The sequence below is a fragment of the Oryctolagus cuniculus genome, chromosome 7, assembly GCF_051225735.1.
Source record: "Oryctolagus cuniculus isolate XC-2025 breed Fujian yellow rabbit chromosome 7, ASM5122573v1, whole genome shotgun sequence".
Lineage (NCBI taxonomy): Eukaryota > Metazoa > Chordata > Mammalia > Lagomorpha > Leporidae > Oryctolagus > Oryctolagus cuniculus.
Window position 1 is genome coordinate 134,014,224 of NC_142873.1, and position 68,596 is coordinate 134,082,819.

The 68,596-nt window shown below is 52.6% G+C and overlaps 2 protein-coding genes and 3 non-coding genes across 12 annotated transcripts in view; 4 read left to right on the forward strand and 1 right to left on the reverse strand.

The window, feature by feature from the left end:
- Positions 1-3,879: 3,879 nt before the first annotated feature.
- On the forward strand, positions 3,880-19,374 carry HEYL (hes related family bHLH transcription factor with YRPW motif like). The gene is made up of 5 exons (XM_051857949.3): positions 3,880-4,108; positions 11,182-11,248; positions 12,164-12,247; positions 13,402-13,483; positions 15,588-19,374. The coding sequence occupies exons 1-5, from the start codon at positions 4,029-4,031 to the stop codon at positions 16,259-16,261; spliced, it is 987 nt and encodes a 328-aa protein (XP_051713909.1). The 5' UTR covers positions 3,880-4,028; the 3' UTR covers positions 16,262-19,374.
- Positions 19,375-41,199: 21,825 nt separating this feature from the next.
- On the reverse strand, positions 41,200-41,306 carry LOC127493778 (U6 spliceosomal RNA). The gene has a single exon (XR_007924322.1). It is a non-coding gene; the product is annotated as a U6 spliceosomal RNA (small nuclear RNA).
- A 12,879-nt stretch (positions 41,307-54,185) lies between these two features.
- Positions 54,186-68,596, forward strand: part of PABPC4 (poly(A) binding protein cytoplasmic 4) — a 15,741-nt gene continuing 1,330 nt past the window's right edge. The window contains exons 1-14 of one of the 8 annotated variants that reach the window (XM_008265521.4): positions 54,187-55,327; positions 57,798-57,991; positions 58,935-59,050; positions 60,207-60,346; positions 60,827-60,921; positions 61,494-61,631; positions 62,845-62,940; positions 65,000-65,272; positions 65,647-65,734; positions 65,879-65,998; positions 66,481-66,567; positions 66,662-66,789; positions 68,198-68,291; positions 68,393-68,523. In XM_008265521.4, coding sequence (XP_008263743.1) covers positions 55,135-55,327; positions 57,798-57,991; positions 58,935-59,050; positions 60,207-60,346; positions 60,827-60,921; positions 61,494-61,631; positions 62,845-62,940; positions 65,000-65,272; positions 65,647-65,734; positions 65,879-65,998; positions 66,481-66,567; positions 66,662-66,789; positions 68,198-68,291; positions 68,393-68,523 — 1,893 coding nt within the window. In that variant the 5' untranslated portion in view covers positions 54,187-55,134. Of the gene's footprint in view, positions 55,328-57,797; positions 57,992-58,934; positions 59,191-60,206; positions 60,347-60,826; positions 60,922-61,493; positions 61,632-62,844; positions 62,941-64,999; positions 65,273-65,646; positions 65,735-65,878; positions 65,999-66,480; positions 66,568-66,661; positions 66,790-68,197; positions 68,292-68,392; positions 68,524-68,596 lie in introns of all 8 variants that reach the window. The other 7 variants (XM_002715194.5, XM_089300963.1, XM_089300964.1 and 4 more) reach the window with 7 other exon arrangements.
- On the forward strand, positions 60,563-60,681 carry LOC127493863 (small nucleolar RNA SNORA26). Its single transcript, XR_007924400.1, has one exon. It is a non-coding gene; the product is annotated as a small nucleolar RNA SNORA26 (small nucleolar RNA).
- Positions 63,583-63,717, forward strand: LOC127493856 (small nucleolar RNA SNORA55). The gene has a single exon (XR_007924394.1). It is a non-coding gene; the product is annotated as a small nucleolar RNA SNORA55 (small nucleolar RNA).

Here is a 68,596-nt window from a genome sequence, read left to right on the forward strand (position 1 = left end):
CATTGCCCCCCAAGCTCCTCTCCTAGGTTCTCCTCCCATCCTCTCTACACCAGCTTCTTGGGACAGACCTCTCGGGTGTCCCAGGGCTGGAACCTCTCCTCCAGCCCAGCCCACTCCAGCTTCCCTTCCTGGGAGTCCCCTGGACCCCACAGACAGCATGGCCTTGCTGACTTCTCAGCTTCACCCACAGTTCCTGATGCTGCCCGGCGCCTTCGCCCCCACAGAACCCAGACAGGAGCCGGCCTCACCCGGCTCTGGTCTCACCTTCTTCCCCCTCTAATCAGTCTTCACACCTGGCCTACTGTGGGATCTTGGCTAGGTTACCTAACCTCCCCGAGGCTCTATAAAATGGAATAATAACCATAACTTCTGCTGTGGGGTTGCTGTTAGGTTTCAGTGAGTTACTATGTGGCAGAATACTTGGTGACACAAGAGGTTTAGCTGCTGCTTCCGATGGCCACGTTCCCTACCAGAGTGCTTGGGATCAAAACTCACCTCCACTCCCAACCCAGATTCCTGTTAACGCGTCCGGGAGGGAGCTGATGATGGCCCAAGAACTTGGGTCCCTCCCACCCACATGGGGGACCCTGACAGAGTTCCTGGCTCCAGGCTTCAGCCTGGTCCTGTCCCGGCTGTTGCGGGCATTTGGGGAGCATTCCAATGGATAAAAGATCTCTCTCTCTCTGCCTTTGAAATAATAAATACATCTTTTTTTAAAAAAAAATTACTTAGTACAGGGCCTAGCACATGCTAAGGGCATTATTATTTATCTGCTTGGCCAACATTTTAGAATGCCTTCTATGTGCTAGGCACCGTGCTGGATAATAAGGAACACAAGGATGGCTACTGAGAAAAGCTCTTCATAGAGGTCCCATGGAGTGAGTGTTTCCGCTCCCTTCTGCTTGCTCTGCCCTCTCCCATCCCAGAACAAGGCAAACGCAAAGGCACCCTGGGCTCCACATGTCCCCAGCTGTTGTCCTACCTACTCTCCCTCCTCAGCCAAGTTTCTGCCAGGAATTTGCTCCCCAGCAAGTAGTATTTGTGCATCTAGTACATGCCAGGCACGTTCGAGGAGCCAGCGAGTGGGCAGAAGAGACTCCGTGCACAGATCTCATGAAGCATCGATGATCATCTCATGTAACACCTGGGGAGTGAGACCGAGAGGTTGGGGCAGAGAGCGACCGGCAGACTGGAGGCTATTTTGGACAGCTCTCCCTGAAGATGTGACGTTTGAGCAAAGATGTGACTGTACTGAAGATCTGGGGGAGGAGATGCAAATGCAAACCCCCGAGGCAGGAACAAGAGGGAATGTCAGGAGAATGCAAGAAGCTTGAGCAGCCGAGTGAGCCAGGAACAAAGTGGTTGGCAACGAAGTGGAGAGACGGGCAGGGGCCAGAGCTTACAGCAGCCACACATCCAGCGTGGCCTGCACTGTCCCAGAGTACTTATTACTATCGCCTGCTTTTCCCACTCAAGGCTGCCCCCAGGCTTAGATGATAAGCTATCTAGTCACCTTGTGCACCAGCAGCCATACGCAGTGTTTTATTCCAAATGTGGTGCGAAGCCTAGGGCAGTTTTGAGCAGGCGCAGACACGATCTAATGGACATTTTAAAAGGCTCATGACAGAGTCCCTGAAACACCTTCTGGCTCCTGCCACACCTCCACTTGGTTCTCCTCCATCTGCCTGGCTGTTTCCTTTCGATCTTCTTTATGACTGTTCCTTCTCTTCCATTCACCCCATAAATCACAGAGACGTGTGGTTCTCAACCAGGGACGATTTCTGCCCCAAGGGACATCTGACATTTTCTAGAGATATTTCTGTGGCCATGAGTGGGGCAGGTGCTACCCGCATTGAGTGGGTAGAGGCCAGGGATGATGCCAAACACCCTACAGTCCACGGAACAGCCCACACAATAGACTTACCCAGCCCCAAATGTCAACAGTTACAAGTGAAGAAGCCTTTCACCAGATTAGCACCGCCTGGCGGAAATACCACGGGTGCCACAAATACATCAAAAGTGTTGTAGTAACCACACTTTTTAAAAAAAATCCATGCAGTGCTTCACTTCTTTAAAGACTCTGGTATGCATTTCAGCCTACTGCCCTCAGCAGCTCCAGCCAGCCGCATGTGTGGCTCATGCCTGCTGTGTGCTGGACGGCTGTGGGCTCCGTCTTGGATAGAAGAGCCCAGTGTTTAAGGGCTCCATGAGGCAATAAAGCCTAATGGATTGGCTCTGAAACCAAACAGCCCTGTGGAGCTCCAGCCCTTCCATTTACGACCTGCTGACCTGGCTTGAGTTACTGCATCCCTCCATGCCTGTCTTTCTCATTTATAAAAGGGGATGATAATTATATTACCACTTGACAGGCTGCAGAAGATTACATGCGTTAATATTTACAAAACACTTAGGACAGTTTCAGGCAGTATAATAAGCACTTGCTAAATGTGAAACATCTGCTTGTGCCCCTCCTCTGTCTCCATCCACACTTTTCAGGGTGATCTCATCTGCTCCCATAGCTTTAAATGTCATCTACTGCTTAAAGACTTCCAAACTTAAATGTGCAGCATAGACCTCGTTTCAGAACTCCAGAGGCCCCTGTTGAAGTGTACACCATATCTAGATACTCCAGGACATCTTATATGAACATATCCACCATGGAGGCCTTGGCTGTCTTCTGCAAACCTGCTCTGGCTGTCTCAGGCAGCCTTCACCAGGAAGGTGTCAGGGACCGTGCAACTTCTGCATTGGTTGGGGTTTCCACTGCATGGGCAGGTGCCTACAGAAGGTCCACGAGCGCTGAGGGCATTTGGACTAAGAGAGGCTGTAGGTGTTGCTGGATGACCACCAGGGATTCCTGATACGCGCTACTGTGTCAGCTATGTCTCCACGTGTGTCCGAGGTCTGTCTGCACGTGTGGGTTTGGGTATTTGGCCAACTGGTTATCTGTGGACTTGTGTGGAAGGAGGCACCAAGAAATCAAGCGTCCCCAGCAGGTCATACTGTGGAGGCGAGAATGTGGTTACCCTCAGCCGACCAACTGCACCCCCCAACTTGAGAGCGGCTTCCGTCTGTCCGTCCCGATGGGTGGTGCAAGGGAAGAGCCTTCTCTGACCTCTGCCCCAGCACACCAACGCCCCCTTCACCATCTCCCTGCCAAGAAGTCCACCTGCCAGGACGCTCCCTTCTGTGCCCTGGGGGATTCTCTGGGGTACCACTGGCCCCTGAGGATGGCAGGTGCATCTCAGGACCTGCTGAAGCCCCTTTCCCAGGGGAGGGGCAGCAGGGTCCCTGCCTGTGCCAGCAGCCTGATCTGCTGGGTATGGGGTAGGGTGCCCCTCTCCCAGGCTCCCGTTAAGAGGCCTTGCCTTGACTTCTGGAAGAACCCTCTTCTTGGGCTCTTGGCCTCCCAGGACAGCTGTGTCTTTGTCCAACTGGGAACTGATTCCAGGGATTCTCCACCAACCACTCCCACCACAGCCACCACACCGCCCTCCCCCCAAGTCAGGCCCCTAGGGAGCCCTGGCCACAGCTTCTGCAGTCCCTCTACCGGCTTTGGGCCCCTGGGGAGAGCTGCTGGGGAATTCTCCAGGGGTCAGGCCACAGTCACCCCCATCAGCTTTGCAAAACCAAACGTGTCGGCTGCCGCCGGAACTACAGGAGGCCAGAAAGCACCGGGCCAACTAGGGACAAGCGGGGATCCCTGGCCTTGGCCACGGGGCCTCCCAGGGCACCTGCCCAAGGCCACCCAGAGAGCGGCGGCCGCGGCGGCGGAGCGGAGCCGGACCTCCCAGCCGCCGGTGGGGGCGGCGACCGCCCGCGGCCTTCCCACGGCTCGGCGGCGCGTCACCGCGGGGGCGCGGGGGCGCCGGGGCGCCCGGGGCTGCGGCGCAGGAAAGGGCCCTGGGAAAGGGCGGTGGCGGCGCCCCGGGGCGGGGCCGGGGCGGGCCGGGGCGGAGCCCGACTGGCGGACTGGGAGCCGCCGCCGCAGCCGCCGCGGGGCTGGGACCCGGCAGCCTGCGCTCGCCATGAAGCGACCCCGGCAGCCGAGCGGCTCGGACGGCGAGTCCGACGGCCCCATCGACGTGGGCCGCGAAAGCGAGCTGAGGTAAGGGTCGAGCTGGGGCGGCCGTCGGCGCCGAGGGGCGAGCTGAGAGGGAGGCGCAGGTGTGCGCGGCGGCCCGCAGGTGTCGGCGTGTAGGGGTGGGGGCGGGCTGGGCCGCGGGCCGCCCACGTGCCCAGGGTCCTGGTGCGCTCTGGAGATGCCTGGACCCAGGCGGAGTCCACTCGGACGCTCCGATGGCCGGTGGGATGGGTCCCTCAGGTGGAGCGCACCGGTGAGCAGTTTTGCTGAAACCATCACAGGCTTGGGTACCGCACCCTCTGTCCGGAGTCTGCTGACTGCAGAGTAACCATCCTTTCTCTCGCTTGGGTCCAGTGCTCCTTCAGCCCACAAAAAGCTTCAGGAGGAGTCTGGCCTCCTCTGAGCAGAATTGGACTTTGGAGTTTGGCGTTTGGTACTGAAGAAAATAGTAACTGACTTATGAGGGCTTCGATTCCGATTCCAGTGCTGTTTCTACTTCTCACTCCACTGCCCAAGTCGTTCAGCCTTTGGCCAATATTCTGACCTGCCTCAAGTCTATAGAACAGATTGCACTTGCGAAGTTTGCCTGCCTCCTGGCTCTGTGAACTCTCTAAGCTTCCATTTCCTCGACTGTACGATGGGTATAAATAATAGAGTCGACTTCATAGGCGGGTTGGTACGATCAAGTGAGATGATGTTATGTCTAGGGCTTAGCACAGGCCTTAGTGTGAGGCATACGTCCCTGAAAGAGCTGTGGGGACTGACTGGGAGTCCACAGGCCAGGGTCCCTGCCCCAGTCTGCCACCAACTCACCATGTGGCCTTGAGCGATTGGTTTCCCTGTTGAAGCCTGTTTGCACATCAGTGCGGTACAGGAGAACAGGGGTGGGGAGGGGAAGGCTTGGCTGATCCAGAGCTGACTCTCTAGGAAAGAATTAAAGGGTGATTCGGTGCATTCTTAGGGGCATTTTGAGGGCATTTCAATAATTTCAGCACTGTTTTCTTTTTTGTTTGTTTTTAAAGATTTATTTATTTATGTGAAAGGCAGAGTTACAGAGAGAGGGTGAGGCAGAGAAAGACAGAGATCTTTCATCTGATTGTTCACTGGCAGAAGCCAAGAGCCTGGAACTCCTTCTGGGTCTCCCATGTGGCTGTAGGGGCCCAGGTACTTGGGTCATCATCTGCTGCTTTCCCAGGCGTATTATCAAGGAACTAGACCACAGCGGCCAGGACTTGAACCAGCACTCATGTGGGCTGCCAGTGTGCCAAGGCATCAGCTTAACCCGCTATGCCACAACTCTCAGTTTTCTGTGACCAGAGGATCCTACTTCAATCCCAAATTCTAGTAAAATGCCACCAACTGCCAATTATACCTTATAATACGGTGAAGGGCAATAAATCCTTCTTATGTCCTCTACCTTAGGTGTTGGGATATATGATACAATTTCTTATGCAACATATTAGCCTTTTAAAAATAGTTTATCAGAAACTGCTATTTAGGGGACCAGTATTGTGGCGTAGTGGGTTGAGCCACCCCCTGTGATGCTGGCATGCCATATGGGCACCAGTTTGTGTCCCGACTACTTCACTACCTATCCAGCTCCCTGCTGGTGGCCTGGGAAGGCAGCAGAAGATGGTCCAAGTGCTTAAGCCACTGCTACCTGCATGGGAGACCCAGATGAAGCTCCGGGTTTCAGGCTTCAGCCTGACCCAGAGCTAGCCATTGCAGCTATATGGGGTGTGAACTGGTGAAGGGAAGATCTTTCTGTCTCGCTCTCTGAAACTGACTTTCAAAATAAACAAATTTTTTTGAAAGAGAGAAAGAAAGAAAGAAAGAAAGAGAAAGAAAGAGAAAGAAAGAGAGAAAGAAAGAGAGAAAGAAAGAGAGAAAGAAAGAAAGAAAGAAAGAAAGAAAGAAAGAAAGAAAGAAAGAAAGAAAGAAAGAAAGAAAGAAAGAAAAAACTGCTATTTAGATAAGCAGTTCTCTGAATCAGTGCCCATCAAGGGCAGGAAAGAATCTAGCACCCTGGGGGTGGGGAGAAGGGGAGCGTCCCTGACTCAGTGGACATTGGGTCTTCATATATGAGAGGCCCAAAGCCGGTGGCAGAGAGCTGGACTGATCAGAGCTGGCTTCTGTCCTCTGCAGGTTTGCAGCCTCAGTAACCTGCCAGGTCATACAAAAGCCAGGGACAGGATGGAAGGAGGGACAGACTGTGGGCTGTGAGGACACCTGGCGGGGAGAGGGTCACTCAAAGCTAAGCATGGCAAGGTGGGCTTGTTGCAGGTGGTGGCATTGGAACCAAGCTGTAAAGACTCCGTGAGTTTTCTTGCCCGTACAGCATTTTGTCATGTCTGCCAGAGCCCATTTTCAGAGAGCGTGCTTAGAGAGGCAGACCCCGCCGAGGAGGGGAAGCATTGGACATCTGGCAGAGGCTGACTTATAGATGCCTCTTTGTGGCAATCCCCAGAGGGCCCTCCCCCCAGCAGACATCAATGCTTTCAATTCAGGGTGTGCTGAACGATGCCTGCTGCGGCCTGACCCTGGGCTGCATGGAGGGGCCCAGATGTATCCTGCGTGGCCTCTGCCCTCAGGGAAGAAGAACTTGACATACAAAGAAAGACAGCAAAGCAGTGACAAGGGCCGCAGGGTGGGCCCAGCAAGCTCCCTCCCCACCCAGGGTCAGAGGCAGGTGCAAATCCCTATACTCAGAGACGTGAGAGTGAAGAGCAGGGTGGACATCTTCCTCATGGCCGGATCCAGCCCCATCTGTGGGAATCTCCCCCAGGGGCCCTGGCTGTGACGTGCTGGGTCCAGACCCAGCGTCTACCTCTCCCCTGCTCCTCTGCAAACCCTTAATGAGCACCTGCCACATGTCTGACTCCAGTTCAGGGTCTGTGGGTCCTACCTACACCACTCACAGTGCACAATGGCCTTTGAAGTCACATGGACCTGACTTTGACTCTCACTGCTGTTTACTTAGGCAAGTGACCTTACCCCCTATTGAACCCCAGTTTTCTCTCTTGTAGAATCTCTTGCTTAACAGGGTGAGCTTTGATGAGGTCATAACATGCAGAACACACAGCTCCTTGCCTTGGCACAAGGCGACTTCCAACAAAAGCTGCCATCTTAGGGGACACCATTCAGGTAGGGGGGTACCATGGGCATGAGACTGTGTGCCTGGTCTGATGAAAAGACTGGACATATGAAAGTTTCATTATTGGGTGTGATTTTATAAAAGATTTATTTATTTGAGAGGTAGACTTAGAGAGAGAGAGAGAGAGAGAGAGAGAGAGAGAGAAATCTTCTGCTTTACTCCCCAAATGGCCACAATGGCCTGAGCTGGACCAATTTAAATCCAGGAGCCAGGAGCTTCTTCCGGGTCTCCCACAAGGGTATAGGGGCCCTAGCGCTTGGTCCATTTTCCACTGTTTTCCCAGGCCATAGCAGAGAGCTGGATCAGAAGTGGAGCAGCGGGGCTGGCACAGTGGCGCACTAGATTAATCCTGTGCCTGTGGCATCGGCATCCCATATCGGCAGCAAGTTCTAGTCCTGGTTGCTGCTCTTCCAGTCCAGCTCTCTGCTATGGCCCAGGAGGGCAGTGGAGGATGGCCCAAGTGCTTGGGCCTCTGCATCTGCATGGGAGGCTGGGGGAAGCACCTGGCTCCTGGCTTCCGATCGGCATAGCTCCAGTGCTTGCGGCCATTTGGGGAGTGAACCAATGGAAGGAAGACCTTTCTCTCTGTCTCTCTCTCACTGTCTGTAACTCTACCTGTCAAATAAATAAATAAAAATCTTAAAAAAAAAAAAAGTGGAGCAGCTGGGATTCAAACCGGTGCCCATATGGGACACCGGCATATCAGGCCAGGGCTTTAACCTGCTGCACAGCGCTGGCCCCCAGGTATGATTCTTAAGCCCTGTGTCTGTCACCTCGCTGTTTCCTAAATGTGAAATGGTCCAAATAGCACTTCTCTTGAAATAAGTGAGAAAGATGGATATGGAAGTGTGGTCTGGAACACACTGCACTGGATCGAAAGCCTCCGGACTTGGCTTTGAGCCTTAATTTGCCTTTTATTTACTTTGTGGCCAGGGGGACATCCCTTCCCCTCGATGCGTTTTCTCAGTTTACACGTAGGCCCGGTGCTCTCTGAGATCCCTACATTTGGGACATTGTGACCCTGCCTTGGGTCCATGTGAGATGAGCAAGGTCATCTGCAAAGGTTCCGTGGGAGTTCCAGCCGGGGGTGGGGGGTGGGGTAGTGTCAGCACTGAGGGTGGTCAGGACTGGCAGTGAGACCACCTGGAAAGCTGCCTCCCCACCAAGAGACCACCCTGGAATTCTCGAGAGGGGCCGCTGGAGGCCCATGAAGTGGATCTGGGAAGTGAACCTCTCTTCTCTGGGCTCGTGAAAATCTGCCTCATTCCCACACCTCCTTCTGCTGCCAGGGCAGATCCTGGGCTGGGAGCAGCTCCGGCGGCTGTGCTCTTGGGAGCTTTGAGGCTAGGGGACTGGAGGGCTATTCAGACAGACAGGAAGTAGGAATTAGGAGGGAAAACAATGCTGAATGTGGAGCCAGAAGACACAGATTCCCAGGCTGGCTTCGCTCCTTAGCAGCTGTAAAGGCTGGGCAAGCTTCTTTCGCTCCCTGGGGTGGGGCTCAGCGTCCTCATCTGTAAAATGGGGCTTTTGTTAAGGGTCCGGGGGGGGGGGGGGATCTATGGAGTGGCCTCCAGAAAACTGTGAAGTGAGGTTTGCCTGTGAGATACAGGGGAGGGGGCAGATGATACTGCAGGGAAGAAAGCTAACCAGAAGAGAAAGGGATGGCAGAGCTGCCTTGCCCTGAAATGGGTGAGCCAGGCCCTGCCAGATGGTCCCTGAGGAGGGCTCAGGCTGAGGGGCAGGGACGTGCACAAGGCTAACCCAATACCCGAGAGCGCTTTATCTCTGGGGAAGAACAAAGGCCCTGTTTCTTAGTGTACCTTGGCTCCTGGGGCCTGTCCCCAGGGAACCAGGGATGCTTGATAAACAAGCTGCCCTACAGGTCCCAGGGTCTGACTGGCAGAGCCCTGGGCCTCCCAGGAGGCCTCCCAGGCCTCTTACCAGCCCTGCTTGCCCAGATGTTTGGATGAGAGGTATCCTTTTCCAGATGTGGCCAAAGCCAGGAGCATGGCAGTGGGATCTGACGCATGCTATTTGGTCTCTCCTACAACATCCTCTCTGAGCAGCTGGTGAAAAGGATCCAACCACCAATGCCAAGGGGATGTCACCCGGGCTGGACCCCTCCTTGTGAGCCACAGAAGCTCCCTTCCACAGAGCCCCAGGACGCAGACTGGGTGGTGCCCACCTCCCTGCTCCCCAGTAATGCCCAAAACCAGGGCTGGAGGGGGAAGCACTACCATGAGCTCTGCTGTGTTCAAGCCCTCGCTGAGTCCTGGGGCTGTGATGGTGGTTGGAGCACAAAGGGTTCACGGGCTCATGGAGCTTTGGGGTTTGTCGGCGAAATACACATTAACCAAATAATCACATACATGTAAACCAGCTGGCATACATGCTGTGCGTGTAGGTTGCTAGGAGAGTATATAGCAAGGGACGCCTTGTAGGAGGGGGTTGTCAGAAAAGCTTCCCCTGGGAGGTGATGTTTGAGTTGAAGGATGGCAGAGGTTACTAGGGCTAGGGAGATGGGGTGGGTGGGCTGGAGAATTCTAGGCTGGGGAACAGTGTGTGCAACAGCAGCAAGGAGTTAATGCATTCGTAGGCTGCAGCGTGCAGAGCAAGAGAGTAAAATCTAAAAGGTGACAGGGCCCAAAGCAGTGACCTTGATCCTAAAAGCCCTGGGAAGTGGACTGAGGAATTCTAAAAGAATGGTCAGATCAGATTTGCCTGGAAATGTCTACTCTGCCTGCAGACCTGCAGCAGGGAGAGGAGGAACCAGGTGACGGGCTGCGTGGAGAGGCGTGGTCTGAGGGGGGCCTGGGTCGTGTTTTGATGAAGTGGAGGTGAGGGCACAGGAGGAGGCAAAGATGGTGCCAGGTTTCTGCCTTGCAGAGCTGGAATCTGCGGGTGCCTTCCCTGAGCTGGAGACCCAGGGGACAAGGAGCAGGTGTGGGGATGGGGGCAGGCTCTTGGTTTCCTGCTCAGGTATGTGGCTGCTTGCATTCCATAATGGCAGAGAAGTCACCGTGAATAAAGTTGTCTCCACAGTGACTACAGGGAGTTGAGTGACTGAGGGCTGGGGCGTGGCCAAGGGCACCTGGCACCTGCCAGGGACCTGAATTAGTGACTCCCAAGTGCTGGCTACCTGAAGGATGACACCTCCATGCCACCCTGCCAACCTCTTCTTTCCAAGGGCCCCTCCAGAGCAGAAAACTGCTGAGAGGGGGAGCAGTTGGGCCCAAGATGATTTGGGCCCAAGTCTGGGCAGCCAAGTCCTGAGACTGAGCCCCTGGGCTGTGGGCAGACATCCCTCCTTCAGCCAGGGCTGCAGAGGGAAAGCCCGGGAGGAAGCCAAGGCCGGCATTATGGGGACAGGAGCCTTCTGGGAGGCCAGGGCAGTGTCCCCAGCCTGAGAGAGGGGCCTGGGACCCAGATGCTGCCCCCCCCTCGCCTCCGGCCGCGCCGCGTGGGAGGAGGCGGCAGCTGCAGGACAGGCGGAGGGCGGGCGGCCGGCGCACCCGGCCCGTGGGAAGCGGCGGCATCTGCTCTTTCCACGCTCGTTCCCAGCGGCTCCCTCTGAAACCCAAGCTGCCCGGCCCAGCCCGGCCGCCCGTGCCCTCGGCTGCCCCGCCCCTGGGGATCGGGTTGCAGGAGTCGGCCAGGCCGCAGGCGGATCACGGCTCCCCCAAAGCAGCCCAAGGGGCGAGGGGCAAGGTCTAGCAGGTCAGGGCCAAGAGCAAAAGCCCCTGAGGGACTCGGAGGCGGGACACTGGGAGCTCAGAGGAGGGGAGAGAGGGAGCAGCACCCCTCCCATGCCGCCCTGCAGTTCCCCCAGGCCTGGGAGACAACGGAGGCCAAGTCTGCCCACAGCCCGGCCTCAGAGGTCAGCCCAGGCCAGCAGGATGGTCCCCCAGCTCTGAAAAGCTAGCCTTTCTTTCCCCTGCAGCCAGATGGCCAGGCCGCTGTCCACCCCCAGCCCTTCGCAGATGCAAGCCAGGAAGAAGCGCCGAGGGGTGAGTATCCCCACAGAGGGTTGTCCTGAACCCCCCGCCCTGGGGTGGGAGACTGGTCAGAAATATGACTCGGAAGCTAAACTGCCTGGGTTCAAATCCCAGCTCCACGGGCAGCTATCAGGGTGACTTGGAGCAAGCCGCTGCACCTGTCTGTGCCATCTTCTTACCTGTGTACCTGCATGGTGCCTGGACGACCAGGAAGGGCTGTTCTGAGAATCAGTGATCAGTGCCCAACACCACCCCCTCCGCAGCTTCTGTCTCTTTGGACAGGAGGGGACAAAAGGATGCCTCCCAGCTTCCTGCTATCCATCCATCCTGCCCCACTCCCCCCGGCATGCACTTGTGCCTCTGTCCTGGGAGCCCAGAGACCTGGAACCTGGCAGAGACCAGCCAGAAGCCCTTGGCAAACCACATCCTTCCAACCCTCATTTTCTTTATCTGTAAAATGGGCTCATAATTTCTGCCCTGGCCTCAGTATTCTCTTATGGTGCTGTGAGTGGGAGAAGACTGTGAACAAGAGGCCTACAGCCGGACAAAGCAGTACCTAGGACACCCCAGGCCTCCCCGGGACCCAGCAACAGAAGGGGTGACCCTGGCCCAGCAGCAGCCTCTGGGGCCTGCCCAGCACTGGGACTTGTGTCTGCATTCTGATTGGTTGGTGCCCGGCTGTGCCGCTGGTGAAATGTGGCACAGACCAAGACTAAAGATCGGCGTTCTGCTTCCAGCTCTGGGTTTTCTTGCATTGTGGCTGTGAGCAAATCACAGTCCGCCGCCCTGAGCGCGGTTTCCGCTTTCGTAAAGTAAGAATAGGCTCCCCTCCCCCACGAAAGTATGACGAGGGACAAGATGTGTTGATGTGAAACAAGCAAGCGTGACGAAGCACCTGCTGGTAACAGCCTCGTCTGTACTTTTCAGATCATAGAGAAACGGCGCCGAGACCGCATCAACAGCAGCCTGTCTGAGTTGAGGCGCTTGGTGCCCACCGCGTTCGAGAAGCAGGTATGTGTGGGGGCCGATGGTGCCGCAGGATGTGCTGAGAAGGGGCAGATAAAGTTGCAGCTGCCTGTGGTGTTGTCGTGTGCTTAATATCATCGCCAGCTCAGGGATAAGGAGGAATGAGAATTTGTACTTAGGGAGGTGTTCAGGGCTTGTGACTTTATGGCCGTCTTTCTATTGAACTGAATGTTCAGCGTGACTCTGAATTAGCACACCCACTGCACAGGGAAGGCGACGGAAGCCCAGAGAAGTGAAGTCACTTAGGCCACAGCACACAGCAGAGCAGATAGCACAGCAGAACTGGAGCCCAGAGCCGTGGGGTCCAGAGTTCTATGGAAAGCCCGGGACAGGCTTCCCCAGGACCGGGCACGGCGTCATCACCCGTGCTCAGGAAAGGGGCCACAGTGGGGGGTCAGAGGGCCTCGGAGAGTCTCACCCTGTGCTCCAGAGGTCACAGGTCATCTGCCTTCCCAGATGCTGGTGAGAACAAGTCATTCTACACGTGATCACCACAGCCTTCCAGGACCAGCCCTGAACTAGACCTGGTGTCTGCCCTCCAGGGGCTCACAGAGGGGTCTGATCCCCACGTGACCCAGGAGGCTTAGGAAACGTGGAGGGGTGGGGGGGAGGGGAGAAGAGGAAGAACAGGAGCCTCCCTGTCAGGTGCTGAGCTAGATGATGGGCATGCTGAGTCTGAGGCTGAACTCTCCAGAGAGCTGGTCCAGGAGGCGAGTGGGTGTGCACGCATGGCATTCAGGTGATGGTGGGCGAAGCCAGGGAGGTAGGCGTGCTCCATGGGCAGAGCAGGCAGAGTGAGACGTGGGCCAACCCCCACTGGGAGCACCGCTGTGGTCAGGGACAGGCAGAGCAAGAGGTAAGCTGAAAGGGGGACCCAGAAGTGGTGTTGTTGGCAGCCTAGGGAGCAGAGGGTGTCAGGGAGGCCAGTTAGCAGTCCAGGGGGCAGGTGGACCAAGACGCGAGCCAAAGAGAATCCTGCAGATTTGGAGGCATTGGCCATGCAGGAGCTCAGTTGCAGGCGGCGGCAGAGTGGGAAGAAGCTGAGAAAATGGAGACAGTGCATGCCAGTGATGACGGGCAGGGGAGGTGAGTGCCAGAGATCAGCCTGACCCTTTGCTCTTCTGCCTCCGTCCACGCAGGGCTCTTCCAAGCTGGAGAAGGCCGAGGTCTTGCAGATGACGGTGGATCACTTGAAAATGCTGCACGCCACTGGCGGGACAGGTACCCGTGCTCTTCTCACGCTGCGGTTGTTTGAATGACAGGTGCAAGGGGTGGGGGGAGTCGGCCTGGAGCTAAGTAGGTGTGGTCCCTGCCTCAAGGCACCCTGGCGCTAAAAAGTCTTCCAGACAAACAGAAATTCTGTCTGCATGAAGCTTCTCTGTGTGTTTGATGATTTCACAACCGGGAAACCCTGAAAGCGCCACAGACCTTTGCCACAGAGACCCAGGTGCTACAGTTCTTATTCTTCATTATTTCCGAGGCTTTAATTTATTTTTGATTGGAAAGGCAAGGAGAGAGAGATATCTCCCATCTGCTGGTTCACTCCCAAATATAACAGCAACAGCTGAGCTGGGCCAAGATTAAGCCAGGAGCCTGGAACTCAACCTGGGTCTCCCATGAGGGTGTCAGGAACCCAAATTCCTGAGCCATCACCTGCTGCCTCCCAAGGTGCACGTTACCAGGAAGCCGGTATTGAGAGTGGAGCTGAAACTTGAACCCAGGCACTCTGATATGGATTGCAGGTGGCATCTTAATTGCTGTGCCAAATGTCTGCCCTGACAGGTACAATTTAAGTAGCTCAACCAGATGTGTCTCAAGCCTCAGTGTGCAGCCACCTGGGGACAGGTAGCGTCCTGGGCCTGAGAATTCTGATGCTGGTGGCCCTTTGGAAAACTTCTGCTAAAGGAATGCGTTGCTAATAGTGGAGACGGGAGGGGGGATTTCAGATTAATTCGTGGTGATCCTATTAAGAGACATGTAGTGATTACCATGTGGGTGGCATTTCAGTCTTCAGAATGCTTTCATTTACAATCTCACAACAACCTGGAAGGGGGCGGTTGTCACCAGGGCCAATAGGAAGGCAGGGGATTGTGGTTTGGAGCGCAGGCTTTAGATTTGAATCCTGGCTGTATTTACTGACTCTATGGCTTTGGACAAATCATTTAACATCTCTATTCTTCGATTACATCATCTCTGAAAAGGAAATAATAAGAGGGTTTTATGAGGAGTAAATCATATAATGCAATTAATTACTCAGTAAGAACTCAGCAAGCACAGAAAGGGAAATGGATTTGCTTGAAGTCATGTGACTAAGGACCCAGCAGAGCAAGGGCTCACCAGTAAGATGGCCTGACTCCAAACGCGGTCACCTGCCAAGCTGTCCCCCCATGGGGGCCTCAGCTGAGCGCCAGAACCAGCTATTTGCTGTCATAATCACAGAGTCCGTGCTGGCCCGGTGATGGAGAGAGGGGCAGGTGCGGAGCAGCAGTTAGCTCTGAGTACCCGTGTGGGCAGTCCACCTGGTTGTCACCTGCTGACATCAGGTCCAAGCGCAGGCCCCTGGCTGGTGGCAGCAGTGGAGGACCAGGGTGGGGTCTTGCTTTCTAGCCTGTCTTTTGAACAGGGGTTACCAGCAGCAGCCATACCAGTAACATAAGTGACAACAAGAGTCCATTGAGCATTTGCTGAGTACCCTTGCATTCATTTCACCCTCTCAGCTCCGTGCAGCAGGTGCTGCCATAACCCCATTTACAGCTAAGGGAATTGAGGCCAATTGATGAAGAGAGTTGTCCATGGCCAGTCTGCTTGTTAAGTGACAGAGTCGGGATTCGAACCCAGCTCTGCTGGCTTCCGAAGATGTCTGGCTCACTGCTGCACTCTGTAGCCTTCTGTGAGAGACCTCCCAGCTCTGCTGGCTGTAGCGGCCACCTCCCCTCCCTGAACCTGCCCCCATCAGCAGGGCAGGTCTGTCCCAGCACCTCCACCTGCTCAGCCTTTTCACACCTGGCGAGGGTCTACTTAATCAAGTCATCTTGGCCACGAAGTCTCCTCTTTGCGTTAATCCTGGGTTGTGATGAAAACGATCCAGTGTGCCGTGCTTCTAGGCTGACTGAGCTCACTTTTGACTCTAGCAACCCACCACCTCTCATCCTAGCTGGGGGACTTCCTTCCCGCCTCTTAGACGGAGAGACTGGAGCTCAGTGAGGGAGGGAACATTCCCAAGGTCATGCAGGCACTGGGGTGGAGCAGGTCCAGAACCCAGTCTGACTCCAGGCTCGGTGCTCCGCCCTCCACCCGCATCCCCTCGCTGTCCCTCACTCTGCAGGATTCTTCGACGCCCGAGCCCTGGCCATCGACTTCCGGAGCATTGGATTTCGGGAGTGCCTCACCGAGGTCATCAGGTACCTGGGGGTCCTGGAAGGGCCCAGCAGCCGTGCAGACCCCGTCCGGATTCGCCTTCTGTCGCACCTCAACAGCTACGCAGCTGAGATGGAGCCGTCGCCCATGCCTGCTGGCCCACTAGCCTTCCCTGCCTGGCCCTGGTCCTTCTTCCATAGCTGCCCAGGGCTGCCGGCCCTGAGCAGTCAGCTTGCCATCCTGGGAAGAGTGCCCGGCACCATCCTCCCCAGCGCCTCCTCTCCCGCCTACCCCATCTCCAGCCTCCGAACCACTCCCGTGCGCAGAGCCGCTGGCACCATCCTGCCGGCCCGGAGGCATATGCTGCCCAGTCGCGGGGCGTTGTCCGCCCGGAGGGCCCACGCCCTGGAGAGGCCAGCCGCCCCTGTCCCCGCAGGCCCCAGCAGCAGAGCTGCCAGGAGCACCCACGCGGCTCCCCTCCCGCGCTCCTCCTCCCCCACATCCCCTGACGCTGTGGGGTCTGCTTCTCACGTGGCTGTTTCGGAGCCCAGCCCATCTTCCCTGGGGCCGGCTGGAAGGCCTGTGGGAGCCGTGCGCTACCGCTCCTGGGTCTCCGAAATCACAGAAATTGGGGCTTTCTGAGCTGGTGCCCCGCCCCGCCCCCCAAGGCCCCCAGCCAGAAGTGAGGGAGAGTCTTTCTCCAGGAGCTGTAAAAACGCACAGCCTTTTCTGCATGGCTCCCCAGACTGGCCCCTGTGGGAAGACGCCCTCCTTCCGTCTGCCTCGCCTCCTCTCTGCCTTTCCCGGCTCGTCCGCCCAGCCGTGCTGGAGCTGTTCTGGTCTTGACCCTCAGTCCGGGTTCTCACCTGCATGGATGAATCTTGGAAGAGCCCCTCAGGGCAGTACCCAGAGCCCTCTCTTGCCCGGAACACATGGGGCAGCAGGCATGACTCTTGGCTCTGGGAACGAAGCTTCAGCTACCAGGGCCGAGGCAGGTGGCTTCTACAGAAAGGACAGGCCCCATTAGGGACAATGACTGGCTGGCTGCAGCCTGCCCCCTGGGGGCCAGAACACGATGACTGCCTCATTTCCTGGAGACAGTAATTCAGCAGGAACCACCAAGAAGTTCCCAGGGAGCCCTCTGTGCCCCTGCCTGCCTGTGGCCTGCTCCATGGCACTGACCACAGGACAGACACCTTCTCGGACCCCACAGCCATGGTGTGAAGACTGGAGGCCCGGGCTGCAGGCACCACCCTCTGCAGCACACTGCTGATCCGACAAGCCCCTGGAGCTTTGGGGACAGTAGCGAAACTGAGACAGAGCGGCCTAACCCCCAGGCCTCAGACAGCATTCCCAGGCAAGCCCGGGTTGAGCTTCCTGCCCCTCCTGTCACCATCCTCCAGGCATGTGGTCCCTCCCGGCGGGTGAACAGTGGGCAAGGGCCATGGCCCCACGTGATGGCACCCAGAGAAGAATCCTCCAGGGACTCAGCACCAGACATCTGCACCGTGTGGCTTGCATCCGGCTCCCAGAGCCCAGACTGCTGGAACGGCCAAGGGCCGTCGGGATGGACAAAAATAACCACAAGCAGGCAGGAGGAAGGACAACCAGAGGCGGCTCAGCGCTGCAGGGTCACCCATGGGTCGAGGGCCTGAGATCCCGCTCTGCCAGGATTCCACACAGCCGCTATCCAGGGGCCGTTTCATGAGCCAGCTCTCGCCCTCTGGCAGAGGGCACAAATGGCCCAGGCCCCACACCCAGGAGAGCAGCAGACTGGCCTGGCACTCATGGGACCAGGCAGGCCTCGCCAGCTGAAAAAGTGCAGCAACACTTTGGGCTCATGGGTAAATGTCTGCTCCCCCTGGGGGCATCCCAGTGCCCTGCCCCTCACCAGCTGGGCCACACCTGACAGCCCCGTGCAGCCCGTGACCTAGCAGCTCACTGGTGCTCACTTGGAGCCGTCACCCAGGGAGGCCCTCCCACCCTCTCCCTTCCGCAGAACACCCCCCCCCAGGTGGCATTGAGGAGATGCCCTGGGCTCGGGAGTAGAATGAGCAGACGGGGGTGGGGGTGGGGGGGTTGCTATCAGAGAAATGGGAAAGGGGCCTGAGGCCATCTGAGTGCTGCTTTCCTCTAGGGGGCGTCTTTTCCCAGAGGGATCACTGCGGGGGAACAGGGGACCCTGAGATGGGGGGCAGGGCAGTCACACAGGCTCTCAGGAGTGAGAGGCGACCAGAGGAGGTGACAGCAGGCAAAGGCCAACCTCACCTTCCTTACCAAGGAGCACACGGGACAGGAAGGACTCCTCCCTCTCCTCCTCCCCCTCCTCTTCCTGCTGCCCCCTTCTCAGATGGTCCAGTGCCAGTGATGTGTGACAGCGGCAGGAGCTCAGGCTGGGAGCCCCCGAGGGTGGACTCTCCCACCCAAGGTGCCATCAGGGCTGGGGACGTCCTCCTCCGTCCTGCTCTCCTGCGCCCCCTGTTGTCCAGGCACTGCTGCAGTCCCGGCAGCTCCCTAGCCTATCCTCTGCAGACACCAGCCCCAGAGTCTGGACCGCACGCGCATAAGGAAGCCCTGAGCCAGCACCTCCTGTGTCTTGGCTGATCCGGGATTGGTTCCCCTGAGACACTGTGGGGCAAAGTGGCTGTTCCCAGGGCTCACACCTCGCCACTTCCCCTTCTGTTCCCAAGCCTACTAGACCGAGTCGCCGACTCCCACCGCAGCATTGGGGTCATTGCAGACATCCAGTAAAGCTTTTTAGTCCTTCTGGAAACCTCCGATCGATTCTACTTCTTAAACATCTCTGGAGCCCATCCACTTCCATCTGAACCCACAGCCACCATCCTGGTCAGGCCACATCAGGTGCCCTACAGGGCCCTGGCATGGCCTCCAGTGCTTTGCCAGTCCGTTCCCACAGCAGCCAGAGAGCACTGGACACGTGCATGTCATCATGCATCAACTCTGCTTAAAAAAGCTTCCTCTGTTGCCTGTGACTCTGCCTCATCTCAAGGTAAAATCAGGAGCTGGCGTCCCCTATCAGCGCACGGGTTCAAGTCCCAGCTGCTCCACTTCCGATCGAGCTCCCTGCTCATGCACTTGGGAAGGCAGTGGAAGATGGCCCAAGTACTTAGGCTCCTGTACCCACGTGGGAGACCTGGATGAAGCTCTGGGCTCCTGGCTTCAACCTGGCCCAGCCTTAGCCATTTTGCCATTTGGGGAGTGAACCAGTAGATGGAAGATCTCTTTCTCTCTGTCTCTCCCTCTCCATCTGTCACTCTTTCAAATAACGTTCTAAAGCATTTTTTAAGAATGAAGGCAAAACCCAAGCTGTCTCCAGACTTGCTCCTGTGCTGCTGCCCCTGTGGCCTGCCTTCACTTCTCAACATTCCTGCTCCAGCACTGTGCATGTGCTTTTCCTTTTGCCTAGAATGCTATTTTCTCTCTGCCTGAGTCCTTGAGACTCTTAAGCCTTGCCTTAAATGTCACCTCCTCTGAGAGGCCTTCCCTGACTACTGTACTTGAACGATCTCTCTCAAAGCCCCCCCCCCATTCTTTCCATTCATGGGAAATTTGCCCTGTGTATCCATTTGTGTATTAACTTGTTTTGTTGACTGTCCCCCGTACTAGGCTGTAAGCCCAATGAGGCCAGGACCATGCCTGGTTTGCTCTTCTGTCTGCAGCCAGCACCAAGCAGGGTGCTTGGCTCATAGTCTCTGTTCTATAAGTCTTGCTGAATAAATGAACTGCCAAAGAGAGACGTCTTCTGGCCTGAGTCTGTGGATGGAACGGGGCCCCTGTAGGGATGAGCTCCTGGCCCGCCCACTTTGTGGGGAAGGGGTGGGAGAGAGCAGAGTAAGAGCCAGGGCCAAGGACCTGGAAGTTCCTGCAAACAGTGAACAGGCCCTGGCCCCAGTCAAGTGCAAGTGTGATCGCCGGGAGTGCATGCTGACAGCTGAGACAGGTAGGCTGCCCGGCCGGCAGGCATCGTTCTGCACTCGGCTTGGCTCCCGACGATCCAGCAGGCTCGTGGAGGTCTGCCCCGTGCCAGCCAGGCCTGGTGCAGCCAGAGGAGATGAGGATGCTGTTGGCCTGGGGAGGTGAGTGACAGTTTGGTGGGAGGAGAGTGGAGAAGCGGGTTGAGAAGGCTGGGAGCCACAGCGGGGGTTCTGAGCCTCTTCTGAGGGTGGTTCCAGGGCCATTGGTGGGGAGCAATGGGAGGGAGCCATCCCAGGGGAGGGGGAAGAGACGCATGCACACAACAGAGGGACCTGGCTCTGCAAACACCCGGACACTCCATCAAGGAGAGCTCGAGAAGAGCACAGGCCTTCAGCCACGGGGCAGGAGGAGGCCGGCCTGGGCCCTTACGAATGAGGTGAGGCTCTGGGCAAGCTACTCAACCTCCTTGAACTTGAACCTCCTCATCTATAAAGCAGGGATGATGCAGCAGCAGCTGCTGTGGACTGAGTAACTGTGCACCTGACACCGTGCCCAGTGTTTTTTTGTTTTGTTTTGTTTTGTGAATATCTCCATTTCACAGATGAGGACACTGAACCAAGATTCCATCTCCTGGGGCTGGGCAAGAGTTGAATGAAATAATTTATTTAGGAGACGGAATTCACAGCTTGGTGGAACACTCGCGACACTAGCTTCCTTGCCTCCTTCTGGAGGAAGACCGTGGGGTGAGCCAGGACTGGGTGTGGGTTCACCCCATTAATGACAGCAGGTGATCTGCGTTACCTCACAGGCTCCTCGGACAGCAGGGCTCAGCTGTCAGTAGCCCCGTTTTATAGAAGGGAAAGTGGAGGCTCACGTCGTCCCTCAAGGCGCCCTAAGTTCACAACACTTAGTGAAGTTCTAGCCAAAAGTCCAACCCAGGCCTGTCCGAGTCAGCCTCGGCGGGCAGAGCACGCTGCTTCCTCCAGCACAATCCCAGTGATGTTTCATGGCTGGAGATCAGCACCGCCTGGGCAGCCTTCCTCTCGGAGCTGAGGGAGGGTTAGGGGCTGTGGGTCTTGCTGGTGGAGACTGCTCTCCCGTGGACAGAGCTGCTGCGACTCCCTTGTTAATTACTCGATAGTGGCTGGTGAAACGGAGCAGGTGTCTGATCACGTAGCGATGCGAAGAACTAAGACTGTGGTGGGCGGAGAAATGTCAGACAGCGGGCTGGCCGCCACACTGCCCGGGGCCCAGAGTTCCGCTTCAAGCTTGGCTTGGCTCGGTCCTGAGGGCACTGCCCTGCTCCCGGAAGTCTGGTACGGCCACACCCCACCCCAGGTGCCCCAGACATTCTGTGGCAACCTCTGAAAACCCCTGACGCTCCCACCGCCTTCGCCTCCAGCAACACTCAAAGGAACCAGTCAGCGACAGCGCAAAGAACTAATCCTTCCGCGGCACGGCGCCGGGCCACTTCCAAGGCTTTCACGCTCACACGAAGTGCGTGTGAGCGCCAGTGCGCCTGTCAACGATTTGGTTGGGGAGCAAGGGTGGAACTTACTATGTCCATCATGTAGACGAGGAAACTGAATCTCCTCCGCCCTGCGGCCCCGGCACATGGGGTTCTAGTCCCGGTTGGGGCGCCGGATTCTGTCCCGGTTGCCCCTCTTCCAGGCCAGCCCTCTGCTATGGCCCGGGAAGGCAGTGGAGGATGGCCCAAGTGCTTGGGCCCTGCACCTGCATGGGATACCAGGAAAAGCACCTGGCTCCTGGCTTCGGCTCAGCGCGATGCGCTGGCCGCAGCCGTGGCGGTCCTTGGAGGGTGAACCAACGGCAAAAAAGGAAGATTTCTCTCTCTCTCTCTCATTCACTGTCCACTCTGCCTGTCAAAAATTAAAAAAAAAAAAAAAGACTCCACCTGCAGTGCCAGCATCCTGTATGGGTGCCGGTTCAAGTCCTGGCTGCTCCACTTCCGATCCAGCTCTCTGCTATGGCCTGGGAAAGCAATGGAAGATGGCCCAAATCCTTAGGTGCCTGCACATGCATGGGAGATTGGGAAGAAGCTCCTGGCTCCTGGCTTCGGATCAGCCCAGCTTCAGCCATTGCAGCCAATTGGGGAGGGAACCAGTGGATGAAAGACCTCTCTCTCTCAGTGTTACCTCTCTGTAACTCTGGCTTTCAAATAAGTAAATAGGCCGGCGCTGCGGCTCTCTTGGCTAATCCTTCACCTGCGACGCCAGCACCCCCCGGTTCTAGTCCCGGTTGGGGCGCCAGATTCTGTCCTGGTTGCCCCTCTTCCAGTCCAGCTCTCTGCTGTGGCCCGGAAGGCAGTGGAGGATGGCCCAAGTGCTTGGGCCCTGCACCTGCATGGGAGACCAGGAGGAAGCACCTGGCTCCTGGCTTCGGATCAGTGCAGTGCCCCAGCCGCAGCACATGGCCGTAGCGACCATTTAGGGTGAACCAATGGAAAGGAAGACCTTTCTCTCTGTCTCTCTCTCTCTCTCACTGTCTAAATCTGCCTGTCAAAAAATAAATAAATAAATCTTAGAGAAGAAAAAAAAAAAGAAAAAAAGAAAAACCACCTGCCCCTGTGTCTGACAAACAGTAAACAGCGGAACCTGTTTGGACCCCAGGGGAAGCCCGAGTGCCCGAGTGCGCACCCACAGTCAGGGAGACAGAAGGCGGCAAGAACCAGCGCTTCCCGAGCACCCACTGCGTGCAGGGACTGTACCAAGAGCTCCGCACGTGCAACTCTAGGATTTAGATGTTTGCAACTTTCAGCGATGCCTCTGCCCACGCCACTGACTGCTCTGGCAGGGAAACCATCTAACTGGCAGGCTGTCGGCGGAGGCTGACCGGGCGGATCCTCACCGAACACTGCCATGTCGACTGCCCAGCATGTGGCCCTGAGGTGCAAGGAGCTGGGCCTCACTGCCCTACACAGCAAACTGCAGGCCACAGGAGGAATTGCGAGTATGACCCCTGACCCTGGAGTGTGGTCAGCACTCAGCTTTCAGACCCCTCGGGTGTGAAAAGCAGGCAGATGGAGGGAATGCAGGACATCATGGTCCCGCCTATGAACAGGACTCCCCGGACCAGGGCTCTCTGTGAATGCATGGCCATTCTGTAAAGATAAAAGTTGAAAAGAAGTGGGTTTTGCCCCAAGAGAGGCTCGAGGTGAGCCTGGTAACACCTTGGTTGCAGCCTGGTGAGACTCCGAGCGGAAACGCAGCTCAGCCGTGCCACGCTCAGAGCCGCAAAAGTGTAAAAGGATAAATGCCGGTTGTTGACATCACTCAGTGTACCGTAACTGTTACACAGTGGTGGAGAACGTCCACACTAGGCCACAGCTGAGCCCTGGTTGCCACCTGCTGGGGAGGCCTCACTCAGTCCAGGTGACGCGGTTTGATTCGATGGAGTCAGAACCTCAAGTGGGGGACCCCTCTGCTTCTCCACCTGCCCGGCTCTCCCGGGCTCCATGACAACAAGGTGATTGATTCCCTGCCTTCTCCTGAGGGTCCCACCCCCCTTCCCACAGCATTCTTCAAAGGGACCCTGCCTCCTTCCTTCCTCAAACCCTGTTTTGGTAACCTTGAGAATAGTATTATTTCTTTTTAAATCTGCATTATTAAGGTATACTTTACATACAATAAAACTTGTCAGTTGTGGGGATGGACAACTGGTGTGCCAAGGTGCTCACGTCCCACACCAGAGTGCCTGGCCTTGAGTTACAGCTCCAGCTCCTGCCTCCAGCTTCCCACAGATGCAGACCCTAGAAGGCAAGGGGGAGAGCTCAAGTAATTGGATTCCCGCCTCCCACCGGGGAGACCTGGTTTGAGTTCCCGGCTTCTGGCTTTAGCCTAGCCCAGCACCAGCTGTTGTAGACATATGGGCATGAGCCAGCAGATGTCTCTTTCCTTCTCAGATAAACAAATAAATAATCACCAATTTGACGTGCACGATGTTATGAGTCTCTCGTCAATGTATCCCTCTGATGATAACCATCGTTACGCAGAGCCTTTCTGCCCTCCACCCCCACCCCATGCTGTCTGTCAGTCACCTCCCCAGCCTCAGCCTCCTGGGAACATGGATCTGCTCTCTCTGGCTGTATTTTGTCTCGGAATTTTCACTGCAATGGAATCAGAGTCTGGCTCCCTTCGCTTAGCACGCTCTGGAAGCAATCCCCCGAGTGCTGCGCATCGGCCGCTCCCGCCTCTCCCCGCGGAGAATGGATGCACTTTGCTTATCCATCCGCCTGTCGACAGACATCTGGCGTGGTTCCTGAGGATGCTTTTCAAATACAGAAAAGACGATTTACAAGTTTTATTTTTGGAATACATCATTAGTTTATATTTATGAAAGTTACTAAGTTAAAACCCTAGCTCTCTGGGGCCGGTGCTGTGGCACAGCGGGTTAAAGCCCTGGCCTGAAGCACAGGCATCCCATATGGGCAGCGGTTCTAATCCCGGCTGCTCCTCTTCTGATCCAGCTCTCTGCTACAGCCTGGGAAAGCAGTAGAGGATGGCCCAAGTCCTTGGGCCCCTGCACCCGCATGGGAGACCCGGAAGAAGCTTCTGGCTCCTGGCCTCGGGTCGGCACAGCTCCGGCCATTGTGGCCATCTGGAGAGTGAACCAGTGGATGAAAGACCTCTCTGTCTCTACCTCTCTCTGTAACTTTGTCTTTCAAATAAATAAATAAATCTTAAAAAAATAAAAAATTAAAAAAAAAAAACCCTAGCTCTTTCTTAACCTTTAAAACTTAGTGTAGGGGCTGGTGTTGTGATACTGCTGTAGGCAGACATACAGGTTAAAACTGATCAGGTTTGTGAGCTGGAAGACCACGCCTTCACCACACCCCTCTGTGACCTCATGCCCTACCTGGCCACACCTGAGCACCCACTGGCCAATCAGGTTAATTAACCACACCTCTTTGGAAGTGGATTAAAAGCCTGGGACACAGTGTGCCCAGCCCTTTTTTTTCCTTTTGGCCTCTTGCCATTGTGGGCCCACAGGACCCTGCGCCTGCCTCCAGGCTTCATGGCCTAGATGCACCCACACCGTGCTTCCTAGCTTAGATGCTCCTCCACGTGGCTAGCTCCTGGCGCTCAGTATGAACCCAGATTTATCCCTCTCTTTTAGAAAAAGCTCTCACTCTCCTCTGAATCTTTCTCACGGAATAAAAGTACCATGCTAGGCCGGCACCGCGGCTCACTAGGCTAATCCTCCGCCTTGCGGCGCCGACACACCGGGTTCTAGTCCCGGTCAGGGCGCCGGATTCTGTCCCGGTTGCCCCTCTTCCAGGCCAGCTCTCTGCTGTGGCCAGGGAGTGCAGTGGAGGATGGCCCAAGCTTGGGCCCTGCACCCCATGGGAGACCAGGATAAGCGCCTGACTCCTGCCATCGGATCAGCGTGGTGCGCCAGCCGCAGCACGCCGGCAGCGGTGGCCATTGGAGGGTGAACCAATGGCAAAAGGAAGACCTTTCTCTCTGTCTCTCTTTCTCACTGTCCACTCTGCCTGTCAAAAAAAAAGTACCATGCTGCCTCGTTTATCTATCCCGGTATTCAGAGTTCTTCTCTGAGTATTAGGCAAGACTTATTAATGGACTTATTAATTCTGGGAATTTATTAATAAGCATACAGTGATATCAGTGCAGCAGGTTAAGCTGCCACCTGCAATGCTGGCAATCCATATGAGCGCCAGTTCGAGTCCTGGCTGCTCTACTTCCAATCCAGTTCCTTGCTAGTGTGCCTGAGAAAGCAGAGGATGGCTCAAGTGGGAAGACCCACATGGGAGACCAGGATGGAGCTCCAGGCTCCTGGCTTCAGCCTGGCCCAGCCCCAGCCATGGTGGCCATTTGGGGAGTGAACCAATGGATGGGAGATCTTTCTCTATCACTCTAACTTTCAAATAAATAAATCTTAACAAAAACAACTTGCTACAAGAAAGCAAATAATAACTTAATAAGGCAAGTTCTAATCTCTCCCATAGACTCATTCAGATAAAGCTAAGAGGCACCGAGCACCGAGCACTAGCTAGTATATGCTAGATTTAAGGTCTGAGTGCAGAGACGGAATCCTTAGCCACTCTGCTATATTGCCCTTGAATGAATAAATGGGGAAAAAACAATGAAAGAAAGCAATCACTTATTTGTACTAAAAACAATAAAATTTAGAGCCAGGCACACCTATGCTGACATTTAATTTGCTATGTTCTGGATTTGGGCAAGTTTCTTAGCTTCTCTGTCTCAGGATCCTCAGGGACAAAAAACGAGGAGAAAAAAATCTACCTTTGTTAAATTCTTTTTAAGCCTTTTATTATACAGTCCTTGATCCACTACTGCCCTCTAGTGGTCACCTTAAATAACAACACCATAACTGTTCCAAAAACCCCAGTAGTTTGCACAAATAGAACAGCGCCTCGATCTTCAGGCTCCTGGATCCTTCAGAAACTGAGAGACCAAGATTCCTCAAAGAGAACCAGGGAGAACTGGCCCATGTGGGTTCCTGGAGGGCAGAATGGCTCAGGGGAAATGATATTCATGAAGAACAAGTTACCCAGCTCCCCCAGCCAGGGACAAACAGGCTCAGTGGGATTTATGGGCAAATTTTCCAGATCTTCAAACAGGTGGGTGTTTGGTGCATCAGTTAAGATGCTCCTTTTTGAGACAACTCCTGCCTCCCATAGCAGAGCGCCTGGGTTGAGCCCCAGCTCTGCTAATGTTCACCCTAGGAGGCAGCAGTGATGGCACAAGGATTTGGGTCCCTACCACCCATGTGGGAGACCTGGATTGAGTTCTCAGTTCCTGAGTATTTGGGGAGTGAACCGGTAGGTAGGGATTTTCTCTCTGTGTGTCTCTCCACCTCTTAAATGAAGTACACTTAAAATCTCTACACGGGGCCGGTGCCCTGGCGCAGTAGGTTAATCCTCTACCTGCAGTGCTGGCATCCCATATGGGCGCCGGTTCTAGTCCCGGCTGCTCCTCTTCCAATCCAGCTCTCTGCTGTGGCCTGGGAAAGCAGCAAAGGATGGCCCAAGTGCTTGGGCCCCTGCACCCATGTGGGAGACCCGAAAGAAGCTCCTGGCTTCGGATCGGCGCAGCTCCGACCGTGAGGCCATTTGGAGTGAACCTGCAGATGGAAGACCTTTCTGTCTCTCCCTCTCAGTCTATAACTCTACTTCTCAAATAAATAAATAAATAAATAAAATCTTTTTAAAAAATCTCTACATATAAAAAATAATTGTCACTATGTGATTATCAATTTCGTGTCACCAGCCGTGGGGTGCTTGGAGATAGGGTCAAGCATTATTCTGGGTGTGTCCAAAGTGAGGGTGTTTGGATGAGATTAACATTTGACTGTCAGCATTGTTCTATGGGCCTCAGTGTTAAATCCCTCAGGGGATTTTAATCCCTCAGCTTTGAGCTGCCCTTTTTTTTTTTTTTTTTTGTAAAGATTTACTTTTTTTTTTTTTTTTACTTGAGAGTCAGAGTTACACAGAGAGGAGAGGCAGAGAGAGAGAGGTCTTCTATCCAATGGTTCACTCCCCAATTGGCAGCTACGGCTGGAGCTGCACCGATCCGAAGCCAGGAGCAAGGAGCTTCTTCCTGGTCTCCACCCAAGTGGGAGATCCGGAGTACAGGGGCTCAAGCACTTGGGCCATCTTCTACTGCTTTCCCAGGCCACAGCAGAGAGCTGGATCGGAAGTGGAGCAGCTGGGACTAGAACCGGCGCCCACACGGGATGCCAACGCTTCAGGGCAGGGCGTTAACCCACTGCTCCACAGTGCCCGCCCCTTGAGCTGCCTTTTAAATTCTAATTTTAGCATAGCCCAATTCAGTTGTGTACCAAGGTGTATATTTTGCAAAGTATTCTGAATTACAGAGATTTGCTTGTAAACTATTGTTTTTAGTATGCCCAGTGATAAAACTGTCATTGTAAGGCCACCACAAAACACACCAAACACCGGAGTAAGGGAAAGAGTTTATTGGAGGAAACCCAACAGACTGGAAGGGAGGGGTGAAGAAGGAAAAAGAGAGAGAGAGGGTGAGAGAGAAATCAAGAGACAGAGAGAGAGACTGAGATCAGGAAAGAGCCACGTGTTCAGGAACAGGTCCTTTTCAAACTTTGCTGGGGGCGGGCAGGGAAGTAGGAGCAGCGAATCCCATCAGGATGTGGGTGGGGCTGACACTGGTGGTTGGCCCGTGTGGCCACCTGGCTTCCAGCAATGGCACAGGAGGGAGGGGGGCTAGAGCCTAGGGTGGGGTTGGGGTGTAGATCGCACCACAGTCATTTTCTGACTCTAAAGCCTACAATGATCAATAGGAAAGCAGATAGTGTAAGGCAGTAAAAAAAAAAATTTTTGAAATGATATACGGAATAAAGCCGATTGCTACTCTAATCCAATCAGTCGCAAGCCTGACTCTCCCTCAAGAAAGAAGAAACTCCTGGGCGATCACCGGAGCCCACCTGTCTTTCGCAGCCTTCAGACTCCAATGGAAACATCTGTTCTCAGTCTCCGTACTGCAGGCTTTTGGGCTGGAGCTGCCCTGGGTCCCCAGCCTGCGCACTGCAGTCTTGGGACTTCGCAGCCTCTGTAACCGCGCAAGCCGGTTCCTTGTAATAACTGGTAATAAACCCTGCTGGCTCTGTTTCTTCGCAGGATCTTCAGAAAGTCCTGGAAATGCATGGAAGTTCATCCACTGTCATAAATTACCGCTGTGGTGGGGCTGTCCCACTGGAGGGGGTTTGGGGGATGTTGCTAGTGGGGAGGCTGGGGCCTGGGGGTATAGGAACTCTGTACTGCTTTTTCCTAGGAATCTAAAACTGCTCTAAAAAATAAAGGAAGGCGGGACCGGTGCCGTGGCATAGCCAGTCAGCGCCAGCATCACAAATGGGCGTCGATTCGGGTCCCAGCTGTTCCACTTCCAATCCAGCTCCCTGCTTATGCACCCGGGAAAGCAGCAGAAGATGGCCCAAGTGCTTGGGCCCCTGCACCACATCGGGAGACCTGGAAGAAGCTCCTGGATCCTGGCTTCAGATCAGCCCAGCTGTGATCATTGTGGCCATCTGGGTAGCGAACCAGCAGATGGAAGACCTCTTTCTGTAACTCTGCCTTTCAAATAAATTAATTAGTCTTTAAAAAATAAGTAAAGGAAGGCCTAAAAAGGTGGAAATATTTCATTTGTTCATGGATGAGAATACTCAATAAAATAACATTCCAGTTAACTGGAAATAAATCTATAATTTGAAACTATTGTAACCATAACAAAGGTGTCTTTCTTTTTTAAAAAAATAATTATTTATTTATTTATTTGAAAATTAGAGTTACACATAGAGAGAAGGAAAGGCAGAGAGAGAGAGAGGTCTTCCATCCGCTGGCTCACTCTCCAATTTGCCTCAACAGCTGGGGCTGCGCCAATCTGAAGCCAAGAGCCAGGAGCTTCTTCCAGGTCTCCCAAGTGAGTGCAAGGGCCCAAGGACTTGGGCCATCTTCTACTGCTTTCCCAGGCCACAGCAGAGAATTGAATTGGAAGTGGAGCAGCCGGGACTTGAACCGGTGCCCATAGTGGGATGCTGGCACTGCAGGCGGTAGCTTTACCACTACACCACAGTGCCGGCCCCAGACATCTTTCTTTTAAAAAAAAAATCTTACTTCCGTGTTTTCACTTTACTTGAAAGGCAGAGAAACAGGGAGAGAGAGAGGAGAGTTTACTCTTCCATCCACAAGCTTACCCCCTAAATGCCTGCAACAGCCAGGACTGAGCCAGAACCCAATCTCTGGGTCTCCCGGGTGAGTGGCAGGGACCCAAGTATTGGAGCCACCGCCGGCTGCTTCCCAGGGTGTGCATCAGCAGGAAGCTGGCTTGGACGTGGAGCCAAAGCACCAAGCAGGCACTCCCCAGGGGGTGCCTTAACCTCTGTGCCCAACGCACACCCCTGTTGCAATTTCTCTAATACTGTTACTGGACACGGAAGGCGGTCTGGTTCCCATCTCATGTGAAAATAAATGTCCTCCCGGACGGGACCGTGAACAAGGCAAGACTTACGTAAGTGAGAAACCCGCTGCAGCAGCGGGGGAGACTCCGGGGGAGCAGTGCCCATTCCTTTCTTTTCACATTTTCCCCTTGGTGAGGCATTTTGCCTTCCCTTCTTTTCATATTTTATCTAACAAAAGCCAGCTGCTAATAGCGTGAATTACCATAGGAATTTCACGAGCTAGGAAAGGCGAGGACTTGGAAAGGCCGACCTTAGACCCGGCTATCAAAGAAGCTTCTCCCAACTGATTCTAAGTTGCATTAGCAAGAAACCTCCACCTGGCTGAATCCGGAACAAAGCCTGGACATCTGCCTAATTATCAATTGCCTGGACTCATTGTCTTTTCCAACCACCCTGCGGCCACCCCCTTCCCTTTAAAAATCCTTTTTGTGGCTTGCTGGACAGAAAGATCGCCGTTCCCCTAGACTGCTGGTTTCTTTTTTTTGACACAGAGTTAGACAGTGAGAGAGAGAAAGGTCTTCCTTCCGTTGGTTCACCCCCCAAAATGGCTGCTACGGCCAGCGCGCCGCGCTGATCCGAAGCCAGGAGCCAGGTGCTTCTCCTGGTCTCCCATGCAGGTGCAGGGCCCAAGCACTTGGGCCATCCTCCACTGCCTTCCTGGGCCACAGCAGAGAGCTGGCCTGGAAGAGGAGCAACCAGGACAGAATCTGGCGCCCCAACCGGGACTAGAACCTGGGGTGCCGGCGCCGCAGGCAGAGGATTAGCCTAGTGAGCCTTGGTGCTGGTTTCTTTTTTTTTTTTTTTTTTTTTTCACCTTGCCTTCTTTTTTTTTTTTTTTTTTATCTTTTATTTAATGAATATAAATTTCCAAAGTACGACTCATGTGTTACAATGGCTTCCCCCCCCATACCCTCCCTCCCACCCACAACCCTCCCCTTTCCCACTCCCTCTCCCCTTCCATTCACATCAAGATTCATTTTCGATTATCTTAATATACAGAAGATCAGCTTAGTATACCTTAAGTGAGTATTTCAACAGTTTGCTCCCACACAGAAACATAAAGTGAAAAATAATAGATGATTTTTTTTAAATGATGATGAAATCAGATCAGACCTATTGTCATGTTTAATCCCAGTGAGAGTCAAGTTGGGAATTGATAATTTCTTTCTTTCTTTCTTTTTTTTTTTTTTTTTACAGAAGATCAGTTTAGTGTACATTAAGTAAAGATTTCAGTCGTTTGCACCCCCATAGAAACACAAAGTGAAATATACTGTTTGAGTACTCATTATAGCATTAAGCCTCAGTGTACAGCACGTTAAGGACAGAGATCCTACATGAGGAGTAAGTGCACAGTGACTCCTGTTGTTGACTTTACATAGGGAGATTACTGATGCCATAAACAGGAGTGTCAATTGGTAAAGGCGCTGGTTTCTTGAAACAAGCCCTTTCTTAGCCGTGGCAGCAGCGAGCAGCTAGGGCCTGATTTGTCCGCTGATGTGGTTCCAGTTTGTTAGGTTACTTTAGAATCTAAACTCAGTGATTCCAAATCCATATGGAAGTGTGCAGGTTGAGAAATAGGCAATAAAATACTAGAAAGGCAGAGAGGAGGGGGTGGGGAGGAAGGGGAGAGAAAAAGAAACAGGGGGGAAAAAAAAACCTAGAAATAAAGAACATATCTGGGAGAGGCACCGCGGCTCACTAGGGTAATCCTCCGCCTGCGGCGCCGACACACCGGGTTCTAGTCCCAGTCGGAGCGCCGGATTCTGTCCCGGTAGCCCCTCTTCCAGGCCAGCTCTCTGCTGTGGCCCGGGAAGGCAGTGGAGGATGGCCCAAGCTTGGGCCCTGCACCCCATGGGAGACCAGGAGAAGCACCTGGCTCCTGCCATCAGATCAGCGCGGTGTGCCAGCCACAGCGCGCCAGCCGTGGTGGCCATTGGAGGGTGAACCAACGGCAAAGGAAGACCTTTCTCTCTGTCTCTCTCTCACTGTCCACTCTGCCTGTCAAAAAATAAAAATAAAAAATCACATATCAGGGCAAATTAAAAGTGCACAAGGACCAAGTAGCAAAAATCCAAAAGGCTGATTTAAAAAAACAAACAAACAGTGTTGGTGGGAAGGACTTGTGGGAATTTGTAAGCGCTGGTGGGAGTGCAGTTGATACAACCACTTGGAGGACGACCGGACAACATCCTGGAAAGCAGTTTCCTTATCCCAGAGAGGAGACGCTGTCAAGGCTGTTCAGGCGGCGGCGCTCAGCTCGGGGAGGGAAATTGCATCAACTGTACCATCTGCTAATTGCAAAGAAAATCACGTTCCTCCAATAAGCGATCATAGAACCCTTAAAATAAACGCGAGTAGATAAGTAAACACGCGGCAATGAGACATCTCCAGGAAAAGCACTAGCTTGCTTTGCTGTCTGCCCCCAGCCGCCTGCAGCCACCGAGCTACCTCCGTCTCCATGTAAATGTCCTGTGGTGTTGAGTGTCGGTAGGAACCTGCTCCGGCTGCCTCTTTCACCTGTGTTTTCAGGACTGATCCATGTGAGCGGGGATTGGCCCTTGGTTTCTTTTCGCTGCTTAGTCATATTCCATTGTAGGGACAGACCACAATTTGTTTCTCCATTCATCGGTTGATGGACATCTGGTTTCTACATTTTGGCTATTCGGAATGATGCTGCTATAAGCACACACTGCTTTGTTCACAGAAATAAAAGAGAAAGATGCACGGCAGATTAATAACAACTGTTCTGGAAACGGAAGGGAGCGAGAGGAACTGGACCCTGCGGAGGAACGAAGGAGACGTCAGCTTTATCTGTGATGCTCTGTTTATTTTATAGAAAGGTACATCCGGAACAAGAACGTTTATAGCTGATTATTCTCCGCGACGAACATACGGGTGTTTGTTACCTTCGTCTCTGGACTTTCCTGCATCACACAATTTTTTAATTAGGACTGTGTAGGGGTAGACACTAGTGCGGTGCTGCCTGCATCCCATATCTGAGTGCGGAGTTGAGTCCCCGCTACTGTTTCCTATTCAGCTCCCTGCTAATGTGCCTGGGGAGGCAGTCAATGATGCGCCAAGTACTTGGGTTCCTGCCAAGGGAGACTCCGATGAAATTCAGGCTCCCGACTTCAGCCTGGCCCAGGGCTGGCCAGCCATTGTGGCCATTTGGGGAGTGAACCAGAGGACAAAAGATCTCTTTCTCTTTCTCTCAATCATTCTGCCTTTCAAATAAGTACATAACAATAATATTTTTGAAATTTAAACAACATACATCCTGGACCTAAATCTTTACAAAGCAAAAGCCTGGCATCAGGAGGCTGCTCGGTGCAGGTTAAGCAGATACTGAAGGGTTGTGAGGGACCAAGAGAAAAGGCCAAGCCGTGGCCACAGAGGAGCTGCTGGAGACCCTTAGATATCTGGACAGAGGGGCCAGCATTGAGGTGTAGTGGGTAAAGCCACCTCCTGCAGTGCCAGCATCCCATAGGGGCACCAATTCAAGTCCCAGCTGCTCCACTTCCAATCTGGCTCTCTGCTATGGTCTGGGAAAGCAATAGAGAGTAACCTGGGTCCTTGGGCCCCTGCACCCACGTGGGAGACCCCGAGGGGGCTCCTGGCTCCTGACTGTGGATTGGTCCAGCTCCGGCCTTTGTGGCCATTTGGGGAGCAAATCAGAAGATGGAAGACCTTTCTCTCTCTCTTTCTCCCTCTCTCTCTTTCTCTCCTTCTGTAACTCTGCCTTTCAAATACATAAATAAAAATCTGATAGAAAGAAAGAAAGAAAGAAAGAAAGAAAGAAAGAAAGAAAGAAAGAAAGAAAGAAAGAAAGAAAGAAAGAAAGAAGAGGAAGGAAGGAAGGAAGGAAGGAAGGAAGGAAGGAAGGAAGGAAGGAAGGAAGGAAGGAAGGAAGGAAGGAGAAATGGAAAACAAAGGAACTTGGGCAGAAGCACCCAGCGGCCTGCATGGCCCACAGAACCTCCCCCGAAGAGGGCCCACAGCTGATCGCCATGACTCCCGGTTACAGACAGGTTCAGGTTGGGAGCAACGGTCGGCAACCCCGTGTCTCCTTCTCTACCGGCTCTGGAAGTCTCTCCCTGAAGCCTCTCCCGCACTATACTCACTTTCCGCTCTCCTCGGCTCCCTGCTCAGGACGCACTTGGTGGGGCCAGGTGAGCTCTTATGGAAAGGCTGATTTCTGTCCCCATCAGCAGCCACGAGGCAGGCGTGCCAGACACTGACCCCGGAGTTGCTAGGTGGAGGTGTCGCATGCTTCATGTGTGGCTGGCACTGGGCTGGGTGCGGGACAGAGAAGTCCAGTCCCGTGTCTAGCTGGGGGAGGGGATGCAGACTTAATCACAGGTGCACAGGACAGATCCTCCCCTCTGCAGTAAGAGGCCTTTGGGATAACAAGACTGGGGTCCCCGGAAAAAATGACCCCCTCACCCCACCCCAAGAGTAGCACTGGATTCAGTATCTGAGAGCCATTATCTTAGCCACAGTCCGGGGAAGTGGTGCGGGGGTGAGATTGGCTAGAACATTCCAGAACATTCCTGGCAGACAAGCGTGTATCATCTTCAAGGACCACAAGGCTGATACAGCTACAGCTCAGGAGGGAGGGGCCTAATTTCCCCGAGCGTCATTTGGGCACCTCCTTTCACGGGGCTCCACTTGTACCATCTTTTGTTTAGTATTTTTCTTTAAATTGGCTCTTTCTGTATTTTCCTCCTAAGAGTATTCATGAACTCAAAGGGTTGAGCTACTGCTCACATTTTGTAATGCACAGCTGACATTTAAAGATGTTCCTCCACATCCCACCTAAAATGACCTCCCTTGCCATTTGGTCTGGAAAATAGTGTTGCCCACGCCTATCTGAGAGCTCCGGGAGCCTCACGCGGGATTCAGCCCTGCTTCCCAGGGAGCTGGATCGGAAGTGGAGCAGCCAGGACTTGAACTGGCGCCCATATGGGATGAGCCCCTCAATCACCTCTTCGCAAAGGGCTCTGGATGCCTCATGCAGAGTGGACGGTGGAGGCGTCAGAGGTGGAGGAGGCTGTTCTGGGCATCCGGGGAGAACCCTGGGATTGGACTTGAGTGGCCAGGGCCTGCACAAAGCCCCACTGTCCACCAAATGCAAAGCCGTCCTTATCTCCCCATGCTGACTCAAGGCCTTTGCAGATAAGTGTGCCTTCCGTGATCCTCCTCCCCAGCATCGGGCCTGGGGTTGTGGGTCCAGGACAGGGTGTCCAGCGCACCCACGTCAGCCTGAATCTCTGGACTCTGAGATTTATTCATTTTTTTTAGGAGCTCTAGGTCACGTCCAGTTAGGCCCTGCATTCTCCAATGCAGCAGCCACAGCTTCCTCCGACAAACCACTCTGTGCAAGTTTCAGGAGCTAAGTGGGTTGTGTGGTTGCTCTTAGCTGCAATGTGTGTGGATGACTCCCAGATCTGCACGGCCCGAAGTCCACACTCTAACCACTGCACCGCACCGCTGTGCTCCTCCTCACTCTCACACCTCTGCCTTGACTTGCTCCAGGGTCCATGAGGCCTCTGTCTGCTCACCCAGAAATGGCTTTTCTTCAACACTACTGCTTTTATTTTTATTTTTATAATTTATTTCACCTCTTTAAAGTTTTGTATATTTGTTTATTTGAAAGGCAGAACAAAAGAGGGAAAAACAGACAGAAAGAGAGAAAGACAAAGAAATCTTCCATCCACCGATTCACTCCCCCAGTGACTGCAACGGCCAGGGCCAGAGCAGGTCCAGGCCAAAACTGGGAGTCCATCCAGAGCTCCATCTGGGTCTCCCACATGGGTGGCAGGGACCCAAACACCTGGGCCGTACTCTACGGCTTTCCCATGAGTATTAGCAAGGAGCTGGGACTCAAACCGGCACTCCAATATGGTGGCACTCCAATATGGGATGCGGGCAGGAGGTGGCTTAGCCGTCTGCACCACAACGCCTGCCCCCATCACAGCTTCCAAACCGTCTGTCTTTCCCTCTTGTGGTTGGTGGTTTTTTTGTTTTTGGTTTTTTTTTTTTTTTTTTTTTTTTTTTTTTTTTTTTTGACAGGCAGAGTGGACAGTGAGAGAGAGAGAAAGGTCTTCCTTTGCCATTGGTTCACCCCCCAATGACCGTCGCGCTGTGGCTGGCGCACCGCGCTGATCCGAAGGCAGGAGCCAGGTGCTTCTCCTGGTCTCCCATGCGGGTGCAGGGCCCAAGCACTTGGGCCATCCTCCACTGCCTTCCCGGGCCACAGCAGAGAGCTGGCCTGGAAGAGGGGCAACCGGGACTAGAACCCGGTGTGCTGGCGCCGCTAGGCGGATGATTAGCCTATTGAGCCACGGCGCCGGCCCTGTCTCACTCTTGTAAAACAACATCACTCAGCTCCTAAGACCCCCCACGGCTCACTAACTACGGGATGACCGAATTGGGGAGGGCCTGCTCCGATGTGCAGGCCCTGAGCTGGATGCCAGGGATGCACAGGTGAGCAAGACAGACACTGCCAGCCCCCCACCCCACCCCGCGCAGTGGGATAGGAGGCGGTTCCTGGACCATGAGGAAGGAAGGAAGGCTTTCTAGAGCACGCAGTTTCTGGGCTGCATCTCCCAAAAGTCTGCGAGGGCTGGTGGTGGGAGGGGCCGTGGACAAGGGAGGGAGGAGAGCAGAGCAGGCTGCTCTGGGGAGCCTTGAAGATGCTTTGGGTTTATTCTGAACACAGTGAAGATCACCGAAGGCAGTAGGCAAGGGAGTGGCCAAAATTGGCTTTGCACCAGAGACAGGTGACAGAGGAGATGCCAGGGGAAGAGAAAATGAAAACTGGGGTGGGCCTGGAGATCGCCTGAGGTGGGATCAGAGTAGGAGCTGATGACTGGCTGGATCGGGGAGCAGGGTGAAAAGAGAAACAGGTCTAGGTCCAGGTCCTTCTGATTTGTGCAACCGGGTGAATGGGAAGGGCCACTGAGCTCCTCCCCGTGCTAGGAACCGAGGCTACCCTGTCCCTGCCTCGAAGGCTCACGCTCCAGCCAGTACATGATGGATTCCATGGTGTTCTGGGAAGGGAGCAGGCAGAGCTGAATGCAGAGATTCACAAGGCGCCTGCAGCCTCCCTCAGGGACAGGTGCGTGCGCTGAGACCTGGAGGAAGAGAGAGGCTCAGGCAGGGAAAGTGAGTCCCAGAACGGGGATGCAGCTGATGTGAGGGACCTGGAGGGGCAGGAGAGGAGGAGGAGAAGGGTTCCAGGCGGAGCCCCGGTACTGGCGGGAAGCACAGGCAGGCACCGAGTGCCACTCTCGGGAGCCAGAGGGAGACCCTGGCAGTACTGGAGGCACTGGGCTAGCGACACAGGAGAGGCAGGGAGAGGTCCTCAGTGCCCTCTGGGCTTTGAGGTGGCCTGCAGTTCCTCCAGGAACAGGTTGGAGCTCTAGAGTGGTCTGGGCTATGAATGATGATCAAAACTAGGTGAATAGAAAAGACCAGTTAAGGAGACTCGCTAGAACTCTGACCTTGGGCTTGCCCTGGAAGAACCTGGAGGCATTGTCAAAACAGCTCGCTGAGGGACCCGTGTTGTGGCATAATGGTTAAACTGCTGCCTGCTCCGCCAGCATCCCATATGGGTTCCGGTTCGAGTCCTGGCTGCTCCACTTCTGATCCAGCTCCCCCCATAATGTGCCTGGGAAAGCAGTAGAAGATGGCCCAAATCCTTGGGTCCCTGCACCCATGTAGGAGGCCTGGAAGAAGCTCCTGGCTCCTGGCTTTGGTCTGACCCAGCTCTAGCCCGTGCAGCCATTTGGGAAGTGAACCAGGGGATGGAAAATTTCTCTGTCTCCTTCGCTCTCTCTGTAACTCTACCTTTAAAATAAATAAATCTTTTTTTATAAGTTTTATTTATTTATTTGAAAGTCAGAGTTACACAGAGAGAGAGGCAGAGAGAGATCTTCCATCCGATGGTTCACTCCCCAATTGGCTGCAATGGCCGGAGCTGTGCCGATCTGAAGCAGGAGCCAGGAGCTTCTTCCGGGTCTCCCACGTGGGTGCAAGGGCCCAAGGACTTGGGCCATCTTCTACTGCTTTCCCGGCCATAGCAGAGAGCTGGATCAGAAGAGGAGCAGCCGGGTCTCGAACTGGCGCCCATATGGGATGCCAGTGCTTCAGGCTAGGGCATTAACCCACTGTGCCACAGGTTTTTGAACCTCATCCCTGGAGCTTCTGATTGCATGGGCCCTGGGCTGAGGTCAGAGAATTTGATATCTGACAAATTCCCTGGTGGTATTGCGTTGCTTGAGGTCCAGAGCTTTGCGGACTGTTGATTTCACCTAGGGGAGAGGAGGGCCCAGGACCGCACAATAAGAAACAGGAACACGTGAAGCGCAGATAGAGAGGAAGGAGGTTTGGGGAAGTTACCGAGAGGGAGCAGCTGGAGGGGTGAGAGCAAAGCGTGAAGACATGGTGATCCCTGTGCCCTGCAAGCCCGCGGGCTTCTCTGAGTCCCTGGCACCTCCCCAGAGTGTGGCACTGGAAGGTGCTAAGCTTTGCTACAAAGAGAAACAGCCAAGTCACAGAGGCCAAGGCAGGGCAGCGTTGTGCAGAGGTGGCAGCCCACAGTGCCAAAAGTTCCAGAAAGGCAAACCGGATTTGGACCTCATGGCCCTTGCCTCCCTGAGCCCTCCTCTCCCCACATGCCAGTTTTCCAGAAGGCTGATAGTATCAGCCAAGAGCCCCCTTGGGAGCCAGCACTGTGGTGCAGCCAGTTAAGCCACCACCTGCATCCCATCTGGGTGTTGGTTCCGGTCCCAGCTGCTCCACTTCCAATCCAGCTTCCTGCTAATCCACCTGGGAAAGCAGCAGAAGATGGTCCAGGTGCTTGGATCCCTTTCACTGGTATTAGACCAGGGTGTAGTTCCTGGTTCCTGGCTTCAGCCTGGCAGAGCCCTGGCTGTTGTGGCCATTTGCAGAGTGAACAAGTGATGGAAGATCTCTCTCTATCTCCCTCCCTCTCTCTAACTCTGCCTTTTAAATCAATCAATCTATCTTTATTTTTTTTTTAAAGAGCTACCTTGGTTTTCCAGAAACTTCTTACCCTTTGTTCCTTCCCTCTCCCCAGGAGGCACAATGGAGGACATCACATGCCTATTTCATTTGAGAGGTAGAGTTACAGACAGAGAGAGGGAGAGAGGAAGAGAGAGAGAGAGAGAGAGGTCTTCCATCTGCTGGTTCACTCCCCAAATGGCTGCAGCTGCCGGAGCTAGGCCGATATGAAGCCAGGAGCCAGGAGCTTCTTCCAGGTCTCCCACCTGGGTACAGGGGCCCAAGGACTTGGACCATCTTCTACTGCTTTCCCAGGCCATAGCAGAGAGATGGATCGGAGGAAGAGCAGCCGGGACACGAGCCAGTGCCCACATGGGATGCCGGCACTGGAGGTTGCGGCTTTACCCGTTATGCCATAGCGCTGGCCCCAGGTCACTGCCATTTTAACAAGCCTCCTGATGGATTCTGGGTTGAAATCCCATATAGCAGGTCCCCTGGCCATTGCTGCCACCTCCTGGAGTCTCCACCGTCGGCCCCTGAGAGAGCACACCCCAGTTCCAGCGTCTTTCCTTGTCCCCTCCACTTGCTTTCCTTCCTGTGTCTGTTGATGACTTACAGGCCTGTGGGGTTGTCAGCTTATCCAGCCAGAACTGCTTCCAGCAACTACTTCCCGTCAGACATGCTAAGCCACGGGGATGCGATAGAGGCCATGACACCATCCGTTAGCTTGGTTTATGCTTTAGTGAGATCAGTGTTCTGGAGGCGACAGAGAATGGGACGGGCTGTGAAGGAAAGTCCTGTGCCTTAGGACTGCTGAGGGCAGGTGATATTGAAGGTCAATTAAAAATCACACAATGGGGCGGCACTGTGGCTTAGCACTGTCTGCAATGCCGGCATCCTGTATGGGTGCTGCTTTGATCCCCGGCTACTCCATTTCCGATCCAGCTCTCTGCCATGGCCTGGGAAAGCAGTAGAAGATGGCCCAAGTCCTTGGGCCCCTGGACCCATGTGAGAGACCCGGAAGAAGCTCCTGTCTCCTGGCTTCGGATCAGCCCAGCTCCAGCCATCACAGCCATCTGGGGAGTAAACCAATGGATGGAAGACTTCTCTCCCTCTCTCTGTCTGTAACTCTACCTATCAAATAAGTAGATAAAATCTTTGAAAAAAAAAAATCACAGGATGCATTGTCTGATGCATTGTTCCTCCACTAGGCTAGGCCAGAACAGAACAGATTGGGTTAACAATCAGCAGGGAGTCACTCCTGGAAAAGCGCCACATTCCCAAGCTGAAACTAGGCTGTTTATCTGGACTTCTGAGAAATTAGGGTTGGAGATGTAACAGTCAAATTTCCCAAAGAGGCCAGCGGCAATTGCCATAATAAAGTTCCCTGCCTTAATCTTTCCACACTAAAGGGTAACTTGGAGTAACCTGAGGTTAGCCAATTGGTTCTTTTTCTATTGTTCTGCCTCCCTGCCCCTACCTCGCAAGGCAATAACTTTGCCACAATCAATCTGCTTTTGTTCTGCTGTTCTCAGCCCTCCTCTGTCTATAAAACCAACTCTTCTGCTCAGCCCACTGGAACCCTTATTCTCTTTTATAGAATGAAGTCTTGCCTTGATGCTGCCATTAAAAATAAAAGCCAATTATGATCGTTACACTAAATTGTTGTAATTTTGTCCCTGTACAAAAGGCATCTGAGGAGGGAGACAGAAGCAGGCAGTGAGGAGCCGGGGAAGAGCTTCCGAGCCGAGGACGGATCCCAGCAAAGGCCTTGGAAGGGCAAGGGCTTGAGGAACCGTGGAAAGGGGAGCTTGTCTGGAGTGCAGTGTGCCGGGCACGGAGTGGGATGCGGCTGCAGAGACCTGTGTCCATCAGCTCACACAGCGCCTTAGGATCTCAGCAAACAGCAAATAGCAAAGAGCGAAGGGCCTGAATCAGGAGGGAGGGCTTTGCAAAGTCCACTCCGGCCCCTGTGGGTTGGGGGCGGGCGTTATGGCACAGCGGGTTAAGCTGCCTCTTGTGACACAGGCATCCCGCATTGGAGTGCTGGCTCCAGTCCCAACCACTCTGCTTCCCATCCGGATTCCTGGAAAGGCAACCAAAGATGGCCCAAGACTTGGGCCCCTGCCACCCATGTGGGAGACCTGAATGGAGCTCCTGGCTCCTGGCTTCAGCCTGGCCTGGCCCTAGGGCTACTGGAGATGGCTGATGGGAGATTCTTGTCTTTGTGAAAGAGAGAATGTGGACATGAGACAGAGAGCAGCAGTAAGCATGGCAGCCAAGTTTAATGAAGAGAGTACACACCTGACCACCCGGTGGCCATCTCAGGGAAGGGCTGAGAGCCCAGGCTGCATTAGGACCGGAGTTTATACGGCTGTATGCGTGCACTGTTCCTCCCTATTTTTCCTCCCCTCCTCCCTCCTCTGGGAAAGTGCCGGGTGGAGGGCTTTCTGGGTGTGGAATTCCCCAGAGCCCTCCCTGGACCTTATCAGCACAGTGCTTTTGGGACCTAATGGCCCTCTGGGTGCAGGGCAGGGGCGATTCCCCTAAACTGCCCCCAGGGAGAGGGCTGAAACTCTCCTAACAAGGTTATTGAACCAGAGCAATTCTTTTTTTTTTTTTTTTTAAATATGGAACGCTTCACGAATTTGTGTGTCATCCTTGCGCAGGGGCCATGCTAATCTTCTCTGTATCGTTCCAATTTTAGTATATGTGCTGCCGAAGCAAGCACCAGAGCAATTCTTTAGATGTGCAAGTACTTATCAGACTTGCTTCTGCATTTTTCCTTATTCCTCCACACAGAAATCCCCATTTTTCTAAAAAAAATTCCCATTTTCTCTGGCTCCTCTTACACACTTAGGGTAAGTCTACCTAGCTACCCTAACACTAGTTATTGCAGCCATTTGGGGAGTGAACCAGCGGAAGGAAGATCTCTCTCTCTCGTTCTGCCTTTCAAATAAATAAATAAATTTTAGCAAGAGACAGAGAGAAAGGAAGAGAGAAACATGGATTTGAAAGCAACCACAGTGGAAGCTGGTGGCCTATTAGGAAGTCACTGCATTGGCCAAAGTGAGAAACACTTAGGGTTGCCTAGGCATGGACACCCAGCTTCTCACTGGTGGTAGCTTTGGGATCCGCAAGGAGAGAAGGCCTATACTTCCAGAAAAGTAGAGTCCCTACCCACACTTCCGGGGAAGAAAAGTCCTTGTCAAGGTCCCCATGGATGCCTAAAGGTCAACCAATGAGGATCAGACCTGCCTCAACTTTTAACCTCCATGCCCTCTATCTGTAAAGGAGCCCTCCCAACCTCTGACGCGCGACTTCCCTGCCCGCCCCCCCTCTGTTGGGACCGGGGAACCTCGCCCGGAAGTGGAATCCCAATAAAACTTGTGAATTAATTGATGAGCCGGACACCTTGCAACTGGGTCCCACATCTCCATCACCCCATCCCCACTGAGTCCACCTCATTTCACCCAACACCCTTAACTAGAAACGTGGGAATCTCCTTTTCTCCCTCATCGTCCATAATATTCAATCACCAATTCCCGCTGACTCTGCTCCCTAAATCTCTGTGAGTCACATCTTTCTTGTCCATTCCTGTTACCCTTGTCTTCCTGTGGACAACAGCTTCCTGTGAGCGCCTTCTTTCCCTCTCTTAAGGGTTGATTTTTGTGCCCCTCCCCCCACTCCACCCCACCCCAGTAATAAAGAAGCCTTACTAGTTCAGAACGTGTATGAGAAGAAGTCGCATCTTTTCTCTACCCACTGCAAGAGTCACTGCTGACAGCCCAGAACAAAAGGCAGACAGAGAACAAATTTGTGTAACCAAAGTTTTATGTGACCTGGGAGTTGTGATGGTTGATCTTAGGTGTCACTGGACTAGATGACGGGATACCTAGAGAGCTAGTAAAGCAGTAGTTTTGGGTGTGTCTGTGAAGGCATTTCCAGAGGAGGTTGTTGCGTGCGTTCCAGGACAGAATACAGAATACCTGCCCTCAGTGTGGGCAGACCCCATCCGAACAGCTGGGGCCACGCGGAACAAGAAAGGAGGGAAAAAGAGTTCCTCTCTCTCCTGGGGCTGGACCACACTCCTACTTCTCCCTTTGGACATCAGTGTGGTGGAATGAAAAGGCCATGTCAAGATGGCCACTGGCCACAGAGCCTGCCTGGCAACAGGCTGTGATTGGTTAAGGCATAGACCGCCCCTTGACTGGATTGGCTGCCTTGGCTATTTAAGCTGCTGTACCAACTGAAATAAACGAGTCTGCAAGCTGCTTGCCTCTGGCCTGCTTTCACTGTCTCCCAGGGTCTGTGTGGTGACTCCATGCCTCTTGCCCCCACCACGCCCCTCCTTTCAGAACGAATCTACCTCAACACATCAGAACGCAGGCCCTCTGGCCCTTACACTCCCAGGTTTTTGCCTTATCTGCCTTGGTTCTGAGAACTGCAGACTTGGGCTGACCCAGGCTACCAGCATCCAGAGGTTCCTGCTTGCTGACGGCCTGCCGTGGGACTTATCAGTCTCCACAACCAGGACGTGAGCAAATGCACTAATAAACCCCCTTTCATCTAGTTTTTATGGGTTTGGCCCATCTGGAGAGCACTAACTTACACTGCAGCCTTCAGAAATGGAGACCCGGAGTGAGCATCTGGCACAGGGGTTAAGATGTCACTCGGGACGCCCACATCCCACATCAGAGTTAAAGCCTCAACTCCATCTCTGGTTCTAGCTTCCAGCCAAGGTCACTGTGAGAGGCAGTGGTGATGGCGCAAGCATTTGTGTCCCTGCCACCCACAAGGGAGACTTCGATGTAGTTCTGGTTTCAGCCTGGTCCAGCCCCAGCTATTGTGGGCATTTGGGGAGTGAACCAACAAATAGAAGGGCTCTCGCTCTCTCTGAATTTCAAATAAACAAAATTAAATATGGGGCTCGCATTGTGGCATAGTGGGTTAAGTCTCTGCAACACTAGCATCTCATATGGGCACAGGTTTCAGCCCTGGCTGCTCCACTTCTGATCCAGCTCATGGCTAACAGCCTGGAAAGTGCCAGAGGATGGTCCAAGTACTTGGGCTCCTGCACTCATGTGGGAGACCCAAAAGGAACTCTGGGCTCCTGGCTTCAGCCTGGCCCAGCCCCAGCTGTTGCAGCCATTTGGGAAGTGAACCAGCAGATGTAAGATCCCTCTCCCTCTCTCTTCCTCTCTCTGTAACTCTGCCTTTCAAGTAAATAAAAATTAAATATTTATTTATAAAAGTAAATAATTTTAGAAAGAAATGAAGACCCACAGACTAACAATTTTTATCCTTAGGTTTCGTGAAGAATCAAGCAGAAGTGCAATTGGACAAAGCAGATATGACTTAATGTAATATACCTGGGGAAACTTAGCAAGCTTCATTTTTCCTGGCTTTGCTGTGTGACATTCCTTCCCTCTGGGTATAAGACAGAGCACCTGTCACATGAAGATCTTCAAGACAGAAGATCAGAGAGACATGTGGGCTTCTCAGTTTTCTTCAGCTCAAACTATCCAGTAGGGCACGTTCGTATCAAGGAAAAGACAATGACCTTTATGGCCCCCTTCGAAGAAAATACTTCTAGCCCCTTCAGTTGGTTGATGTCTCCTCTTTGGGACACACAGTGAAACTTACCTGTCAAATGCCTTCCTCCTGTATTCACCTCTGCCTCCTTAGTATCCAACAGGTAACAGGTGTCAGACCATTGTGGGGTGGTTGGATGTGATGTAGGCAGGGAGGGAGGTAGCAGGGAGGAACTGAGGGAGCCAGCTCCTCTCTGCAGCCTCACCTGTATCTCCACCCCCACCCACACCACCACCCAAAAGACCCCACATCGGTACAATGAAAAGTACAACCGCCACAATTTTTCTACTTACAACAGGTGCTAGTTAAAAACAACCAACGTGGCTGCTGGCTGTATCTCCACAATGACTTTGTAAGGTCGCTATAATAAAATTATCATAGCTGACATGCCTATTGCCATCCTACTCCTAAGGCCATGACATTCCGAGTTTTTTTTTTTTTAAAAAAGGGGGGGGGCAAAGAAATGGGCAGTACTGAAGCCCTACCCCAAGTTGTCACCATTGAATACTCAGTGAAGCCCCACTCTCTATGCCTCCAGGTCCTATGAAGGGCAGGCCCCAAACTCATGGAGTGCAGCTGTCTCTTGAGTTTATCCACATGCCTTCTTGAGTGTGTACTTCACATTGCATGCAAATAAGTCTTGCTTCTCTGCTGACCTTTACCTGCTTCTCATCCTCAAATTATTTTCTTAAAACAGAAACAAGAATCTGGGTCTAACCATCCCAGAACAGATGGATGGGTGCATAGATGCATGGATACATGGGTGGATGGGTGGGTAGATGGATGGGTGGATTAATGGATGGGTGGATGGATGGATGAGTAGGTGGATGAATGAATAGAAAAGTTATTTCTCTTATGAGCTACCCCAATTTACCTGTACTTCACTCAGAAATCCTCTGGGGTTTTTGCTCTTATGCCTATGTGTCTAAATGTGGTATCCATAGCACGTGGTGTCCTCTGAACTGAGTGGGAATCCTGAGACTATAAAATGAAGAAGGAAGCTCCATAAAGATTTAAATTTTATTAGGGTAACTTACATTCAGGATTCCAGACCCAGGTAGCATGCAGTCTGGGCACAGCTTCAGCAAGGTTTATTCCATTTATTCTGCACAGAACAGAAGGTGAGGGGTTTGGGGCTCTTTCTTGTATAAGGCATCCACATGGTTTTACCCCAAGGTTAAAACACCAAGGTCACCTCCTTCTGGGTGAATGAGTTCTTTTCCCACATCAAATCGCAGCCCAGGTAAACCACCTGCTGAGTGTGAATTAGAGCAAGGGGAGCTGGCTACTTCTGAGAGTCATTTGGGCCAGCTGGGAGTGGAGCCTGCTGAAGCATTCTTCTTGTCTCCGGGCCTATTTCTGGGTCAGCACCAGACCGGGGCTCAGGAAGCCAGCAGTCTGCAAGGCTCCCCTGGCAGGATGCAAGAGCTCTTCCCTCCCGGTGTCCCTCGCCCTGCTCATGGCCCCAGACTTTCCACAGCAGGCTGCTGTTTCCACCCGCTCAGGGACCGGCTATGCCGCAAGTGCTTCCCGTCGACTGGGCTGAGCGGCTGTGCCAGCCTCCAGGGCTGTGCAGAAGGGCAGAGGCTGTAGCCTGTGCTCCATGCGTTACTCTGGGTCCTCTGACCCCAACAGCGAGGTGCAAGTGCCTGTGCCAGAGACGTCCATGGGGACGACATCTGTAGAGGATAAGGGGAGGGGGCAGAAGTCGGCAGGAAGAGCGTCCAGACCACAATGCAGGCTGAGGGCCGTGAGCGGAGGGGAAGGACGGACTCCGTGGGAGGAGCTTCCATCTGCAGCACGGTTTGGACAACATCTTCGCCAGAGCACTGCGGAGCTCTTGTGAGGAGTCAGGTTGGTTCACAGGGAGTCAGCAGATCCCAATGGAATTTGGGGTGTAAAATATTTGTGTCCTTTCCCCAAAAGGTTGTCTTTAGCAAGAGCAAACAGGCCACCCTCCTTCCTTTGGAATCTCCAAATTTACCATGAGAATAGCAAGGCAGCTCTTCCTGAGCTCACAGCTTACTGTGAAAACCAGTTACCTCTCCCACCCTTAGCAGGCCAGGCAGGATGGAGAATTGTAAGTCAGGTCATTTGTTGAGTTTGCCTCCACCTTGTTGATTGACAGTTTGGTCCCCAAGATTGCACTTTTGGGTTCTTTCCTCTCTTGATTCTTTTTTTTTTATTTTTTTTTTTGACAGGTAGAGTGGACAGTGAGAGAGAGAGAGAGAGAAAGGTCTTCCTTTTTTTGACGTTGGTTCACCCTCCAATGGCCACCGCGCCTGGCCCACCGCGCTGATCCGATGGCAGGAGCCAGGTACCTATCCTGGTCTCCCATGGGGTGCAGGGCCCAAGCACTTGGGCCATCCTCCACTGCACTCCCAGGCCACAGCAGAGAGCTGGCCTGGAAGAGGGGCAACCGGGACAGAATCCGGCGCCCCGACCGGGACTAGAACCCGGTGTGCTGGCGCCGCAAGGCGGAGGATTAGCCTAGTGAGCCTCGGCGCCGGCTCCTCTCTTGATTCTAATAAATACTTTTGAAACTCTTTGCTGTCCGCTTGGAAATTCTTCTTCCACATGAGAGAAAGAACCAAGGTAACAATAATTTCTACACTGCCGCTTTCCCGTAACGCTATTAAGCACAGATCTACTAGGAGAGTGCCAGGCCAGGCCCGGGTGGCCCGAAACTTACCCCAACACGAGCAGCCTGGGAAAAGCGTGGCCCCTACCTGCCCGAGACAGTGGACCCAAAGGGACAATGGCCGTTCAAGTGCGTCCTGGGAGTACAGGTCTGGAAGGAGTTAGGAGGGGGCGGCGGCTGCAACTTCCTGCTGGCCACCGCAGGTCAGTCCACGAGCAAGCGCCTCCACTGCACCGCGGGTCCCTCATCGGCAAGGTGGTGATGTAGCACTACTTTCCCCGACATCGTGAGGATAACACGGAAGGATGCATTAGCATCATGCTTTAGGCAGCGTGGGAGTCAGATCAAGAAAATAGTTGGGGCCAGCATTGTGGCATAATGAGTTAAGCTGCTGCCTACGACGCTGGCATCCCACATGCGCACTCATCTGAGCCCAGGCGGCTCCACTTCTGATCCAGCTCCCTGTGCCTGGAAAAGCTGCAGATGATGCTCCGAGTGCTTGGGCCTCTGCCACTCACAGGGGAGACCCAGATGAAGCTCCTGGTTCCTGGTTTCAGCCTGGCCCAGCTCCGGCCTTTGCTGCCATTTGAGGAGTGAACCAGCGAATAGAAGATCTCTCTCTCTCTCTCTCTCTCTCTGTGTGTGTGTGTGTGTGTGTGTGTCTTCCTCTCTGTAACTGTGCCTTTCAAATAAATAAATTTTAAAAATTAGTCATCTGAGCCCAGTCTTGTTTGATGTGTGACTTTGTCCAGTTATTCTCCAGGGCATAGAACAAGTCCTGGCATGTGAAAAGCACTGTGTAGCCCTGGATATTTCTGTTGCTATTTTCTTTCTTTTCTTTTTTTTTTTTTTAAAGATTTATTTATTTATTTGAAAGGCACAGTTACAGAAAGGCATAGGCAGGTGGGGGGAGGGCTTCCATCCGCTGGTTCATTCCCCAGATGGTTGCAACAGCCAAAGCTGCACTGATCCAAAGCTGGGAGGAGCCAGGACCTTCTTCTGGGTCTCCCATGTGATGTGGCTCCAGGGGCCATCTTCCACTGCTTTTCCAGGCCATAGCAGAGAGCTGGATCAGAAGTGGAGCAGCTGGGACTTGAACTGGCGCCCATATGGGATGCCAGCACTGCAGGTGGCGGCTTTACTCACTACGCCACGGCACCGGCCCCTCTGTTGTTATTTTCAAGTAACAGTATTAGATTAACTACATCTGGGAAATGCCACGCTGTAGACAGGTGTTCCAGGACCCATACAAGACCTCAACTCCGCAGTTTTCTTCTCCACAACACAAACACACACACATACACACTTCTAAATTCTAGTTTATTCAGCTGCTCCTAGCAACCTTAAAAATGTCACATTGTAAAAATAAAGTGTTGGCCACTCTCTAGCAAATGCTTACCCGGTCCCTGGCACTGTGTAAAGGTTTACATGGTTTATCACTGTTATTTTACCGATGGAGAAACTGAGGCCAATACTTGTGAAATGGCTTATCTACCTCTGAACTATTGTTTGTAGAATATTCTTGCCTCCAGTCTATTTCTACCTTTCAAAACACCACTTCTTTTAAGGGTGCAGCTCTGTTGCCATCTCCTTCAACAAGTCCTCTTTGACCATCATTGTTGTTACAGATAATCTCTCCTTTTTGTCTTGGGGGCCCTAACTCCTTAGGCCTGGGGATATAACGATTGATGTGAGTGTGAGTTGTTAACACTAGATTGTGATCAGTTTCAGGGAATGGGCAATATCATGTCCATCTTAGTAGCCACTTAGTAATTCCCTGCCCTGAACAGTAAGAAGCATCTACAGACCTCCCCATTCATAACCTTGACCTCCAGAGAGAATGGATTTTCTAGGTCAGTTCTCACTTTTAATACCCTGGTCCGTGGTCATGCCACACACACTCTGTCTTTCAAATAAAAATAAATAACTTAAGAAAAAAACTCAACAGCAGCTTCACCATAATATTCACAAGAAATAAGCAAGAGCTAAGTTTACTGCAGGAGATCTGTGTGAACTTGATAAGAACCACCCATGGCCCGCACACACCCTCCTCACGACCTCATCAACTCCACACTGACCTCCAAAAGTGTGCATAAACTGCAGACGAAGAGGCCCAGAGAGACTGAACAGACTCTCCTGAGAGCGGCAGAGCCAAAGCTCTGGGTTGACCCGCAGCACTCAGACCTTCCTGGGGAGAGTTCTCCCAGCCAGCCCTGCGCCCACCTGACGCCAAGGCTCTGAGCTCACCTGGCAATGAAGCCTGCTCGCCTGAAGCTGAGACTCTACTCTCCCTTCGAGACCTGTGTTCTGCAGCTCAGAGACACCCCCCGTGTGGACGCTGTGAGGATCGGCCTTCTGTGGCTAAGACACATAGTGAGGAGCTTCGCAGATACTTTGGGATCCTTGGGTAGTCAGTTTGCTCAGTGCATTGTGTGAATTAGAATGTGTAACTTCCCCACTGCATAATAAATTCCTGCTTGGAACCAACACAGCCTCGTTACTACACTCGCAGCAGAATTAATAGTGACAGAATTTAATTCTGCAGACAGATGTCCAGTTTTGCTGGCACCATTTACTGAAAGGACTATCCTTTCTCCAGTGTATATGTTCTTGGCACCTCTGTCAAAAAATCAGTTGGCTGTATGTACATGGATTAATTTCTGGATTCTCTATTCTGTTCCATTGATCCATGTGCTACTTTTTGTGCCAATACTATGCTGTTTTAATTAGTATAGCTTTGTAGTATGCTTTGAAATCAGGTATTGTGATGCCAATTGAAAGGCAGAGTTAGAGGCAGAGACAGAGAGAGAAATCTTCCATCTGCCGATTCACTCCAAATGGCCACAACAGCCGGAGCTGAGCCAATCTAAAGCTAGGAGCCAGGAGCTTCTTCCAGTTCTTCCATGTAGGTACAAAGGCCCAAAGACTTGGGCCATGTTGTACTGCTTTCCCAGGCCAAAGCAGAGAGCTGGACCAGAAGTGGAACAGCCGGGACTAGAACTGGTGCACATATTGGATGTCGGCACTGCAGGCGGCAGCTTTACCTGCTATGCTACAGTGCTGGCTCCCTAAATATTTTCTTAAGACAATTTCTCCATGGCCATGAACATGACCTTGTAGTCATTCCCTAGTAGGTGTCCTTGCACTTACACTTTAACCCTTTCCATTCTGCAGCCAATGAGTTTTTTTTTTGTTTTTTGTTTTTGTTTTTTTTTTAAACGCAATTTGAGACAGGCATTTGCCTCTTAAAATCTGAGGCTTAGCCCTTGGATCTCAGGATAAAGGCCAAAGTGTTTGACTTCACCTAACAGCAGGCCTTCTCTTCCGTGTTCTGCCTCTCACAGCCCTGCAGTCTGTCCTGCGGGCTCTGTGCCTGCCTTCAGGGCCTTCATTTCGGGAACTCTCTCTTCTCAGTGCAGATGTGGCTCCGTAGTAACAAAATCCCTACAGCTTAGACACCAGGAACAGGAACTGACTTACTCAAGGTCATACAGCTGGTGAATCCCCCAGTAGACCGCAAGCTGCACCAGCACAGGGACTGTCTGAGTTTTGCTCACCTATGCCTAGTATTCATTTGCTTATTTAATAAATACTGATTGAACATTTAGTATGTGCTATGTTAGGCACCATTCCCGATTATTGAAGCTCATATACCAGTGTGTGTGGGGGAACAAACACTAGACAGGTAATCAATCAAGTACAAGTTGAGCAGCCCTTACATGAAGTGCTTGAGACCAGAGCTGTTTCAGATTCTGGAATATTTGTGTATACATAGTGAGATAGCTTCAGGATAGGACTCAAGGCTAAACACAGCCTTCATTTATGTTTCATATGCACCTCACACACATATTTTGATTTGATCCAATATTTTAATGCACCTGCATTTCACTGTGACCCATCACATGTAGTCAAGTGTGGAATTTTTCACTTGTGGCAATATGTTGGCACTCAACAAGCTTCAAAATTTTGGATTTCAGGTTTTCAGATCAGGAATGTGCAATCTGCATGTGAACAAGATAATTTTGGGTAGTAATAGGAGCCTTCAAGACAAGAAGATAAGCTACTGTGACAGTGGCTAACGGTGCAGGTGGGGGGTTGGGGCACAGTTCCCTGGTGAGAATTCCATAGAAAGAACATGCCACACATGTTCCTTGACTGAATACAAGGGCACTTCAGAAAGTTCATTCTTGGCAAATGGAATCAAGAAAGTTTATTTGGGTGCAAAAAATTTGAAGTCCACCCATGTGAGGGCAAAATCTGTACATACTTTTACCAGGGCATGCACTTTCCATGAATTTTTGAAGCCCTCCAAGTGCATGAATTTCCAAAAATTTTTTGCATCCAAATCAATTTCTCTCAATTCATTTTCTGCAAGCTCTTTGCAGTCCCTTCATAGTCTTACTAGACCATAAGCTCCAGGAAGGAGGGAAGGCGGGGTAGGGTGGGGGGTGGATTTCCTTTGTCTTGCTCTCTATGGTGTCCCCAGCACCTAATTCAGGCGTTGGTACAGAGTAGGCTCTGATGGATCGTTTATTTGAGTGAATGCTTATATAAATACATATAGTTCTTCATCATTTACTTAAATTGGTAGTTTTGAAGGGGAGTGTCTGTGTGTCTTTTGATTATCCTGTTTTTCAATGACACAAGGACAGGGAGGGTAGTTCCTGGCATTTTTGGAGGAAGGTCTGCTACATGAGCATATTTTTTTTTTTCTTATTTGAGAATAGACGGGGCAGGGGTTGGGGGGGGGGGGAGAGGTCTTCCATCTGCTGGTTCACTTCCCAAATGGCTGCAATCACCAGAGCTGAGCGAATCCAAAGCCAGCAGCCAGGAGCTTCTTCTGGGTCTCCCACGTGGGTGCAGAGGCCAAAGCACTTAGGCCATCTTTCACTGCCTTCCCAGGCCATAGCAGAGAGCTGAATCAGAGGCGGAGCAGCCAGGACATGAACCAGTGACCATATGGGATGCCAGTGCCTCAGGCAGAGGCTTAGACCATTACGCCACAGTGCCGGCCCTGACACAAGCATTGGTAACAGGACTTTCAAATGACCTGCCAGACCCTAAGGTTGATGAAAAACATCTTTTCATAGTACCCAAGTCCAGATATTCACCCCTACCTATTTATTTGAAATATTCACCCCTATTTATTTGAAATACAGAGTTACAGAGAGAGAGAGAGAGAGATCTTCCATCCACTGGTTCACTCCCCAGATGGCCATAAAGGCTGGGGCTGGGCCAGGTGGAAGCCAGGAGCCAGGAACTTCTTCTGGGTCTCCCATGTGGATGCAGGAGCCCAAGGACTTGGGTCATCTTCTGCTGCTTTCCCAAGCACATTAGCAGGGAGCTGGATCAGGAGTGGAGCAACCAGGACTCGAACTGGCACCCATATGGGATGCCGGTGTCGCAGGTGGCAGCTTAACCCACCATGCCATAGCCTCAGCCCCACTAACTCCCTCTTAGGTAGTATTTTTGTGTTCCTAAATATAAATTTCCAGGAATGCCCTCAGTACATAGAGAGGAAAATTGCGTTTGGCTTCATTGAAGTTTTATTAAAATTTGCTCATCTTAAGCCGGCACCGCGGCTCACTAGGCTAATCCTCCGCCTAGTGGCGCGGGCACACCGGGTTCTAGTCCGGTCGGGGCACCGGATTCTGTCCCGGTTGCCCCTCTTCCAGGCCAGCTCTCTGCTGTGGCCAGGGAATGCAGTGGAGGATGGCCCAAGTCCTTGGGCCCTGCACCCCATGGGAGACCAGGAAAAGCACCTGGCTCCTGGCTCCTGCCATCGGATCAGCGCGGTGCGCCGGCCGCAGCGCGCCGGCCGCGGCGGCCATTGGAGGGTGAACCAACGGCAAAGGAAGACCTTTCTCTCTGTCTCTCTCTCTCACTGTCCACTCTGCCTGTCAAAAAAAAAAAAAAAAATTTGCTCATCTTTCCAGAAAACCACATCACCCACAGATATGACCGTATTCCCAGCTCACGACCGTTCTATGCTCTGCAATCCTCAGTGCATCTCCCGTATTTGGACACAGATACTCCCACATCGGCTATTATTTCATTATCACTTGTTGTACATCCCTTTATTTCACAACTAGGCAACCCTATGATTTTTTTTTTTTTTTTGACAGGCAGAGTGGACAGTGAGAGAGAGAGACAGAGAGAAAGGTCTTCCTTTTTCCGTTGGTTCACCCTCCAATGGCTGCCGTGGCCGGCGTGCTGCGGCCGGCGCACCGCGCTGATCCGATGGCAGGAGCCAGGAGCCAGGTGCTTTTCCTGGTCTCCCATGGGGTGCAGGGCCCAAGCACCTGGGCCATCCTCCACTGCACTGCCGGGCCACAGCAGAGAGCTGGCCTGGAAGAGGGGCAACCGGGACAGAATCCGGCGCCCCGACCGGACTAGAACCTGGTGTGCCGGCGCCGCTAGGTGGAGGATTAGCCTAGTGAGCCGCGGCGCCGGCCCTGATTTCTTTTTTAAAGGTTTATTTATTTGAAAGTTAGTTACACAGCTCAATAGGCTAATCCTCTGCCTGGGGCTCTGGCACCCTGGGGTTCTAGTCCTGGTCGGGTGCCGGATTCTGTCCCGGTCGCTCCTCTTCCAGGCCAGCTCTCTGCTGTGGCTAGGGAGTGCAGTGGAGGATGGCCCAAGTGCTTGGGCCCTGCACCCACATGGGAGACCAGGAGAAGCACCTGGCTCCTGGCTTCAGATCAGCGCGGTGCGCTGGCCGCAGCGTGCCGGCCGCAGTGGCCACTGGGGGGTGAACCAACGGAAAAAAGGAAGACCTTTCTCTCTGTCTCTCACTGTCCACTCTGCCTGTCAAAAAAATAAAAAATAAATAAAAAAAAAAGAAAGTCAGTTACAGAGAAAGACAATGATCTTTCATCCACTGGTTCACTCCACACATGGCTGCCATGGCCTGGTCTGGGCCAGGCCAAAGCCAGGGGCCTGGAACTCCATCTAGTGGGTGCTGGGGTCTAAGCACTTGAGCCATCCTCTGCTGCTTTCCCAGGCGCATTAGCAGGGAGCTGGATTGGAAGTGGAGCATCCGGGACTGGAACCCTCAGCCATGAGGGATCTCATGTGGCGGGCAGCGGCTTAACCTGCTACGCCACAAGGTTGGCCCCCATCCCATTGATTTCTACATGAGGAGTGTGGGCTGGGTTAAACGACCGGCGGGTTCTACTCCCAGACGACGCAGGTGGCTCCATCTATTATCACTATCTGGGGCCCCGGGGTCTCCCGAAGCCGTCAGCGGAGCGGTCCTCCGCGCGCCAGGGGTCGCTGTGGCGCCGCGCGGCCGCACCGGTCGCTCTCGCGTGGCCGCCCCGCCTCGGGCCCCCGGGCCGAGTGGGCGGGCACGACTGCGCCCAGGTCGCGAGGCGCCCTTCGACCAGCAGCGCCCGGGGCGGGCGGGTATAAATGGAGCGGTGGCTCCCCCGGCCGCCTCTCTCCGCCCCGGGTCGCCGCTGCCTCCGCCGCTTTCGGGCTCAGCAGCCTGAAGAAGAAAAAGAGAAAAAGATAAAAAAAAACCCGAAAACGCTTTAAAATCTTTAAAAAAAAAAAAAGAAAAGGAAAAGGACAAGAAAAGGCGAATCCTCCTCGGAGAACCCGCGGGGAAGTCACTTTTGCGCGCTTCCGGCCTGCCCCTCGCCGCCGCCGCCGTGCTTTGGCGTCCGTCGGTCCCGGTCCGTCGGCCCGGTGGTGAGCGCCCGCCCGCCTGCCTGCCTGCCTCCACGCCGGCCGCCGCCCGCGCCGCGTGGCAGCCCCGGCCCCCCGCGCCCTCGCCCCCCGCGCGCCGGCGGAGGCGGCCACCACGTGTCCGCGCTGCCCTTCGCCGTCCCGCCCGCCCGGGGCTTGCCGAGTCGGCACCCGCAACGATTTGGTTTCCCTCTGCCTGGCTGCTGTAATCTTAAACCGCCGGGAGCCCGGGGCCTGTATTTATAGAGAAACGCGTGTCCCCGGGCCGCCGTGGGCAGCATCTGGTTCCCTGCTGGAGAAATTTTTTTTTCCCCCTTCGGAAAGGGGTTTCCCGTTTTAATTTTTTTGTGCTTGGTTAATTTGGAGCTTCAAACCGGGACAGCTGAAAATTAACAAACTCCCGACGAGGGCCATATTGTTTTTGAGCGCCTTTTGTCTGAGGTTTGGCCAGCCCCGAACTCCCGTTTGCGTCCTGTCTCTGAGCCTCCGGACTCCGGCCTCTCCCGGCTGCGCCCCGTGCCACCTGTGAGCCGCGGCGCGGGCCAAGGCTCCGAGAGGAGCCCCTTTTGTTCTGCAGTGGGTCCCCTAAGACGTCCTCCTGGCGGGGCTCGGGGTGGTGGGGGGTGGGGAGATGAACGCTGCGGCCAGCAGCTACCCCATGGCCTCCCTGTACGTGGGTGACCTGCACTCGGACGTCACCGAGGCCATGCTGTACGAAAAGTTCAGTCCTGCGGGGCCTGTGCTGTCCATCCGGGTCTGCCGCGATATGATCACCCGGCGCTCCCTGGGTTATGCCTACGTCAACTTCCAGCAGCCAGCTGACGGTGAGTAGAAGCCATGCCCACTCGCTCCTGGAATCCCAGGAGACCCTGGGAGTCTCTTCTCGGCAGGGCTGTGTGGCCAGGGAGGGCGGCGTCCCGACAGCAGGTGGCTACAGAAGCAGTAGTGGGGAGGCAGGGTGCGGGCCCGGCAAGGCAGGGCGTGTTGTCATGACCCCAGATGCAGTCTTGCTTCCACCACTTGCTGACTGGGTGACCTTGGGCTACTTGGTGGTGGTGGGATTGGAGCCTAAGGAGACTGCAGAACAGGATCAGACCGAAGTGGCTGCTGTCCCATTGTGCCTGGTCCTGCTCCTGTGGGGACCCTCAGAGGCCTGCCAGCAAGATGGTACAATTGAAACAGTTGCTTGCAAAAGTTTTAGATTGCCCCTCCCCCACCTGGACCCTGGATTAAGAGTCCCATTTGATTGTGTGCTGATAAGGGATCTAGCAGGGCAGGTAGGAAGCAGGGGGAGCAGTTCTGGGCACTGAGCTCCTAGCAGGGACTTGTGTGAGTGAACAGAGCAGCACGGGCCTGGTCGGCTCCCTGGGCTGCGTGTGCCTCTGGCGTGGAGGAGTTGCTGGCTCTAGGAGAAGCCGGGCTGTGGAAAATGGTGTCCAGGCAGGCTAGGAAAGTGTCGCTTTAAAATGACCGGTCTGGTGGCAGGGGCTGCCTTACCTAGGAACTGCTTCTCCCTTCTCCAAGAGACCTTTTAACTTCTCGCCACCTGAAGAAAACAGGACCCCTGAGAAGGAAAAGGAGCTGCCGGAGGTGGGGGACCGGCGTGGGGTTCCCAGTGCAGTGGCTGGGCCACCCCAGATTGTGGCTGTGGCGTGGCGGGAGGTATGCCGCGGGCGTGGCAGGAGTGAGCCCAGAGGAAACCTAATCAGGGGCAGCACGTGACTCCAGATTAAAAGGGAACAACTGCAGGGACCATTACTGGAAGAAACAAGCCTCTGTGTGGCAAAGGCTCTCCGCGTCCCTATTTTTGTCCCCACTTTGTTCAGGGTCCATGAGACAGAGTGTTACTTCCCACGATGCAGGGGCTCGGACTTGAGAGGTGTCAACCTAGGTGCTGTGAGGTGGACGTGGTGTGGTCTCTGGTCCCAGGAGCAGATAACTGCCCGTGGACTGTTTCTGGGGAGCAGGGAGGTGAATTTATTAGCTGTTACCTGCGTTCTTGACTCTTCTGAACCAGTGTCCTGTCACTTAAAGACAGGGGAAGCCATTGGTCAGTGTGTCTGCCAGCGCATACCTCTGCAGGCCCTGTCCCTGCTATAAATAAGTGCAGCCAGATTTGTCGGGGTAAGCCAACTTGCCTGTGCGGTGCTGTCTGGAAATAGCTGTGTTGAAGTGGACTCCTTTTGCTAATTAGTGGCAGGGTTTGGGGTCCCGGGCTGTGTATCCTGCTGTGCTAAGTGCGCTCCTGGATCTGCCTGGTCTTCTCCCCTTTCCCTGGCTCTTCTCTCTGCAGACAAACCCACCTGAGAACAGTAGGGAAGGTTGGCTGACTGACGGTTGAACTTGTGGGGAGTCAGCCTTAGGCAGTGTTGTTCCCCTGTGTAGTGAGTGGATCCCCCATGAAGGAGGTTCTTGGTGAGGTCGCTGCACCAGTGACCTCAGTACCTGTGCGGCAATGATGCCCAGAGAAGTGGCCACCGGATCTGGGCATCCTTGTTGCCTCAGTGACGTTCCAGGCTGACAGGTGATAATATTTTGACTTCTGGTTCTTTAAATGGGCTCTTGGTTACACCTGTACACACTTCATGGGGAAACCAAGGAAGCATCCTACGTACTGGAGGAGGAACTTGGTTGGGCACCAGGGTGGTTGAAGTCCCAGAATTCTGTAGAAATCAGGTGAAAGCTTGGAAAGCCCAGCCCTGGGGACAGGAGCCGCCTGCGCTGCGCTGTGCTGTCTGCTTAGCGGAAAGGTGTGGTGGCTGCCTCCTTGTCCTGATAAGGCAGAGAACATTGCCTGCTGGGTGTTGCCAGTTATATCAGCCTGGTGATTGAGGCTTTTTTGTCTAAATAAACTTGGGTTCAGGACACTGGGCTAGCTTCAGGGATAGCACATTCTTTGAAATCAGTTGCTCATAGGTTTTATCATTTGTCTGTAGATAGAAGGACTGCAGACCAAAGCTAGGTGATAACTTTGCTGTTCCTCACTAGCTAGCTGCACAGCTTAGCCACCCCATTCCCAAGTGTTTTCTGTTTACAGGTGCACTGTGCCAGCCAGCCCACAGGCCCACCCGGGTCACAGTGGGGGGCATTAATCTCACGTGGGAGGTATTGTCATTGGATCTTGGTGCCAGTGGACCTTCAGGTTGTCTTTACCTGACAAGGACGGTCCCAGAGGGGTCGGATTCTCAGTGCGGCTAGAGGAGTGTGATTCCCTTTGGTTCTCGAAACGGTGGTGGTCACCTCCCCAAGGGCTGAGGCTTTATGTCCTTGATTGAAATGTTTCTCTCCCAACAGCTGAGCGGGCCTTGGACACCATGAACTTTGATGTGATTAAGGGGAAGCCAATCCGTATCATGTGGTCTCAGAGGGATCCCTCTTTGAGAAAATCTGGTGTGGGAAATGTCTTCATCAAGAACCTGGACAAATCTATAGATAACAAGGCACTTTATGATACGTTTTCTGCTTTTGGAAACATTCTGTCCTGCAAGGTAAATGCTGAGTAAATGATTTTAGCAGAATAGTTACCGAACCTTGAAAACATGAGAAATACCAAGTTGGAACTGCCTTGTTGTTGGGGGCAGCAGGGTGTGGTGACTTTCAGAGTGCTGGGAATGGAGTCCTGCGGGTCCCAGCGGAAGCAGCAGGTGCTTGCATGTCTTGTTTGGCTTCCCTCTCCTGAAATACCCTCCCTGTTTCCCAGCTTTGGAAGCCTCAATAGAGCAGAGGCTGGCAGGGGAGGGGCTGAGAAGCACCTCTGGTCTCTAGGAAGCTTTACTTAGCACTCTGCCTCACAGATCATAAAATAGATTTTTAAAAATTTGATATTCTGTTCACCCTCTTTTCCACACATTGTTTATGTGATATAGACACTTCATGGAACTTCCATGATGATTGTTCCTGTGTCTCATACCACATTGGATTAAAGTTCCATGTGGCCTCGAGCAGTGGTTTGTCTGTGTTTGCACCCAGAGCTCTTAGAGGATTTTGTGATACAAATGAGTAAGACATCATGTGGAATTTAAGCAGCATGATTTGTACATGGAGCATTTACGAGGTGTGTGGTGATGTGCCGCGTTGTTGGAAGATTCACACTAGCGTAGACATTGTGGTGCGGTGGGCTAGGCTGTGCATTTGGCTCTCCTGTACTGCATTCCGTATCGGAGTACTAGTTTGCATCTCAGCACCTTCGTTTCTAATCCAGCTTCCCGCTAATGCATTCTGGGAGGCAGCATTGAGGGCTCTCTGCCACTTACCAGGGAGACAAGGATGGAGCTGAGGCTCCTGGCTTTGGCCTGCCCAGCCCTAGCAGTTAATGGGCATTTGGGGAGTAAACCAGTGAAAGATAACCTTTCACATCTGTAAAAATAATACACTTTAAAAAAATACCAAGTATGGTCGGTGGTGCTAAACGATCTGCCTTGTCCTTGCCAGGTGGTGTGTGATGAGAACGGCTCTAAGGGTTATGCCTTTGTCCACTTCGAGACGCAAGAGGCTGCCGACAAGGCCATCGAGAAGATGAATGGCATGCTCCTCAATGACCGCAAAGTGTGAGTGTCCCAGTCCGGAGCAACAGCCATCGCATGAGCCAGCCGTTGGCCCCACCTCGGTATTAACTGGCACACACAAGGCGGCTACTGGTTCTCTCGGCCCAAGTGTGGCCTGCTCCTACCTCTCCACTCCAGGGCTGGTGAGTCTTCCTGCCTGAGCTGTGGCAGCCCTTTTGACTCGCCGAGGTGGGCTTTCCTGCCCAAGCCGTGGCCTGCCTGCCGCCTCCCTTACAGGCATCCATCCGTGGGTTTTGTGAGCATCAGCAGCAGGGATGGCGGGAAGGCAGCTCTGAGCCCACTCTGAGCAGGGGTCTTGGCCAGCAGCAGAGTGGAGAGGGCCCTGGGCTGACCAGGAGCTGTGTACTAGCTATGTGACCTTGGCCTTCCTGTGACTCAGGTCTGTCCATGGGTCTCGCTAGTGGTTGATTCCAAATTGTCCCTCTAGTTCTCTGTTTTCTATCGTGACTCAGTGACGTCTAAAACAAGGCTGGCTCCACTGGAATACTTAATTTGATTATAATGGAAACAGTCCCATCCCTTTGCTTGCAGACACATGTCATAACAGACCTTGTCACTTGTTAAAGTGCACACAGAGAGTGGGAACTTAGAAAACCACGTTGAGGAAGGGACAGTGCAAGCTGAAATCATTTCTGTTCTTCGTGGTGTTGGGCAGAAAAGAGAAGATGGGTTGTGTTTCAGATGTTTCTGTGCACAGCGGTCAGTTACATGTAGGAAAAAAAAAAATTTTCCTGAACCAAAATGAATCAAATAGCCGAGCAAAGGGTACCTCTTTGCTAGTACTAACCACTGTTAACAGTTTGGTTTGTATCCTTCCAGACCTTTTCTATGCATTTACATAGATGCACAGAAAGGAACGTTTTAAAAACATGGCCATCAGGTTTCTGCACGAAGGCAGTGTGATGTGGTAGGAGTAGCCCTGGTCTGGGCCGGGAGCCCTGGGGCTGGTCCTCGCAGGGTAGTCCTGCCTCTTTCTCATTCTGCTGGGGACTTGTCTCTGAGCTTATTCTTGGTGGTGGATGGGGACCTTATTTATTTTAACCTCTCCTGTCGGCCTTTAACTCGCATTCCTTTGGAACCCCTGGAAATCACGTTTTGTTCCTCTGGGTAATGACTGCTTTTCATGGTCTCTTTTTAGGTTTGTGGGCAGATTCAAGTCACGTAAAGAGCGGGAAGCTGAGCTTGGAGCCAAAGCCAAGGAATTCACTAATGTTTATATTAAAAACTTTGGGGAGGAGGTGGATGATGAAAGTCTGAAAGACCTATTTAGTCAATTTGGTAAGTTGAGAGTCCTTTGCCCTATTTGTCCCCTTTCACAGTCTACTAGACCCCAGAACTCATCTATTTTTACTTAAGAGATGAGGACAGTAAACCCAGAAATAAAACAGCTTGCATGACCAAGGTCACAGGGTAGGTGGGGTAGACCTCTTCCTACCCCTAAGGCCACCTCAGCTGCTTAGTCCCAATTAGACGACCAGGCGTACACCCTTTCCTGTGCCCTTTTAAAACTGACAGTGCTTTAAGAGGCTAACACAGAAGGGGAAAGTAAGTCTCCCTAAAACCCAGAGAAGAGATTGTCATCTCCTCTTTGGATCCTGTCTGGAGATACAGCTGATAAGAGAAGACCAAGGCATAGTGTCTTTCTGTCTTAAGAGTTCATTTGGGCTGGCCAGAGATTTACGTTGAGAATTCCTATAGAGAAGCCTTTTCTCTAGCTACGGTAGAGATGATGTTACTAATAGTTCTGTGCTTTAATAGGTAAAACCCTCAGTGTCAAGGTGATGAGAGATCCCAGTGGGAAATCCAAAGGCTTTGGCTTTGTGAGTTACGAAAAACACGAGGATGCCAACAAGGTGAGAGTACCACAAGGACGGGGAGAATTTTGTAGGAGGTGGTCCCAGAGTAAGGGTAGGGTCTTGCTAGCAGGTGGTAGAGCAGAGCTAGAATGGTCTGAGGGTCTGGTAATAAATAGGTCCTAAATTTGTCATTGATCGTTTACAGAGCACTTGGCACGTACCTGTTAGCCTGTTGTTGAAAGAACAGGATGGTTGTTCCCATTCATGGGTGAGGTGACCAAAGCCCAGAGAGTTGCTGATTGATGACAGCACACTGTAGGCAAAGTATGGTGCTCAGCCCCAAAAAACACATCAGAGAGCGTGAGAAATTTAATGACAGCCATGCCATCATGTTTGTATTTAATGAAAAACCTGGGTTTTCTCGTTTCCTTTTATATTATCTGGACCAATATCCATTTAAATATTAATTCCACTTTAGAGGTGAGGAAGTGTGAGCTTGTTTAGCAGACTTCAGAGATGGCATAAAATTTGATTTTAACCCACAGGAAAGAGGTTTTTCTCAGTGTTGAACTGGACTTAAATAGACCTCAAATAAGGCCCCTGTCTCTGCAACTTTATTTTTTCTCTAGGCCGTAGAAGAGATGAATGGAAAAGAGATTGGTGGGAAAGTCATATTTGTAGGCCGCGCACAGAAGAAAGTAGAACGGCAAGCTGAATTAAAACGGAAATTTGAGCAGCTAAAACAGGAGCGAATTAGTCGATACCAGGTGAGGTGGTCTTGGCCCAGCCTGCCAGTGGGATATACTGTGAAACCTATGCATAGCACCCTTTGTTCACCCAAGACTGCCTCCTCTCAGTTCTTCCAGCACCAGGTTTAGAAGGATAAGTCACTGATGAGATACTATAGTGATTATAGAACAGAGATTCCTTTGGAGGGCCAACTTTCCTAGAAAACTTGGCATGTTGGACTTTGCTATGTGGGTTCCTTCTATTTAAGATAAAACCTGGTGAGAAGAGCCCTACAGCGGTGAGTGGCCAGCCAGAGCAGCTGTGAAGCAGATGCCTGGTTACCTTGGGGTGGGTGTGAGTTGGATGGAGCAAATAACACTGTTTGGGACACCTGCATCCTGTATCTCAGTGCCTGGGTTCAAGTCTTGTGTCCACTCCTGACCAGCATTCCAGTTCCATTTAATGCATATCCTAGGAGTCAGTGGATAATACCTCTGTAGTTGGTCCCAGGGCTGGCGTTGTGGTATGGCAGGTTAAGCCACTGCTTGCAGTGCTGACATACCAAATCAGATTGCTCATTCACGGATCCCCTGTTCCGTTTCTGATCCAGCTTCTTGCTGTTGTACCTGTAAAGGCATAGATGGTAGCCAAATTACTTGGGCCCCTGCTACCCAAGTGGAAGACTGGGAAGGAGTTCCTGGCTCCTGGCTCCTGGCTCCTGGCTCCAGGGGAGTGAACAAAGATGGGAAGACTCTGTCTCTGTGATTGCCTTGATGATCTGAACTGTTAGGGCAGTAATTTCTAACATTGGGATTGCAGGAGAATCACTTGCAGAGCTGACACAATGCTGGGCCCTAGCCCCAGAATTGCTCTTATATCAGATCTGAGGTCCAAAGATTTATTTTGTTAGTTTGAAAGGCAGGAGTTGTAGAGAAGGATCTTCCATCTGTTCTCCCACATGGGTAGCAGGGCCTCAAGTACTTGGGCCATCCTCTGTTGCATCCCTAGGCACATCAGCAGGGAGCTGTATTGGACGCAGAGCATGTGGGGCCTGAACCAGCACTCTGATGTGGGATGTGGGCATCGCAGGCAGCAGCCCAACCTCTGTGCCAAAATACTGGCCTCAAGATTTTTATTTCTACAAATTTCCAAGGATGTTGACAGGCTGCTTTAGGGATTTCACTTTGGGGACCATTGTCTTGGGAAATAGATGCGACATTCAGTTAACAGGGATGTTTCTCCTTTATTTAGGGTGTGAACCTCTACATTAAGAACTTGGATGACACCATTGATGATGAGAAATTACGGAAAGAATTTTCTCCTTTTGGGTCAATCACCAGTGCTAAGGTATTTTAATTATATTGGGGGAGTGAAATAGCAGTATTCTGTTACAGATTTTGGCTGTGTTTTACCTAAGGGTCTAAACTTGTAAAAAGTAGCTGCTAGAGCTCATGACGAGCCTCGGGTGATCACTGACATCATAAATAAGAGTGTCAGTTGTTAAATCAACAACAGGAGTCACTGTGCACTTGCTCCCCATGTAGGATCTCTGTCCTTAATGTGTTGTACTATGAGAATTAACGGTAAAAATAGTCTTCAAACAGTACTTTATACTTTGTGTGTCCGGGTGATAACTGTTGAAATCTTACTTAGTATAGAGTTGATCTTCTGTATATAAAGATAATTAAAAATGAATCTTAATGAAGAATGGAATAGGAGAAAGAGTAGGAGATGGAATGGTTTGTGGGTGGGAGGGAGGTTATGAATGAAGAACCGCTAAAATCCAAAAGTTGTGCTTATGAAATTTATATTTATTAAATAAAAGCTTTCTATTAAAAAGTAGCTGCTAGGTTATTCTAGAAAATTCCTCTTTGCTCTCAGTTCTCCTGAGTTCTTCCTGGGGAATGACATCTCTGGGCTCGTGTTAGGACCTCCTGAGCGCTGGAGTAAGGGCAGATGAGACCGCGCCCCTCCCTGCCAGCCCTCATAGCACCTGAGTCTTTCCCATTCCCTGCTGCTCTGTGCTGGTGTGGGGACGGATGGTGCCACAGCGTGGGCAGAGGAAATCCAGACGGGCTGTTTTCCATTCACCTTGGAGCCTGTCTCTACAGCTCTGCTACATTTTCTCCTTCTGGAGAATGAACGTGTTAAAGATTTTGGAGCTGAAGTTGGCAACTTCTTGCTCGGTCTTTGGTAGGAAAAGGAAAAAGGAGTGGAGAGTTTGCTTTTCTACGTTTTGCTCTTTGCATCATTTGTTTTCTAAAGAATTTGAGTCTGTGAGCAAGCAAATGCTACAGGGGGACTATATTGCATGTCCTTGACACTTCCGGAGTATGATGGAGACTGATGGCATTGGAAAGTTTTGGGTCATACTCTGGAGACACTGGCCTGCTTGGCAGAGGTGCAGCAGATGCCACCGAGTCCTTTAGGTGATGAGAAAGGAGGCTAGGTGTGCTGGTAAGGGCTTGGTGGCCTGTCCCAGCCTGTGAATGATGTGCAAAAGAACTCTGAGTTGTAGGAAGTTAACGCGACGCTAATTCCCTGGGGCTTGTTCCTTACCCCTTGCTCACCCAGCTGTTCCCATCAGTCTAAGGAATGATAGTGCTTATCTACATAGTAGGCAAGTTTGCCTTTGTGCAAGCAGCAGCAGAACTATACCTTGCAGTTTTCGCACATCCTGCTAGCCTGCCTCCCTGGGAGAGTGTTGGGTTGGTGCAAAGCTTTACCTCCATAGCCTCCATTTCAGGAGGCTCTCTGGGCCCTACACAGAGACACTCACAGTACAAAGCACACGCAGTCTGAGGAAAAGCCATACGTACTCTTTGAGGTGGAGAAAAATGCTGTTAGTGAATGACTTCATCTGGAAAAAGATTGCCTGGTCTAGTGGACACGTGGCTTTGAAGCTGTTTGTCTAGGAGAATGTGAAAATGCAGCTCAGGGCCAGGTACCTAGAGTTAGAGCCCAGGCTGCCTGTCTCCCAGCTTGTCATCCCTGCCGTTCTCACTGCACTCATAGTGGCTGTCATTGGAGACCTGAGGGTTCTGTGACTGCTGCTCACGGGTGGTATTTCAAAAGCATCATCCTAACTGTGCCAAGCCTGTTGTCCACCAGGGTCTTGGAAAGGATGAGTTCTACAGAGTTTGTTCCTCATTACTGATGTCTTGTGATCTGTGCTTGTGGTGGCTATGATTCTAGGTGTCAGGAAACATCTTTATATTCCTGGTTTTATCATTAGTTGTATCACAGTGTTGGGGAACTCTAGCAGTCCCTGTGGACTTGAAAATGTCTAGGAACCCTAGAGGCTGTGATGATCTCAGGTTTTTGGGGGTTCTGTTTTTTTGTTCTTTGGGATAGCTTCCTCCCAACCCCAAAACCTTTTTCTTAAGAGGCTGGTCTCATTTTGTAGGTGATGCTGGAGGATGGAAGAAGCAAAGGATTTGGCTTTGTCTGCTTCTCATCTCCTGAAGAGGCAACCAAAGCAGTCACTGAGATGAACGGACGCATTGTGGGCTCCAAGCCACTGTACGTTGCCCTAGCCCAGAGGAAGGAAGAGAGAAAGGCCCACCTGACCAACCAGTATATGCAGCGGGTGGCTGGAATGAGAGCACTCCCTGCCAACGCCATCTTAAATCAGTTCCAGCCTGCAGCTGGTGGCTACTTTGTGCCAGCAGTTCCACAGGTGGGTCTGTTGTCAGTTCATGTCTTTGGAGTCTGCCCAGTAACAGCAGTTCTGCCCTGACTGGGGAGAGGGATGTGGGGTAGTGGAATTCTAGACTGTCAGAGTAAAGACCCTTTAAGGGAAAATGAGGAAGGACTTACTTATATCCGTGTACACAGTGGCAGAGTGAACAGTCCCCATTAACCGAAAATGAGGAAGGACTTACTTATATCCGTATACACAGTGGCGGTGTGAACAGTCCCCATTAACCGACCCCTCAGCTTCTGAGTAGAGCTCCCTTTACTCCAGACAGTTACCCTAGGGCCAGGTGGTGGTAAAATGAGTGGATTCAGGTCCTTGAGATAAAAGGGCTTGAGTGCTCTTCTTTCTTACAGGCTCAGGGAAGACCTCCTTATTACACCCCTAACCAGTTAGCACAGATGAGGCCTAATCCACGCTGGCAGCAAGGTGGGAGACCTCAAGGTAGGTGGTGGGGAGAAGCGATTTGATTACCCAGGCTGCACCTGTCCTAGTCTGCTTGTCTTTCCTGCCTGCCCCTCTGAGGTGTGTCCTAGGATGTGGTCCATGTTGCTTGCCAGCGATAGACAGTTTTTGTGTTTTCTCCAGGCTTCCAAGGAATGCCAAGTGCTATTCGCCAGGCTGGGCCTCGTCCAACTCTTCGCCATCTGGCTCCAACTGGTAATGCTCCGGCCTCTCGTGGCCTCCCTACTACCACTCAGAGAGTCGGTGAGCACACTGGCCTTTAGGAGTGTGGCCCGGGAGGAGGGTTAGGATGAGCAGGCTCTGGTCAGCGTTGGGCTCAAGTATTTTGAGTCCTGGTTCTGTAATCCTAGCTGTGTGCTTTAGTAGGTACTTTAGTCAGGAATGGGGAAACAGTGAGTTCTAGGTGTGCTGGTTTCTTTTAACATGCTTTGCTCATCTGTGTGACAAAGGCTAACTGTAGAAATTTGCTAGCCAGATGACTACAAAGGTAGCCTGTTCTTGTGGGTAGAGTGGGGAATGCAAGGAAACTTTTTTACAGAGTTTGTCCTGTATTCCAAGATGTGGAATGCCAAGAGTTGTGTTACCCTTTGGCTCCTCCTAGTAGCGGTAGTGGCCCCATGTGTGATGTGTCTGTGTGAACGTGTGTTGGAATTTCTCCTTCCGTGGGGCGTGGCCAGTTGGACATGTGCCGCCAACACTGATGTGCGTTTGCTGGTCTGTTGTAGGGTCTGAGTGCCCGGACCGCTTGGCTATGGACTTTGGTGGGGCTGGTGCCGCCCAGCAAGGGCTGACTGACAGCTGCCAGTCTGGAGGTGGTATTGGATGCACACAGAAGGGGGAAAGATGGGATTTGACGGGTCTGTGCCCAGACTGATGGGCTTTAATTGTATTCGTTCCTTCCCTAAGGTGTTCCTACAGCTGTGCAGAATCTAGCACCCCGCGCTGCTGTTGCTGCTGCTGCCCCTCGGGCTGTTGCTCCATATAAATATGCGTCCAGTGTCCGCAGCCCTCACCCTGCCATACAGCCTTTGCAGGTGAGGTCCCAGGCAGTTTGCCAAAAGGCTTTTCCTCATAACCAATTGCTGTAGAAGGTGACTTGACTTTTTTTTTTTTTTTTTTTTTTTTTAAGATTTATTTATATATTTGAAAGGCAGAGTTACAGAAAAGGGGAGGGAAAGACAATCTTCCATCTGCTGGTTCACTCCTCATATGGCTGCAAGGGCAGCGGCTGGGCCAGGCCAAAAAGCCAGGTTTTTCTTCTGGGTCCCCCATGTGGGTGCAGGGTCCCAAGCAATTGGGCCATCCTCTGCTGCTTTCCCAGGCACATTATTAGGGAACTGGATGGGGGAAATGCAGCAGCTGGGATAGGAACCAGTGCCTATATGGGATGTCATCCTTGCAGGTGGCCACTTAACTTACTACATCACACCAGCAGCCTCTTTGATTCTTAAAACGGGCATTAAATGTCTGTTCTGCATTAGGGCATCGTGGTCTGTGTCCTTGCCTTCAGGCTGACCAGTTGGAGAGCAGGGGCTGGAAAGGGTTCTAATGCGAGTTAACTACGGAATGCCCCTGAAGGGACAGCCGGTGCTTCCTGTTTTTGTGGAATCCACAATCTCACTTAACTCTGACCATCCAGGTCACTTTAACATCTGGTGACGTGTTTGATCTTTGGCTGTTAGGCAAGATGACTGGGGGACATGAAGGCAGGAAGAGGTGGAACCAGAGTTTAGAACTTTGTGTGCTGTCACCAGAGCTGTGCTCTTAAAGGCGAACCAAGAAGCAGTGAGTTTGTCGTAGAGCTCAGTAGCAGTGCTGTGGTAGTGCCACTCTGCTCAGCCTTCAGGTCTGTGAGCTGGGAGAAGGCTCCTGAGCCACCTCTGTGCCCTTGCTCTCCAGGGTGGGGAGTTTCCAGAACTTGATGCTGTGTGGAGAGATGTTCTGCCTACAAAGTCCTCTTTTAGGGCTGTGGCTGACGTTGGCATTCGTGTTGGCTGTCCTTAGCAGTGAAGGTGATGTGGAAGGGTGATATTTGCACCCTTTGACTCCATCTGTATTGGAGGTCACCCTAAAGAAAAGCTGATTCTCAGGTAGTTCACACACATAAAATGTTTGCTGTAGCCTTTAATATAACAAGACTTGGAATTTAAGTAACTTAGGGCAAATTAAATGAAAATGTCAGAAAATACTGACCTGGCTTTGTAGGTTTGGTATATTTATTGCACTTTTCCTACTGATAGCATGCTATTTTCGTTAGTTTTGGTTTGTGTACTTTCCCTCACCGTATCATTTAATCCCACGAGGACTGAAACCAGTTTGAGAGGACAGATGCTTCTGTCTCCTCTTTGACATGCTTAAGATATTCACATGTCGACAGTTCAGATGTGGCCACCAGCAAATGTCCTGTCCTTGATGCTAACCACTGCCTCTCCTGGTTCCCAGGCACCCCAGCCTGCTGTCCACGTGCAGGGGCAAGAGCCCCTGACTGCCTCCATGCTGGCTGCAGCACCCCCCCAGGAACAGAAACAGATGCTGGGTGAGTGCCCATGTGCCTGCAGAAGAGGGTGGCTGACCCAGACAGCAGTGTCCTCTCTACTGGGAAGCGATTTGGTTCTTCATGAGCTGTCCCACCCACAGGAGAACGATTGTTCCCGCTCATCCAAACGATGCACTCAAACCTGGCGGGCAAGATCACGGGAATGCTGCTGGAGATCGACAACTCGGAGCTGCTGCACATGCTGGAGTCCCCCGAGTCTCTCCGCTCCAAGGTGAGTGGTCCTCAGACCCCACAGCTTCAGCTCCCAGCTAGATCACAGTGCCCTTGGACGCTCAGGTGCAGCC

What these genes read in the sequence shown, in the direction of transcription:
- HEYL (XM_051857949.3), top strand. Translation starts at nt 4,029, where the DNA reads ATGAAGCGACCCCGGCAGCCGAGCGGCTCGGACGGCGAGTCCGACGGC. An exon ending in GGCCGCGAAAGCGAGCTGAG is followed by an intron (nt 4,109 to 11,181) that starts GTAAGGGTCGAG and finishes TTTCCCCTGCAG; the next exon opens with CCAGATGGCCAGGCCGCTGT. An exon ending in CCAGGAAGAAGCGCCGAGGG is followed by an intron (nt 11,249 to 12,163) that starts GTGAGTATCCCC and finishes TGTACTTTTCAG; the next exon opens with ATCATAGAGAAACGGCGCCG.